The 60,948-nt window shown below is 51.3% G+C and overlaps 4 protein-coding genes and 1 pseudogene across 9 annotated transcripts in view; 2 read left to right on the forward strand and 3 right to left on the reverse strand.

Moving 5' to 3' along the window:
* PLEKHH3 (pleckstrin homology, MyTH4 and FERM domain containing H3) overlaps positions 1–5,739 on the reverse strand; it is an 8,745-nt gene extending 3,006 nt beyond the window's left edge. For all 3 annotated transcript variants that reach the window (XR_013825123.1, XM_079905641.1, XM_079905640.1), the window contains exons 1-8: positions 5,191–5,739; positions 3,126–3,181; positions 2,710–2,789; positions 2,420–2,611; positions 2,176–2,333; positions 1,944–2,064; positions 851–1,157; positions 59–266 (exon numbers count right to left, since the gene is read on the reverse strand). Coding sequence is in view for 2 of the 3 variants with exons in the window: in XM_079905641.1 (XP_079761767.1) it covers positions 59–266; positions 851–1,157; positions 1,944–2,064; positions 2,176–2,333; positions 2,420–2,611; positions 2,710–2,789; positions 3,126–3,181; positions 5,191–5,352 (1,284 nt within the window). In the remaining variant the exon portion in view is untranslated. The remainder of the gene's footprint in view (positions 1–58; positions 267–850; positions 1,158–1,943; positions 2,065–2,175; positions 2,334–2,419; positions 2,612–2,709; positions 2,790–3,125; positions 3,182–5,190) is intronic.
* A 2,122-nt stretch (positions 5,740–7,861) lies between these two features.
* CCR10 (C-C motif chemokine receptor 10) lies at positions 7,862–9,178 on the reverse strand. The gene has a single exon (XM_079905545.1). The coding sequence runs from the start codon at positions 9,129–9,131 to the stop codon at positions 7,992–7,994; it is 1,140 nt and encodes a 379-aa protein (XP_079761671.1). The 5' UTR covers positions 9,132–9,178; the 3' UTR covers positions 7,862–7,991.
* A 1,596-nt stretch (positions 9,179–10,774) lies between these two features.
* CNTNAP1 (contactin associated protein 1) lies at positions 10,775–24,991 on the forward strand. The gene is made up of 24 exons (XM_079905544.1): positions 10,775–10,856; positions 11,827–11,928; positions 12,023–12,216; positions 12,666–12,813; positions 12,906–13,109; positions 13,721–13,905; positions 14,528–14,671; positions 15,296–15,557; positions 16,028–16,177; positions 16,436–16,607; positions 17,072–17,178; positions 17,325–17,444; positions 17,815–18,018; positions 18,215–18,371; positions 18,457–18,584; positions 18,882–19,067; positions 20,276–20,497; positions 20,754–20,993; positions 21,897–22,250; positions 22,411–22,538; positions 22,998–23,091; positions 23,279–23,524; positions 23,633–23,680; positions 24,518–24,991. Exons 1-24 carry the CDS (start codon positions 10,790–10,792, stop codon positions 24,784–24,786), a joined length of 4,131 nt encoding a protein of 1,376 aa, XP_079761670.1. The 5' UTR covers positions 10,775–10,789; the 3' UTR covers positions 24,787–24,991.
* Positions 24,992–25,797: 806 nt separating this feature from the next.
* On the reverse strand, positions 25,798–57,879 carry EZH1 (enhancer of zeste 1 polycomb repressive complex 2 subunit). 3 transcript variants are annotated; one of them, XR_013824959.1, is made up of 22 exons: positions 57,755–57,879; positions 46,143–46,233; positions 45,410–45,530; positions 45,157–45,285; positions 44,158–44,277; positions 42,653–42,773; positions 40,731–40,907; positions 39,539–39,641; positions 38,915–39,078; positions 38,439–38,530; positions 36,011–36,191; positions 35,568–35,764; positions 33,720–33,811; positions 32,760–32,800; positions 32,154–32,279; positions 30,962–31,140; positions 30,374–30,469; positions 29,882–29,963; positions 29,340–29,420; positions 28,839–28,923; positions 27,727–28,555; positions 25,798–25,818 (listed from the first exon to the last, which is right to left on the reverse strand). XR_013824959.1 is itself a non-coding variant. In XM_079903577.1 (21 exons), the coding sequence occupies exons 2-21, from the start codon at positions 46,145–46,147 to the stop codon at positions 28,495–28,497; spliced, it is 2,253 nt and encodes a 750-aa protein (XP_079759703.1). In that variant the 5' UTR covers positions 46,148–46,233; positions 57,755–57,879; the 3' UTR covers positions 26,149–28,494. The 3 variants fall into 3 exon arrangements, 2 of the variants coding, with proteins under 2 accessions (XP_079759703.1, XP_079759704.1); XM_079903577.1 differs by lacking the exon at positions 25,798–25,818 and having other exon boundaries at positions 26,149–28,555; XM_079903578.1 differs by lacking the exons at positions 25,798–25,818; positions 57,755–57,879 and adding an exon at positions 48,725–48,884 and having other exon boundaries at positions 26,149–28,555.
* On the forward strand, positions 48,768–49,998 carry LOC307176967 (eukaryotic translation initiation factor 1-like; annotated as a pseudogene). Its single transcript has one exon. The product of its transcript is annotated as a eukaryotic translation initiation factor 1-like (transcript).
* Positions 57,880–60,948: the final 3,069 nt, after the last annotated feature.

The following is a 60,948-nucleotide window of genomic DNA, read 5'->3' on the forward strand; positions in this document are numbered from 1 at the left end:
CAGGCATGGGAAGCTGGGAGGAAGGCTGAGGTTTCAGGGGTTTTCTCTGTGGTCTTACCTCTCCCGCCGTGGTGTGGGAGTCTATGGCCACAGGGCAGGCACCACCCCCCGGACAGTGCACGGTGCACAACAATTCCTGCCGTCGGCTCAGCGCGGAAATCTCTGCCAGTGAGGGCACCAGCTCCCGGCCGCGCGTCCGGCCCAGCGCTTTTCGTATGAAGCGCGCATATTCCGCCAGTTCCGAGTCCGGAAGCGCCTGCTCAGTCCTGGGTTAGGGAGAACTGGAGAGTCAGTGCTCCAAGGGCTTTCCTTCACCTCCACCTATTGCCTTCTTACTTTATAGTTTATTTCGCCTCGCCGATTCCCTCCCCTCCAACTCTAAGTTCCTTGAAGGCAGCGTGGACAGCTCTTCTGAATCTACCCTGATGCTCTGTATGGAGCAGAATTACTTTCTAAGGCCCCTGGCAGCTTTCTCCTTACTGCCTCCTCCCACTTCCCAAAGTTTCCATGACCCTCCTTTGGGTTGAAATCCAAACTCCAGCCGCATTCCTCTTTCCAACCTAAAAGCCCTGGCGCTGGACTGCATCAGCTCCGAGAAAAACAGCCTTTTAATAATTCTGCTGCCCAAAGCGGGAGGCTTTTTGTAATTCCTCTGCCCGCAAGTGGTGTATGATCTTGTAATTCCCACAAAGGCACTATGCATGTTAGCAGAGCCCTGACCTTGGGGCAAGTCCCTTCCCTTGTCTGGGTCCAAGTTCTCCATCTGCCAAACTCTTTGGAAAGACCTGCCATTCTTTTCCAGCCCCTTAGCTCCCTTGCCTTGGCCTTACCCCCACGCCTCCCCTCTCACCTCTCCAGATGCCCCAGGAGGTGCCCCCGTACAGGCCCACCAGGCCGGAAGGTACAGCTCATGCAAGTGAGGAGCTGCCAGTACCGCAGGGCCGCGGGGTCTTGGGTGGCTGGAGGCCCGGGGGGGCCTGCGGGGCCCGAGGTCTGCTTAGCCAGCTGCAGGAAGAGCTCATCTCGGAGCGCAGGCAGGTCCCGGCAGGTCTGGAGCACACCCTGCATCAGGGGCCCGGGGCGCCGCGCCCCCTCCAGGGCCTGCAGCGCCAGGAACAGCCGCACCGCCTCCTCGCGCAAGGGAGCGTAGCCCGGACCTGCGGGGACGGCGGGGGCGGAGGGACGGTTTGGAGAGGGGACACAGAGCTGGGCCCTGGGAGGAAGGTGTGAACCAGGGGAAGGTCAGAGGGAGTGTAAGGGGACAGGGGTGGTAAGGAGGGGAGAATGCGAAGGACAGGAAGAGTGAAGGGAAAGCAATCGTCCCCACAGAGCCAAATTCAACCCCTGCCTCCCGGGAATCTCCCCCTCCAGATCCCCTAAGGCTGCACTTTGAGTTAGTAGCTTGGATGGATGGACTATAAGGACACAGGGTCAACCTTCAGATTCTGTAATTGTACCGACAGCTATCACCATGGGCCAGAAAACAGGTTGGACCGCGAGTCAGAAAACCAGGGTTCTTCTCCCAGCTCCCCTTAATCCTCTAGCTTGAGGACCTGGGCCTGTCACTATTCCCTTTTGGGGAGAAGTATAACTAAATGAGGTCAGCACATTCTCCCAAGGTGGTGGCTTTTCCACCACTTGTAAAGGCAGTATGCCATGGTGTTGAGAGTATAATGAAAGAACAAAATAGAGAGTGTAAAAAACTCATGAAGGAACATCAATAGTCAGAATGAGATCCAGAGAAGGTGGTCAAAGGGAGCCTTTACTTTCTGTGCTGGCTTTCCTCCCCCTCTACCTTGGGTACCAGTCTGCTCAGCTTCTGGTTTCATCTTCATCCTTTGAAAAATGAGGGGCTGGGTAGGCCCCCTGAGGACTCCTAGATCCCTATCAGGTGAGGCATTCAGATTCCCCATCCAAGGGACTTGGGCCATGGCAACACTCACCTGGGGCACTGACTCCGTAGGGCAGGGGCAGGAGTGGGGCATACAGGGCCCCACTAGTGTGCCTCAGAATTGGGTTCCGTCTGTAAATAAGGGCCACAGCTTCCGGGTCCCCATAACTCTCCTAGAGGCCATGGAAATGATCAAAGTGATGGAGAAGGGGGCTCACCATGAACCCAGAAAGTTGATGGGTCCACCACCCTCCTCTTTGTCCATGGAGTTCCCTCCCTCGCACCTGAATGTCCCTGAGCAGCAGCTGGGTGGGGGTCTCCAGCGGCGCCATAGAGGCTATCACTTCGCGCAGCGCCACCCCCCAGCGCTCTGCCTCAGCCTGGCGGGGCGAGCAGAGCCGGACGCTATGCTTCCGGCCAGACACGGTCACTGACCACAGACCTGGGGGAAAGAGAGGCCGCGGAGGTCAATCAGGGCTGGCTGGGGCAGCTACCTAGGGAGGTAGGAGAATCCCCATGAGGTCTCACCGGTCTCCTTGGGCCTGCGCTCAGGGCCGGTCACCGAGCACAGGCTGGTGAGCACGAGGCTCCCGAGGCGCCGCGCCCCCTTCCCGCTGCTGCTGAACTGGTCCAAGGAGTCCCGGGTGAGCACGAACCAGGCTCGGCGCGGGGGCAACCAGGGCCGCGCCCCTCCTCCGCGGGGCTCGCGGTACAGCCAACCTGCGGGGAGAAAGAGGGAAAGGGGATCGGCAGGAGAAGACATTATCCCGTGGAGGATTGGGATTGGGGCCTCTAGAGCGCATGAGGTGGATCCCCACCTTTCACGACGACGTCTGGGTCGTCTTCTGACGGCCCCTTCTCCGGGATGAGGCTCCGTGTCTCCTCCCAGCTTTGCAGCCTGGGCAAGAAGGGAGCGAGGTTTGGGCAAGCCTGCCGGTCCTGCACCCCGCCTCCAGGAGGCTCCTCTCTAAGGGCTCCCCAGACAGCGAGGGGTGCCTACTCCCCGGGCTGGGCACCCCTCCCCCAGGCTGTGGGAACTGCTGGGCCGTTCTGACCTCGCACCAGAAATAGCCTGAACCCCCCCTTCCTCCCCGCGCCCCCAGCCGGACCGCCCCCCGGGACCCCGGCCAAACCACAGCGTCCGGCGTAAGGCCTTTCCCTTATTGCACAACCGCGGGAGGGAAGCCGGTGAACATGGGGGTCCCAGACCATGGGACGCAGGGGCTGAGTTCACCTGTCTGAGACTGGACCGCTCCTCCCAGGCTGAGTCAGCGTCACATCCAGGGGGCCCTGGGGAAACAGGCAGGGCGGCCCTCAGGCTAAGAACCCTCCTCGCAGGATGCCAGTGGCTTCTGGCCCAGGACAGTCCTGCTCAGAGGATTGGGGAATCAAGGAGTGGGATGGTGACTGTGACTGTGACTGTGACCGAGCGAGCTGAATGAAGCCACTGGGCTAGCCCCTTCCACCAGTCTCTACAGAACAGCCCAAGCTAAAAAGCCAAGACTCTCGCCTGGTCTCTGTGACTCTTTAAAGAGGCAATCAGGTGTTGGGGTGGAGTAGAAAAAGCACTGGGCAGAGAGTCAGGAGACCTGGGTTCTAACACCGGCTCAACCGCTAACTCGGATCTGCAAACTTGCTGAGGAGCCCTGGCAAGCCCGTTCGAGTCTTTGGGCCTTAGGTTCCCATCTGTGAAGAGGGAGAGGTGGATGAAGTCCTTTCTTGCTCTGGCAGTCGAAGTCACCCCCTCCTCCTCACCTCCCTTCATTGGCTGGCGGGCGTTCAGGCTGGCAGGCAGGCAATAGGCACGGAGGTGAAGGAAGGGAAGAGGGACCCTTTCGGTATAGGGCTTTCTCCAAGAGCTTCTTATACCCTCCCACAGGGACCCCTGAAACTCAGTAGGAAGTAAAGACGCTGTCCTTTTGCTGGGGCTCAGGCCAGGCTGAAGAATACTCTCCTTGGGAGGTACAGTCCCGGATCTTGCCCTCCCCCTACCACACTCCCTGTGCCCTGGAACTCCTACTGTAGACTGGGGTCTAAGAAAGGCCTAAAACCCTGCCAGGAGCCAGGTCAGGCGGGAACTGTGCCATGGTCCCATTGCATCCAGGCAGCTAAAGTCAGGAGGGGGAGGTGGGGGAAGGGGGCCAGGGACACCTGTCCCCAAGCTCCGAGGAGGGGGGCGGTGGTGGAGGTGGAGCATGAGGGAGGCAATGGCAGTGGTTCACAAAGCCGACCCTGCTCAGGCTGGAACCTTGGGGACGCCTGGGTCCTGTGCCTTCGGGGGCACAGATCCTCTTATCTTCTGGAGGGTCTGAGAGGGGCTCTCAGCCACACCACCATAAGGGCAGGTGCTGACCCCTCTCTTAGACCAGCTCCCCTAATCGCAGTCCCCTGATTCCCTCCCTCCCCGCCCCCCCTCTATATTTATCCGCCCTCCGCCTCCGCCAGGTGCTGGCGCCGGCCCCAGCGGCGCAGCCCGCCCCACCCGGGCACTGAGCCACCGGGCCTGCTGGGGACCCCTGAGCGGGGGAAGGGAGCCTGACCCAGGCCACAGCACACGCGAGTCTGGTTGCCCGAAGTTTGCTTGCTGGCGTGCAGGGGCATCAGAGAGGGGACGTCAGGGGATGATGGTCTCCCACACCAATAGAGCCTCAGTTTCGCCACGGGGAGATTCGACAAAACCCGGGAGCCGAGTGTCCCTCACCATTCCCTCAGGGATTCCCCAGGAGCCTCATCAGGGAGGCCCTGAGTGTCAGGGTAATGATGAGGGGTCCTCGGAGAGTTGTGGCCCCCAACTCCCTCTCCATGGTGTCCCCGCCACGGACCCCAGTCTGAGGATGCCTGCTTCCCCTTGCCCAGGTCCCCGCGGCGGGAACTCCCGCATCTGGGCCCAGCGCTCAGTGCTCATGAATTGGAAGCGGAGCGGACCCAGGTGTCCGAGCCGCCCAGCCGGCCTCGCCACATTCCTCGGCGCTGGCGGAGGCGGAAGGAGACGGGATGGGACGCGGGCCCAGCGGGGAAGGGAGAGGCTGGGCCAGGTCGGGCCAGGCGTGACGCCTCCCCTGCCTCAGGGCCCCCAGCAGGTGGACAGCGCCCAGCGTGCTGCGCGAGGCCCACAGGCACATCCCGAGGCGGGCTGCTGCTTGAGCTCTCGGGGTCTTCTGGCCCCCAGGCAAAAACGTCTCCCGAGTCCCCAGTCCGCAAGAGCACGGCGCTTGGCTCGAGTCTGGAGCAGGATCAGGCGTGACGGCCGGTTGTAGTGAGAGGGATTGAGACAAGGCTTCAAACCCCCCGGGACTTACCCTCCCGCCGCCCGCTGGACTCGGGGTCCGTAGCTCAAAGGTCTCCTCGTCCTCGTCTTCGTCCCCGTCCCCGCTAAGCTCGCCGTCCCCGTAGTCCCGGTGCAGAAGAGTAAAGCCTCGACGGCAGCAGAGGAGCCACCACAATCCCCCGGGGAGAGGCATCCGGGCGAGCAGCCGGGGGATTGGGGTGCGGGCAGCCGGGGCCGAGCTGCAGGGGGTCGGAGAAACTGGCGGGGCTCCGACCCGAGCGGGGGGAAAGATGAGGAGGGAGGAGGGAAAGGGAGAGGGGGACTGGGAGGAGGCGGTGTCTGGCTCTGGGGTGCAAGGGGTCGCTAGCTAGAGCCTGCGGGGGGCTCAGAGTCTGGGCCCCCGGAGGGGGAGGGGGGAAGCGGGGGTGGGGGAGGAGGGAGCAATGTCCGGAGCTGGGAAGTAGTGTCCGTTGTAGTGTCCAGCCCTGTGGGGGGCAGTGTCCGGTGCAGTGTCCGAGGTGGGCAGTTGTCCAAGCTCCAGGGAGGGTCGTGTCCGGTAGGGCGTCCGGTGGCCGGGGCCCGGGCCGAGCGCGCTGCGCTCCCTGCAGCCCCGGGACTGGCGCGCTAGGGGCGCGAGCACAGTGCCGGGACCCCGCCTCCCCAACCCCCTCCCCTTCGGCCCCCCCCTTCTTTCTCTCCTCCCTTCTTTACAGGGCTGTGTCCAGTTTTCGTCACAGCCTCCTCTGCCCAATCCCTGTGCCTGGCGCCGGGCGCGGCCACCAATCAAGCTACTGAAACCGCGGCGGGTTGCATCATGTGTCCCTGGCTTGGTGACAGCGGGGAGGGGCAGGGGAATAAGGAGGGAGGGGGCAATGCGATGTTAGCCACGCCCCCGCTTCGGAGGTCGGACACGGACTGCTAGGGACGTCACGGAAGCCCGCCTTCAGGCTCTTGTTTTAACTCTTGGCTCACCAACCAACAAATTAAAAGCACTCGAGCAGGAGCTTTGGAGAACAAAGTGCCCATAGGGCATAGAGAAAGGCTCCGACTGCTGCCCTCTGCACCCCTGTCTCGTCTCAGGGTTCCAGAGAAAGGAAAGCGCCTTAGCTACCTGCGCCAAGCACAGCCCTAGAGGTAGCCCTCCGCCGCTGGATGAAGGAGTCCAGTTCCGCGATCTGAGTCACCTCCTCTTGAGGTGAAGAAGCTGAGGAAGAGACTCTGGGAGAGTGCAGACCAAGGCCGGAAATAAAATCTAATGTAGAGCGCACAGCTCACTGAACTCCAGTTGGGAGAGTGACTTCGGATTCTAGGGAATTCCGTGGTCTTCGAATGGAGTGGAGTCTCCTCAGGGTGACTATCCCGCGGTTCTGTGTAGGAAGGGGTTAACCAAGGCTCCAAGCGGACGGGGCGGGGCCAGAGGAGGGGCGGGGCCAGGGCGACCGCGGGCGCGCGCGTGCGTTGCTGACTCAGCGGCGATTCCTGAGATCACTGGTGGAGGGTTCCAGGTTGGCCCCCAGTGACTGGCGTGTGGGACCCTTTGAAGATCGGCTCTGTGTCCGGGACTTCCCTGGATCCTGGCCCCTGGAAGCCGTGGTTCTTGGTCTCAGCCGCCGGAGACTCCGAGAAGGAAGGCTAGCCGGAGCTGGGCGCGGCGGGACAGGGCGGGGACGACAGGCCAGCGCCTCCCTGGAGACATCCCCGCCACGCTCCGCCCCTCTTGCCCTGGGTCCCCAGACTCCAGGCTGGAGTGGTCGGGGCAGCTTGGCTGACCGGATATTAAACTGCGAGAGTTGTCGCACGTGGACACCCTCCTGCCTGTCGTGACTGTGTAAAACAAAGACCAGGAATCAATGTCTTTAGAGACCATCCCAGCCTTGCCCTCGCCCCAGATGAGAGTGGCCTGCGCTGAGACTTCCTAGGGATGGAAACACCACACCATATACTCTCTTCCCTATCTGGATCCCAGGCCTTTGCCTGCAGGGAAGTTCTTTCCCTTGTCTAACCTCTCTCCGGCAGGCTCAGTACATTCCCTCTGAGCCCGTCCCCAAGGAAGACGGAGAATGGCTGTCACCCCACCCCCACCCCGCCCGTGCTAACCACTCTTTGGAAATTTGCAAATTGGAATTCTCTCCTTGGATTTTCTCCAAGGTGAAAAACTGCGACTCAACTTTTCAAATAACTTTTTCTCTCCACCAGCGAACCTTAGAAGGGACTGTAGAGTGGTAACCGAATCCAACCCAAAACGGGAATCTCCTGGCCCCGTTCCTACCCCCACACCAGGCATAGGCACACACACAGTCCCCGACAGCCTCAGCCGGAACATTCCAGAGGCCGGGAACTCGGTACTTGCTAAGGCAGCCATTACTGGATAGCACTCTGGTTGTTAGAAAGCTCTTTCTTACACTATTTCAGGAGGAACGCTCGCCCCTCGTCGCCTGGCAGCTTCCCCACCTCACCTCTGTTGGCAGAGACCGGGTGAAGGTGGAGGGGGTGTCAGTGCCTAAAGCCTTAGCAGGCTCAGCAGCCCCTCACCCCCACCCAGGCTCTCAGCGCCTTCCACTCAGAGCCAAGCGCGGCGGAGTGCGAAGGGGCGGGGCCGTGGGGGACCCACCAGCTCTGCCCTGCTGCAAATCACTTCCAAGCCGGTGAGTCAAAAATAGTAACAGTTGTTGTGTTGCCCCTCATTTCCATGTTGTCAGTTTAATGTGCCGAAGTACAGAAGCAATTCCTGATGTCCCTACCTCTTTCTCAGTGTCCCCCACCTACTCCCTCTTCCCGCTACCCTCCTGGAATCATTTCCTCAGCCCGCCCCCCTCCTCTTGATTCGCAGCCCTAGTAGTCCCAGAAGGAGATACTGTTGGTCTCCGTGGGAGCCGAGCAGGAAGAAAGGCGGGGCCGGAGGGGGCAGCGGCCGCGGTGGTGAGGCCCTGGACTACAGCCTCGACCCCGTAGCAGCCTCCGCAGGTCCTGGCGGAAGCGCAGGCCCAGAAAGGCGTAGAGCACGGGGTTGAGACCGCAGCGGGCGAGGGCCAAGCCCCCGGTCACCAGCAGTGCCAGATCCTTGCGCTTGCTGGCGGGGCAGCTCCGCTCGCGGGCCGCCAGGAGGTCGGCAGTATCCAATAGCAGGGCGAGACTGTAGGGCAGCTGCAGCACCACGAAGGCAGCCACCAGGGCCACCACGACGCGCAGCGCGCGCCGGCGCTCGGGCCCCCTGGTGGCCAGCAGCGTGCGGCCCAGGAGCGCGTAGCAGGCCGCCATGACGCCCAGCGGCAGCGCGAAGCCCAGGACCACCTGCGCCACGGCGCTCACCCCCTTCACCGTCTGCGTGAGGCCCTCGGGGAAAATGAGACGGCAGCGCCGCTGGCCTTCTCGCTGCCCGTCCTGGCTGAAAAGGAGAGCAGGCAGCGCCAGGAGCAGCGACAACAACCACACGATGACTGAGACCAAGTGTGCACGGCCCGGCACCGGGGGCCTCGGTCCAGCTGGGAGGGCCCGCGCGATGGCCACATAGCGGTCGGCGCTGATACAGGCCAGGAAGAGGAAGCCGGCGTGGAAGGAGGCCGAATAGAGGCCCGAGATGGCGCGGCAGGTGACACTTCCCAGACTCCAGCCCTGCAGAGCCCCGGCTGCGGCAAAGGGCAGGGTCAGGGCCAGCAGAAGGTCGGCCAGGGCCAGCTGGAGCAGGTGGGCGGAGGTGGGCGAGCGGGCAGCGCGTCGCGCCGCCAGGTGCGTGGCCAGGACCAGGCCATTGCCAGCCAGACCCAGCGCAGCCACCGTCAGGGAGACACTGGGTTGGAAGGCCCGACTGAAGGCCTGGACATCGGCCTTGTAGCAGAGTTCTGGCAGCGGCTCAGCCGAGTATGCCTCCTCATCGTCCCCGGAGTAGGGGCCCCAGGAGACCTGGGAAGGCCAAAATGAGAAGAGAGACCTTATGAGGCATGCCTCCACCACACACCTCCCCCTCCCGCACATGCATTCCAAGCTGGGGGCTCCTGTGTGACCAGGTACAATGGTACAGTACCCGGGGAGAAGACATAAACTCTTCTCCACACTCTTCTTAGCACACCCTCAGGCAGGCCTTGGCTTCCCTCGCACCCCTCCTGCCTCTACATCCAGCTTCCTCGGTGACCTTGACTGAATCACTTGCTCTTTCTGGCTCTCCAGTTGCCTAATACATAATGTCGAGATTAGAAATCCTGACCAGCCCACCCGGCAGGGTTGTTTGAAATAAGGAAGATAATGAATGTGAAGCATCTGTGCTCTCCATAGGCCAAGTGTCTGTTTTGTTAATAAATCTTAGCGTTTCAGTTCTTCTGCAGCGCCCTCTCCTGGAAGAACATCCACATGCAGACTTTGCCTGAGACCTGGTCCCTGGACTCCATGCTTGGCCTGAAGAGGTTTTCTATGTCTCCTTTCCCTTCTCCCCTTCTCACCCCCACCTCTTAGCCTCCAGTACAGGTGCACTGAACTACTCTTGACAAGGGGGTCGTAAGGGTTGGAGCTCAGGTTTTCTGAGCTCAGTTGGGACCTTAGATCTCTAGGTTCAGCTCATCCTCCCTCTGAACCCCAGTCCCGTCCCCGAACCCCAGCGTCTCATTACCAGCCCGATCTATCTGGAGGGCCCCTGGTCCCAGAGGGCTCCAGGCATCCTAGGTAGGTCACAGCATGGCAGAGGCCTGGTGCTAGGTAGAGAATCCCGTCCCTTCACCTTACCCTCCCTCTCTGTAACCATTACCCCCCTGCCCCCACTCCCACCTGCTTTGCGGGCTCAGTCCCCATCTCTGGCTACTCGGGTTTCTGAGGTAAAGCCACTGGGTACAGAAGTTAAACTAGTGGGACAGGAAGGAAGGGGCGGGGAGAAGGGCCAGGAGGGCGGTGGGGATTAGGGTCTGTGGGCCGTCTTTACCTAACTTTCCTATTCTACGTCCTAAAAAGTAATTTCTCCTTACCATGCCAGTAGAAAAAGAACGGGTTTGCAGCCACCTGTGTGATCTCAGGTAGGTTTTCTGACCTCTCTGAGCCTCAGGTTTTTCATCTGCGAAGTGGAGTGAGGTAAAAATGCAGAACTCACAGGGTGCTGAGGGTGCCTAGTACGGGTTCCTGGAGCATAATTTGCTGTCAGAAAATGTTAGATTCTTTTACTTACTCTTCTCCCCATCTCCAAGCACCCTCCCCTTCCATCTCCCTTTTCTTGGATTTTTTCAGGACCCCCTAACCGTCCCTAGCCTCCCTTCCCCCATCCCTGCGGCCACAGTCCCTGTCGGCCTCGGGTTATTCAGGGTATTTCCCGGCGACGGGAGGCTCTCTACCCCCGCCCATTCGCAGTAGGGCTGAGGCGCGCGCTTGCGCGGGGTCCGGGAAAGCGGCGCGTGCCAGGAGAGAGAGGCTGGGGGAGGGGGGAGGTGAGAAGAGAGAGGGTGGAAGGAGAGGCGAGAACAGCGGAGAACCAGGAACAGCACAGAGAGAGACAAGGGAGAAAGGTTGGGGGGAGAGAGGAAAGAGGGAGGGGTGGGTAAGGGGTCGAGAGAGAGCCATCCGCTGCGAACCCCAGGAGGAAAGCCCGAGCTGGAACTGGAGCCCTAGCCGGAGACGGGCACTGGGAGGCGGCCGCCGGGATCCGTCAGCCCTGCATGATGCGTCTCCGGCTCTTCTGCATCTTGCTCGCCGCGGTCTCGGGAGCCCGGGGCTGGGGCTACTGTGAGTGCGGGGCTCGCAGGCAGGCGGGGTTGGGCCTGGGAGTCTAAGGTCTGCAGGGCGGGTCCCGGACCGCATTGCGGCTGGGTGGTCGCGGGTCCCTTCCCGGCCGGCGCGCGCTCGTGCGCTTTCATCCTTTCCTGCCTCTCCCCGGCGCTCCGCAATGCAGCTCCGAGGCTGGCGCGCGCGCCCGGCGATGGGGCTGGGCTCAGAGCTGAAGATAGAGCCGGCCCGGGCGAGGATTGGGGACTGGGATCCAAGCGGGAGCTAGTGCCTGGGTTTGAGGGTTGGGAATAAGGGTGGTGCCAGTGACCCCGCTAGGGTTAAGGTTTTGCCAGGGGCTGGGGCTGGGCTTGGAGCTGGCCCAGGGACCAGAGTTTGGGGCTGAGGCTGGGGCTGGATTTTGGGGTTGGGATCCATGCAGTATTTGGTGACCCTTTATGATGCTAAGGTTGCACGTGGAACTGGTGATGGTGCTTGGACCGGCTGGGGTTGGGACCAAGGCCTGGATTTGGGGTTGGTGCAGGTCTGTGGGCGCTGCTGACTGGGATTGAGGCTAAGGCTGGGGCTGGATTGGTGTCTTGGGGTGACTCAGGTTCTAAAAGATGCTGAGGTTTGGGATTGTGTTTGTGGGTGTACTGATCCCCAGCTGGTACTAGGCAGGGTCTGGCCTACAGGTTCTTCCAGAAGAAGAAGGCAGCCTCCCCGAAGTGTGCAGCTGTTGCTGCAGACCAGGTTGAGTGGATGGTTTAAGTTAGTGCTGGGTCTGCAATGGGGGAGACCAGGTTGAGTAGATGGTTTAAGTTAGGGCTGGGTCTGCAATGGGGGAGACCAGGTTGAGTAGATGGTTTAAGTTAGGGCTGGGTCTGCAATGGGGGAGAGAGAAGAAAGAGCTCCGGTTGCTCTGCGTGCTGGGCCTTTGGGAAGACTGGGAGGGGCCACCCTGATCAACATGTCTGTTCCCCCAACCCAGACGGCTGTGACGAGGAGCTGGTTGGGCCCCTGTATGCACGCTCCCTGGGTGCCTCCTCCTACTATGGGCTCTTCACCGCACCCCGTTTTGCCCGGCTGCACGGTGAGCGTGGTGGCGCCCCACGGTGGGGTGGGGGACTCTGGAGGGCTGGAGGTGAATGGGGAGCCAGTGGTGAAAGGCCTTGCCCCTTCTATAGGCATAAGCGGATGGTCTCCCCGGATTGGAGACCCAAATCCCTGGCTCCAGATCGACCTAATGAAGAAGCACCGGATCCGGGCTGTGGCCACGCAGGGCTCCTTTAACTCTTGGGACTGGGTCACACATTACATGCTGCTCTATGGCGACCGAGTGGACAGCTGGACACCGTTCTATCAGCGAGGGCACAACGCGGTACTCCAGGCTCCCTGCGCACACACTTGGGGAACCTTTTCAGCTCTGTGACCTGGGCTGGGCCGGGCACAATCTTGGGGGAGGGGCAGCAGGCAGTGGTGAGGGCACAGATGAGGAGCAGTGACTTCCTCCCCAGGGACTCAGTCCAGAGGGACTGTCGGCTCCCCATGTGTGCAAGATATTCCCAGTGACAGGGTTTAACATACTTCAGAGTAAAATCTGGGAGAGCTTCATGAAGGTGGTGACATCTGAGTTGACCTTTGAGGATATAATGGGATGCTCTAGGCTAGGGAAACTGTGTTTGTGTAAAGCCATGAAGGCAGGGGAGATAAGGAGTGTTTGCCTTCCAGAAGTTGAGATTGGCTAGATGCGACAACCGTGGACTGGGAGGCTGTGGAGAAACAAGCAGGGGGTGGGGACGTGGTCACTCCTCTTCCCTTGCCCCTCAGACCTTCTTCGGTAACGTGAACGAGTCGGCGGTGGTTCGCCACGACCTGCACTACCACTTCACGGCGCGCTACATCCGCATCGTGCCCTTGGCTTGGAACCCGCGCGGCAAGATCGGCCTGAGGCTCGGCCTCTACGGCTGCCCTTACAGTAAGGGTGTGAGGTCGTGGGCGGGGTGGGGGTGGTGCCCGGGAGACAAAGAGTCTCCCCGGTCCCCAACCCACCTAGTGCCCCTCGCGCAGAGTCCGACGTGCTCTATTTCGATGGCGATGATGCCATCTCGTACCGCTTCCCGCGAGGGGTCAGCCGGAGTCTGTGGGACGTGTTCGCCTTCAGCTTCAAGACCGAAGAGAAGGACGGGCTCCTGTTGCACGCCGAGGGCGCCCAGGGCGACTACGTGACACTCGAGCTGCAGGGGGCGCACTTGCTGCTGCACATGAGCCTGGGTGAGCTCAGAGATCCCGGCGCAAAGCCTGAGGCTCTCCTCCCACGTCTCTTGTTGCACCTCCTCCGCGAAGCCGCACCCCACTCCTTATCCTTCCCTTCCTTAGTGTTTGGACCAACCCACCTTTTTCGTGTAAAATTTGGTGCTAGCAAAACACTGGACTCGGGATCAGGAGAAGCGGATTCCAGTCTCAGCTCTACCACCTACCAGCGGGACAAGCACTTCCCCAGTCTGTTTCCTCATTGTAAAAACGTTATATATACGTATACACACACGCCTGAAGCGTTATTATTTTGCATCTCAATCGCTTTTCATAACATCCACATAATGAGGTAGAAGCAACTATCTTGCCTCAAGTTTTACTGATAGGAAAACAGAGGCTCAGAGAGGTTGAATGGCTTACTCTAAGTCCATACTTGGCAATGGCCACTGCTCCATCCCAGGCTGAGGGTGGTCCAATCTCTGTATGCCCACCCTCCCTGGCTGCCCTGGGCCCTGGGCAGTCCCTCCTCTGTGCTGCCGGCTGCTGCTCTGCCTGGGGACTAGCTGGGCAGTAGGGCTCGCTTGGGTTTTCCAGGTTCCAGGTCTGACCCCGCCCCACCCTACCCTCAGGCAGCAGCCCCATCCAGCCAAGGCCCGGTCACACAACCGTGAGCGCTGGTGGCGTCCTCAATGACCAGCACTGGCATTACGTACGCGTGGACCGATTTGGCCGCGAAGCAAATCTCACCCTGGACGGCTACGAGCAGCGCTTCGTGCTCAATGGCGACTTCGAGAGACTGAACCTGGACACTGAGGTGAGCGGAGAGGGGAGGAGCCATTTGGTTAAGTGGGATGCTGGGTGGGCCGGTGGGGGACAGCACTTTTCTCTACCAGAGGTAAGACTCTGCTTTCGGGTGTCTGAATATGCTAGCAGCTCTTGGCAAACTCCCAGAAAGGCCTGGGTTTTTGTTGTTGCTGCTGCTATTAGCACGCAGATTCCCGGACTCCACCCCAGAACTACTGAGATGGAGTCTGGAAATCTGGATTTGGGGGATCGGACAGGATGAGAAAATTGCCCCCTTCAGGCCCTGATCTGCAGATAAAGAATCCCAGACAGGTTCATTGACTTACCTAAGGGCATGCAGCCAATTTGTGGTGGAGTCAGGGCTAGAACCCAAGCCTGGGGAGGCCCAGCGAGCTTCCAGCTTCAATACCGATACTGGGGCACTGTGTGTCTCAAGTCTTATAAAACTCAATCTGCCTGGAGCGTGGGACAGTGTACGGCGGGGGTGGGGGTGGGGAGCGTGAGAAAGGCGTGCGCGCTGCCGCACTTGTCGGGCTCCGTGGGAAAACTTCTGGAAACTTCACCATTGATCCTGATGGGAGTGGCCCCCTGAAGCCATTTGTAGTGTACTCACGCCTCACTCCGCCCCGCAGATGTTCATCGGGGGTCTGGTGGGCGCCGCGCAGAAGAACCTTGCCTATCGGCATAATTTCCGCGGCTGCATGGAAAACGTAATCTTCAACCGAGTCAACATCGCGGACCTGGCCGTGCGGCGCCATTCACGGATCACCTTCGAGGCCAGTGGGCCGGGGGATCTGGGAGGACTGGGGCGTCAAAGCCGCTTGGAACCGAGAGGTGGAGTGGGAAGAGATATTGCGAATCATGTAAAAGCCGAGGAGCCCCCTCCCCAGCGGGATGCTCAAGTGGGGGTGATGGTGTCATCACTGCCTCACAGGAAGTGCGAAAGGCCAGCTCCCAACCCCCCAGTTAAAAGCTGTGGCGCGGTCTAAGCATCTCCTCAATTATAACTGAGGAAAGTAAGGTGTAGCGACCCTGAGTGGCTCCACCAGGGGTCACGGAGCTGCGCAGGGGCTGAGGAGGGACTTGAACCCAGGGCTGTTTCGGTGTGTGGGTGTGGGTGCTCCCCCCACCCGAACTCAGGAGCGTAATCAGGCACTGCTGCCGGGAAGCAGGCGGGAAATGGCCTCTCCACGCTGGAAGGAAGGGAAGGAGCGGTCGCCCCTGGAGACGATGTAGATCAGGATAGAGTCCTGCAGGCCGACTTGGTGGCTGGAGACCTCCTCCACAGCTGGACATGTTTCTGGGGGAGTTGGGGAGGTGCACCCAGGGAACCTCACTCCTCACAGAGGTGGGGCGGGGCATCGGCTCGGGTGCTGACAGACCCTCACTTTCGTCCCTAGGGTAAGGTGGCATTCCGTTGCCTGGACCCGGTTCCTCACCCCATCAACTTTGGAGGCCCTCACAACTTCGTGCAAGTGCCTGGCTTCCCTCGCCGAGGCCGCCTCGCAGTCTCTTTTCGCTTCCGTACCTGGGATCTCACCGGGCTGCTACTTTTCTCCCGCCTGGGGGATGGGCTGGGCCACGTGGAGCTGATGCTCAGTGAAGGGCAGGTCAATGTGTCCATCGTGCAGACGGGCCGAAAGAAACTTCAGTTTGCTGCTGGTGAGGGGTGGAGGGAAGGGGGAGGGACAGGGAGGCCAGGGAAGGGCAAAGAGCAGAGGAGTTTGTAGGCCTGGACTGAAGCCTTTGCACACCGGAGAGGGGTGAGGGAGTGAGGGGAGGGAGCAGGGCAGGAGGTCCCAGGGCCCTGGGAAAAGGTGGGAGTGGATGGAGGCTGCTGGGAGTTGGAGGGCGGGGCAGATCTGAGGAGCTAAGGAGAAGCAGGAAGGCCGAGAATCCTGGTACTCTCCAGTTCCGGAGGGTCTCTGGAGGTGTCATTCAGTTATGACTTTTGTGTCAGCCACTGGGGTTCCACACAGTGAAGAGAGACATTCAGAGATGTCACCACTCAGGTTGATAAGTGTAAAAATGGGAGGCACATAGGCTACTGTTAGGACACAGCGTGGGGTTGCTGCCTCTTCTAGAACGTGGTGCCCCCCTCCCCCCCCACACCATCCTCCTGTCCTGTCCAGGGTTCCGCCTGAATGATGGCTTTTGGCACGAGGTGAATTTTGTGGCACAGGAAAACCATGCAGTCATCAGCATTGATGATGTGGAGGGGGCAGAGGTCAGGGTCTCATACCCACTGCTGATCCGAACAGGAACCTCATACTTCTTTGGAGGTAAGCGGAGGCCGACCTGGCTAGACCCCTGTCTCTGGGTGGGAAGGCCCCATCTAAGTCCACCCAGACAGGGCTACATGGAGAGTTTTGTAGCAGTAAATCCCTCTTGTCCCTCTGGGGCCTTGGGGACTGGAAGGTCACTGTCATTGTCTACTAGCCCCCTTCCTTCCTTCATGTCTGGCTCTCCCTTGGCATCTCCCTGGGGGAGGGTCGCTGGAGTCTCCCCTGGGGAGGGCCTCACAGGGGTGGTTGCTCCAGGTTGTCCCAAGCCAGCCAGTCGATCGGGCTGCCACTCCAACCAGACGGCGTTCCATGGCTGCATGGAGCTGCTCAAGGTGGATGGTCAACTGGTCAACCTGACTCTGGTGGAGGGCCGGCGGCTTGGATACTATGCTGAGGTCCTCTTTGACACATGTGGCATCACTGATAGGTATCCAGAAGCCCCTCTCCCTACAAGAGGTGACCCCTCCAAAGCCCTCTTCCATGGTCTCCCAATGACGGGAATGGCCTTTCTCAATGATCTCCCTTCTCCTGGTCCCAGCTCCAAAGTCTCCTACCTGGGGATGATTCCTCCTTGACCTCTCACCTTCTATTTCTTCCCTTAAAGTGACACATGCTCAGAATGGAAATGAAGCCTCTGTTTTTGGTCCTCGAGGGTTTTATTTGGGGGGTGGGGGAAGAAAGGCATTATTTATTCCTTTGGGGAAGGGGAAACAGTATAGTGCTTGAGCCCTGAGGCCTGCCTAATGCCCCAGCATTTAAGCTTGGTAGGTGGAGTGTGTTTCGCACTGGGCTTTGGTGCTCCCGGGAGCTGGGAGTGAAGCTTGTAAGCATCAGACTGTGCGCTCAAGCTCCCCGTAAGGCTCCTTCCCTCGGTGCTGACCCCTCACCTAGGTGCAGCCCTAATATGTGTGAGCATGACGGACGCTGCTACCAGTCTTGGGATGACTTCATCTGCTATTGTGAACTGACAGGCTACAAGGGGGAGACCTGCCACCAACGTAAGCCAGCTTGGGTACGGGGGAGAGTCAGAGGCAGGGGAGGTCAGGAGGTTTCTGGCAATCCTGAGGCCGCTAGAGATGGTAGGGCTGGCCCTCCTAGCCCCCTGGCCCTATAACTGCCTCTTCCCCACCTCACCACCGACCAGCTTTGTATAAGGAATCCTGTGAGGCTTATCGGCTCAGTGGGAAAACTTCCGGCAACTTCACCATTGATCCTGATGGGAGTGGCCCCCTGAAGCCATTTGTAGTGTACTGTGATATCCGAGGTAAGTGGCTCTGACGGGTGGTGGAGGGGCAGCTGACGAGGCAATGTGGGAGTGTGGGGGAAATGGAAGGATGGAAGGGTGGACAGGGGCCAGTGAGATTAAATGGTGGTGGGGGTAAAGGAGGACAGAAGGGGGAAGGGGACACTCAGGGATTTGTAATCTAGCCTTGCAGGTAGATTCCAGCTTCCTGATCCATTCCAGCTGTCTCATCTCCGGCCTATGACGTTGGGGGCCTAGAGCTGGGCTGAAATGGAGCTGCTGGCCACGTTTCTTGTCTCTGGATTGCAGTAGTGGTGCTGGGGGCGGGGCAGGGACATGGGTAGGGAAGGCCCGTCTCCAGCCACAGCTCTGTCTCATCCCCCTCCCCCAGAGAACCGGGCCTGGACAGTTGTGAGGCATGACAGGCTGTGGACAACTCGGGTGACAGGTTCTAGCATGGAGCGGCCATTCCTCGGGGCCGTCCAGTACTGGAATGCATCCTGGGAGGAAGTCAGTGCCCTGGCCAATGCTTCCCAGCACTGTGAACAGTGGATTGAGTTCTCCTGCTACAACTCCCGGCTGCTCAACACTGCAGGTTAGGGGGGGTGGGGGTGGGGAGGGCAAGAGCTGGAGGAGAGACCGGTGGGGTCTGGGAGAAGAGGATTAGAGGGTTCAAGGGAGCCCTGGGCTACAGGATTCAAGAAAGGGTCTGGGCTGGTTGGAAGGGTGAGAGAGGAGCCCAGAGGCTAATGGAGAGCAGGGCCTGGAGACTGCCTGCACCTCTTCCCCAGGAGGCTACCCCTATAGCTTCTGGATCGGCCGCAATGAGGAGCAGCACTTCTACTGGGGTGGCTCGCAGCCCGGCATTCAGCGCTGTGCCTGTGGTCTGGACCGGAGCTGTGTGGACCCCGCTCTGCACTGTAACTGTGACGCCGACCAGCCCCAGTGGTAAGGGGGGCAAAGGGCCAGGGCTTTCAGGACGCCAGGGACCCCTGAGCGGCACAGGCTGAGCCACCACATCCTGTCCCCACAGGAGGACCGACAAGGGCCTGCTGACTTTTGTGGACCATTTGCCTGTCACTCAGGTGGTGGTGGGGGACACGAACCGTTCCAATTCTGAGGCCCAGTTCTTCCTGAGACCTCTGCGCTGCTATGGTGATCGTGAGTGACAGACCCTTTTTGTGTACCCTCCCAGGGTCAGCTCTCCAGTCTCCAAAATCTAGGCTACCTGATCCACTGGGGGTCTCTAGGACACACTGCCAGACACCCCAGCTCCTGGTGTGATATGCCCACACCTGTGTTGTTCCTCGGCACCTTCCTCTCTTTCATTACACGCCTTAAGTTTCCCTGGGGACCCCTAGTTGTCCCCTTTTGCCCTGTCTCCCCCCGACCTGAGGCTGCCTCACTCTTCTCCCCTCCTACCTCGCTGACAAGGCCTTCCTCCATCTGGTTTTGTAGGAAATTCCTGGAACACCATCGCCTTCCACACTGGGGCTGCACTGCGCTTTCCCCCAATCCAGGCCAACCACAGCCTTGATGTCTCCTTCTACTTCAGGACCTCGGCTCCCTCAGGAGTCTTCCTAGAGAATGCAGGGGGCCCTTACTGCCAGTGGCGCCGACCTTACGTGCGGGTGGAACTCAACAGTGAGCAGGCAGACGTTGCCGGGGGATGAAGATCCCTGGGGAGGTGTGGGGTGGGTGGAGGCTGGGACAAGTGACAAGGGGTAAGATGCCCCTCTGCGAGGCAGCATGGAAAGGGCTTCAGATGGCGCTGGCTTCTACACCCAGCTCTTTTTTTTATATATATAAATTTATTTATTATTTATTTATTTATTTTTGGCTGCGTTGGGTCTTCGTTGCTGTGCGGGCTTTCTCTAGTTGCAGAGAGCGGGGGCTACTCTTCGTTGTGGTGCACGGGCTTCTCACTGTGGTGGCTTCTCGTTGCGGAGCACGGGCTCTAGGCGTGTGGGCTTCAGTAGTTGTGGCTCGCGGGCTCTAGAGCACAGGCTCAGTAGTTGTGGTTGCACGGGCTTAGTTGCTTCGCGGCATGTGGGATCTTCCCGGACCAGGGATCGAACCCGCGTCCCCTGCATTGGTAGGCGGACTCTCAACCGCTGCGCCACCAGGGAAGTCCCCCAGCTCTGTCTTGACAGCTGGCTTCGTGACCCCGAGCGCCCACTTAGCCTCTCTGGGCCTTAGGTCCCTGACTTGTAAGGAAGCTGGACTCCTGGTGTGTGGGGGTCTTCTACCTGATGAGCTATGCTTCTAACCTGAGAAGTGGGGCTGGGAAGCTGGCTCCAGGGATCTGGGAATTTGAGAGAGACCAGGGGTATGAGGGTTTTTTTCTTTTTTTATACATTTATTTATTTATTTATTTTTGGCTGCATTGGGTCTTCGTTGCTGCGAGTGGGCTTTCTCTAGTTGCGGCGAGCGGGGGCTGCTCTTCTTTGCGGTGCGTGGGCTTCTCATTGTGGGGGCTTCTCTTTGCTGTGGAGCACGGGCTCTAGGAGTGCGGGCTTCAGTAGTTGTGGCACGTGGGCTCAGTAGTTGTGGCGTGCAGGCTCAGTAGTTGTGGCACACGGGCTTAGTTGCTCCATGGCATGTGGGGTCTTCCCGTACCAGGGCTTGAACCCGTGTGCCCTGCATTGGCAGGCGGATTCTTAACCACTGCGCCACCAGGGAAGTCCAGGGTATGAGGTTTTAAGCAGTTTATGGGTTTTGTCCCAGGCTGTAGACAGATTGGAGGGACATTCAAGGAGCTCCAAAGGGTGAAGAAGAGGGGTTGTATCAGGTGAACCTGTGAGGGATCTTGGAGGTCTGAGTCCTCTCCCCCTAACCCCAACGTTGTCCAGCATCCCGGGATGTGGTCTTCGCCTTCGACGTGGGGAATGGGGATGAGAACCTGACAGTGCACTCCGATGACTTTGAGTTCAACGATGACGAGTGGCACCTGGTCCGGGCTGAAATCAATGTAAAGCAGGCCCGGCTCCGCGTGGATCACCGGCCTTGGGTGGTGCGGCCGATGCCCCTGCAGACCTACATCTGGCTGGAGTACGACCAGCCCCTCTATGTTGGTGAGCAGCAACCCAGAGGCAGATCTGAAGCCTCTGACACCTTCCCCCGCTCTCAAGGCCACTCTCCTTGTTTCCAGGAACCCTGTGTCTTAGGTCCCGATCCCCTCGACCTCAGAGTGAGCCAAAGGCCCACCTTTCCTCTCCAGTCCCTGGCATCTATTCTGTTCTTCTAGCCCCCTTGGCTCCCTTCCGAACCCCAATGCTTATCCCTGTCTCTGGCTCTACACCCATTTCTTGACCTGCCCACCTTCCCCAGGATCTGCGGAGCTTAAGAGGCGGCCCTTCGTGGGTTGCTTGAGGGCTATGCGTCTGAACGGAGTGACTCTGAACCTGGAGGGCCGTGCCAATGCCTCTGAGGGAACCTCACCCAACTGCACGGGCCACTGCGCCCACCCCCGGTTCCCCTGTTTCCATGGAGGCCGCTGCGTGGAGCGCTACAGCTACTACACCTGTGACTGTGACCTCACGGCTTTTGACGGGCCATATTGCAACCACGGTTAGTGCTGCTGGTTGTGGGAGGACAGGGAGCCATAATGGGATGTAGGGAGGGCAGGAAAGGAAGGAGGGCACAAAGTCAGCATCGGGGAAAACTGTGGTCGTCCTGGGCTCCTGCGCTCTGAGCTGGGGCAGTCAGGCAGTTGAAGATGTTGGGTGACTCCAAAGGCATAAAGTGGGGCAAGGAAGGGATGGTACAGCTAGCTGGCACGAAAAAGATCAAAAGCAACAAGCAAATAACTTCCCCATCTTCCCACTGTCACCAAGGGAACACAGGTCACCCCACTTGCAAGCATATCCCCCCAGGCTGCATGACGCCCTCCTATGCCATTTCCTATTGGACAATCGCTTCACTCCTAAAACATGTCTACAACCTGGTCCTTGGTTAAGGCAAGCCTTGACATTCACCATAGCAAGATTCTGCACATATACCCAGACTGCAGCCTCCCTAAGGCTGGTCTAGGGGGATGAGTGAGCAGGGAGGTCACTGGTGGGAGAAGTCTGGTGAGGTAGGGAGATACAGGGACTAAGGGACTGACAGAAGGCCTTTGGTTTTGGTTCGGAAGCGTGAGTAGTGGCAGGTGTACCAGATGGGCTTATGGTATCTCGATTCTAATCTTGACTGTCCACTTACTGTGCATCCCTAGGCAAGGAGCTACCCATTTCTGAGCCTCGCTTTCCTCAGCTGTAAAACGCGGGGGTTGGATTAGATGATCGTTTACATTTCCCATGATATTAGGATTCCATTCCGTGATACAGGGGTGCCAGAGGACCTAAAAGCGAATGGAGACGGGTTGTGGTGGTGGCTGAGACTGGGAACACGTGCCAGAGGGTGTGTGTGGATGACATACACAGCGTCTGAATGTGGGAACAGGGGCCCTGACCTCACTCCCTCTGCCTTCAGACATTGGCGGTTTCTTTGAGCCGGGCACCTGGATGCGCTATAACCTCCAGTCAGCGCTGCGCTCCGCAGCCCGCGAGTTCTCCCACATGCTGAGCCGGCCAGTGCCGGGCTACGAGCCCGGCTATGTCCCCGGCTACGACACTCCCGGCTACGCGCCCGGCTACCATGGCCCTGGGTACCGCCTGCCTGACTACCCGCGGCCTGGCCGGCCGGTGCCGGGCTACCGTGGACCCGTCTATAATGTCACTGGAGAGGAGGTGTCTTTCAGCTTCAGCACCCACTCCGCCCCCGCCGTCCTGCTCTACGTCAGCTCCTTTGTGCGTGACTACATGGCTGTGCTCATCAAGGAAGACGGTAAGCCCCCCGAGGCTCTCGCTCTCCATTCCAGCTGTCTCTGGGTGCCCTCCATTCTCGTAACTATCGATTGACCAATACAAGGACTCAGGTGCTCTTACAAGATGGCGGCTTTGGGAGCTGAGAGGAGACCCCCCTCTACCTCCTCCCCACCCTACAGGGACCCTGCAGCTGCGCTATCAGCTGGGCACCAGTCCCTACGTGTACCAACTAACCACCCGCCCCGTGACTGACGGCCAGCCCCACAGCGTCAACCTTACCCGGGTCTACCGCAACCTCTTCATCCAGGTGCGTGCAGGGGGAGGGGGACAAGGGAGGCGGGCCGGTTCAGACCACAACCTCGCCATCTAGGTTGCGGCAGTGGGAAATGCCAAACGTTTAGCATTTGTAGAGCACGTTCCAGTTTACAGAGGACGTTCATGTGTGTAATCTCACGGGACCTCACAACCTCTCTGTGAGGTGGTTCAGGTAGGCAGCTCTTCTTCTTGTCTTCGTTTGACAAATCACTAAAGGGGCTCAGACGGTAAAGTGGGGTCCCCAAAGTCAAACCACCGTAAGCTGCGAAGACAGGGCTCAAAACCAGCTTGCTGGGTTTTTAATACCAAATCCTATGTCTGGGTCCAGGGGTTCCCCACCTGGGACCGAGCTAGGACTCACCACCAACTGGGAGAGGAGAGTTCCAGCCCGGCCTGGGCTACGTCTGCCCCCGGTTCTCCCTCCCTCATCTCCTTTCCCCTCCCCACTCAGGTGGACTACTTCCCCCTGACAGAGCAGAAGTTCTCACTGTTGGTGGACAGCCAGCTGGACTCACCCAAGGCCTTGTATCTGGGGCGCGTCATGGGTAAGCTGGGGCTGAGAGGGCGTTCTGGGTAAGGAGCTGTGGGTGAAGTCCCTGGAGCCCGGAGGGGAGTGAAGGACGGGGAGTGGCATTGAAGGTGCTGATAAGGAGTGGGAACCTAGCGATGGTGAGAGGGGGCAGTGCTATTGGTGGTCCAAGCCCGTTTCTTTCTGGGCTGCCCCTCCCTCAGAGACGGGAGTGATTGACCCGGAGATCCAGCGCTACAACACGCCAGGTTTCTCGGGCTGCCTGTCTGGTGTCCGATTCAACAATGTGGCCCCCCTCAAGAGCCACTTCCGAACGCCTCGACCCATGACCTCGGAGCTGGCTGAGGCCCTTCGCGTTCAGGGAGAACTGTCTGAGTCTAACTGCGGGGCCATGCCACGTCTCGTCTCAGAGGTGCCACCTGAGCTGGACCCCTGGTATCTGCCCCCAGGTACATCGCTGGGACACAATAAAAGAAGGGAAGAGAGGGACAACAGGGAAAGGAAATGATTCTTAACCTGGAGGCGGCTTCTCCTACCTGGTGCTTTCTCTTTTTCAGACTTCCCGTACTACCACGATGACGGATGGGTTGCCGTACTTTTGGGCTGTGAGTAGCACAGTCACTACCCTGACCTCCTCATTCTACCCTCTGGCTGTCAGCGTTGCCTCCCTGCCCCGTATCCTCAGGGCTGAGGGGTGGTGAAGGCACTAGGTGCATGGTGGCGCCCAGAAGGATGAGACAGGCTATGCTGAAGGTAGCTGATAATCAGGTTGGAGATTTTTAAATGTCTGAGGATGCTATAGACTTTTAATTGAAATGAAATATCAAAATGGGGCTAAGCTTCTACAGTGATGTGCCCATCAATGCCTGATCCCATATACCATCTCTTCTCAGTGGTAGTCCATTGCTGGGCACATCTGACTTTATGACCTTGTGGATCAGATAATCTCCACTTCCTGACGAGCAGCTTAAGTCACATGCTTATCTGCTGGGTCATGGTCATTATGTTCCACCAAAGTCAGGTGTTCAGTATCTAAAAGGTCCCAGAATTAGGCAGGAACTGTTTATTAAAAGGAGCTTCACTGCACTATAAAAAGGTACATTTTATGGTACGTAAACTATATCTCAATAAAACTGTTATAAGAAAATTAAAAAATAAAATGAGGCTAAAGCTAAGGGATGAGGAAATGGGGGTCAGTAACATCCAGAGGGACGAGAAACTGGGGTAAGTGCCAGGGATGTGGAAAGAGAATGTTACAAACAGAAGACGGCAGGGGATGAGCCAGGAATTTAGACCTACCAGACACTTACGAATGGCTTGATGTGGCCATACAGCTGACACTCTTGTACACGTATGCTTTAGGCCAAAAGCATACATGTGTGTATGTATATAGGTGAAACCCCAAAGATCTGCCCTGAATTGTTCCTTTTTTTCTCTTTCAGTTTTGGTGGCCTTCTTGCTGCTGGGGTTGGTGGGAATGTTGGTGCTCTTCTATCTGCAAAATCATCGCTACAAGGGCTCCTACCACACCAATGAGCCCAAGGCCACTCACGATTACCACCCTGGCAGCAAACCTCCCCTACCTACTTCAGGCCCGGCCCAAGCCCCAGACCCGGCCCCAACACCAGCTTCTACCCAAGTTCCAGCCCCAGCCCCTGGCCCCCGGGACCAAAACCTACCCCAGATCCTGGAGGAGTCTAGGTCCGAATGAATCAGGAGAAGGGCTTCAGGGACCAAGTCCATCTCCTCCAAATTCCCCAATCCCTGCCTCTGCCCCACCCGTCAGGGACATTTGGCTCCTCTTAGCTGGCTCTGCTCACCCAGAGGCTTTCCCTCCTGCCAAGTGTGGTGGGCAGAGCCACAGATGGGACCAAAGGGAGTGGCTGCGCCGCACTGCCTAAACCAATGCCCTGCCCGTCCCCATTCCCCAGGCTCCTGGTGGTTTGCCTGCCCCAGAGAAGCCTCATGGGGTTAAGACAGGCCCTTCCTGCCATCCCTGTCCCAGCTGCTGCCGGGGATTAACAACAGAGTGCAGGGGAGATTAACTGCCTCCCTTCAAATATTCAATCTCAGCAGGGACAGATGTGTGGGATTGCAGGGATGCACGGGGTATGGGGGGAGGCGGCTGCTGAATCATACCCCCCAGCCTCCCCCCTCCCCTGCAGAACATCTTCCATTGGCTTCCACTCAGTTGGGGATCAGGGAGGGCTTCGCTGATGTCTCCCACCCCCGTTTTTTGTTTTTTACAGAGACCGAGAGGCCTCAGTTTAGCACCTTAGTACCTCCACTGCTTTACATGCTTTAGCCAAAGCCATAAAAAACTTGCAATGTAGAGAGAATAACGCAGACACGCTGACTAGCCAGCCCTCCACTCTTCCTCCCTCTTCCAAGATATGCAGTCGCCTTGGTGCCCGTCCAAAGGCTTGGCCCCCCTCTCCAATGCATGAGGAGCCCTCTTTCCTCCGCTCAGAGATGCTGCTTCGTTCGCCCCGGAGGTCATATTCTTTATATATATTTTTTGTTGCAAAGTCTCTCTCTAGAGAAACTCTATATATTACTCTAATTTTTTAAATTATCAGTTTATATATAAAAGAAAAAATCAATCGACTGTCCTGTCCTGTGCTGTGCCCATGGTCTGTAGTGTGCTTCTCCTGTGTTGGAAGTCTCATGAGGTCTGCCGGTCATTCACCCAAGCTTGATCCGGCCTCCACTCTGAAGCTGTGCTCTCAGACTTGGAGCTGTTCTAATAAAGCAGAGTGACAGAGCCTAAGTCTGTGTGTGGTAGCTGGCGGCGTGGTTAGGGCACAGTGGGATGATTTTAAGGCGGCTAATCTGACGGCTCCAGAAACTCTATGGGGAGCACTCAAAATCCTTGCATCACCTACTGGAAGCCTGCTTGCTTCTTGCCAACGCCCTACCCCAGATCTCCCCCAACCCCAGATCTCCGTGGACAAGCGGAGATCAGAATGCTACAGCTTCAGCCCGAGCTGCCCCTGTACCACCATCCCTGGATCCTTCCAGGGTCCATCCCTGGACCCCGAAGCACACAGTACACAACTTGCCAAAATGGATTCTACCACTTTATTCAGATAAGAGGTCACAAGCCACAGGACTTTAAAGTGCGTGAAATTCACTGGCAATAGAGCCGCACATATACCAGCCTCCCCCCGCCGGTCCCCACCACCTTGCTCCATCCATCATTACATGTCTGAGGGGGAGGGGTTAAGACCCGTCATTCAAAGGTGGGGGACAGCAGGGGATAAGGACGGGAATGCTGGAGGAACAGCAGTAGTAGTGGTCTGACACTGGGGGAGGGGATCAACCACAGTGATTCTGTACACGGAGGGAAGGGTGGGGTCAGCCTAGCCTCTGAAAGGCTGGATGTAACTTTCCCCCCATCTTCTCCTTATAGCCAGCCCCCGGCATTTCAGACAGCCCTAACTCTTCCTCCTTCATCTGTCTCTGGTTTTTCCCTATAATTTATGAGTAATTTGGAGCCCACAGTCCAGCTAGAGGGTGTCCCCTGTACACAGTGCATACAGACCACAGCAGGTGTAGATTTCAGAATCATAGTGGGGGCTGGCCCAGTCTGGTGGAAAGAGGCTTCTGTCAGGAACTAGCTAGGCGTGTGCTCAGTGCTGGCTGCATGTGTGCCCACAAGTGTGGTGAGTGAGAGGATGTGAGTGTGTGTATGTGTGTGTGTGTGTGTGTGTGTGTGTGTGCACGCACGTGCGTGCATGCACGTTCCACAAAAATCCCTAGGTGACAGTTTGGCCAGAGGGAACCCTACTCCTTGCTTCATGGGACAGCCAGTGGGGTTAGAGGAAGGGGGTGGTCAACACAGACTGGGGAAGAGAGGCTCTAATTCCCCAGAGAGAAGGGAGAAGCCTGCTCCCGTACCTAACACTCCCTAGGCCAGTCTGTACCTGCCCATGTCTTTTTCCCCAGCACAATGCTCCTTGTTCCCTGCAGCTCAGCACCAGCTGTTGACACAGGGGCGGCTCTCAGAGCTGGCGCCATTCTCACTCAGTTCTTCTGTTTCAAGGCAGCTCCTCCTGCCTCCACCATGACATAAGACAGAACTGAAGGAGAGTCTTCCACTGTCTCCTTCCCCCTCCTCCCTCAGGAACGAGATTTGGGCAGGGACCCCAGAGACCTCAGCTCAAACTCCACCTCAATCTATAGACCTTCTAAAGGAAATAAAGTGCTTTGCATGAATCCCAGAAAGAACGGCATCATGAACTGGCACAGGTGGCCGGCCTGCTTCTCGACACTTCAGATACCCTCTGCCGGTCTGCACCGCATGCGTGATGCCATCCCAAACACGTGCAATTTGGGAGCTCCTTGCCCACCTCCAAACACATACTGTCCTTTCCAACAGCAGGGGCTACAGACAGGAAAGTAATCAACCACTAACCTCCCCCCTCTCTAGTCCAGGCCTGCACCCCTGTACCCGGAAGAGAGGAGCAAGAGTGGCTCCCAGCCTCTAAGGGGAATGAAAGGCCTGAAGACAACTACATCTGCAGGGAACCAGAGCATCACACCCAGGCTGCAGACCCCCGCCCCCCACCCCCGTTCTTCAGTGGTGGCGTAATGCCTGCCTGCAGTCGCTAAGCCAGAACTTTGGAAGGGGCTGACAGGGCACTGGTACCTGCTCCCGGGAATCTGAAAACGTGTCTATCCATCTCCAGAGTACACAGAGAAGGTTTCTCAAAGCCTGCTGGGCCCCAAGCTTAGCAGTTTAATTACTGTCGTCAGGCTGGTTCTCACTCTCTGCCTGTGGAAGGATGGCACTCAGCTTTCCTTCTCCCAGCATTGAATATCTTTACTTAGAACCCACACTCTTTCAGTTTGAAGCCTGTCAGGAGGAAAGAGGTAGTAAGATGACCCATCTCCCCTCTGAGTTCGGTCTGTGCTGCCCGCCAGGCTCGCCTTTAACCCTGACCACTCATAAGCTCCAGGTACCAAACTTCACTTAGCCTGTCCTCTCCAGGTCTTAGGACCACAGAGAGATATGCTGGCAACCCAACTACAGAAGGACCCTTGATTTGGAAAGTTGGGGTAATGCTTGTTAGGAACCGTCCAAGTTAACTCCCGAGGCCCACAGCCTGGGTAGCTGATGAGAACTCAAGCGTAAGTCCCCCGCCCCCAGCCTGTGCTCTCTTCCTCCGAGGCCTGAGGTCGGTCTCCCACTTGTGCAACTCTCTCCTGGGAGCTCAAGCCCTAGCTGCCTCTGTCTCCCCTCTCACTGAGACAGTTTTGTCCCCGCTGGACACAGCTGAGGCCTCACTACAGAGGGAGCGGGTAGGGGTTTCTCGGTGTGGGAGACACATAGTGCAGGAAACTGGGGCAGCAGTGGTGTGTGCGTGAAAGCAGGACAGTGCCGCTACCATCAGTGCTGGCGAGGGGCCCAGGAGGCCTAAAGGACATCGGTCTCCCTCTCGATCCCCACGTACTTGAGGGCATCAGCTTGGCTGTACCTGTCCCAAAGCAGGAGGAGGAACCAGGTTACTAGCAAGGCTTTTGGGATTGAAAATAAGGAGTCCCCTCCCGTTTCACTTCCCCTCCCACTCCCTACCAGCAGCTTACAAGGCTCCCGCTTCTGAGGCGAGGCATCAGAGATCAGAACAAAGAAAAAGCCTTGCCCACCATGAGATCTTCTCCTTCATCCGTATCGCTCGCCTTAAGCCCCCAAATCAGTTTCAACAGCCACCCCTTATACCTCTAGGGTCACTTCCCTAGGACTACTCCTGGCTGCCTCACCTGTAATCGAAGAAGAGCTCTTCACCAGCCTGAATCGCCCTCTTGGCGAAGATCCCAATCCGATGATCCCCATTCACCATGACCACTGAAACAGGATAAACCCAAGGCTAGATTTCTACTTAACTCCAAGTCAACAGTCAGCAGTGAGTCTGGGCTGATTTTCTCCAAATTCCCAGTGAAAACACACATGAAGTGGAGTTAGAAAGTACTCAATGAAGGTAGTTGTCTCTCTGCTTTTAGATCTGTTATTCTGGCCAGTGATGGGGGAAAGAATTATCTTTAAAAGACTCATGTTTTGGGGAAAATGTTTATAGTGTATCCAGTGAAAAAAGCAGATTGAAAAACTGAGAGAGAGAGGCTCAAAATGATACCAGACGTGAATCATGGTTATCTTTGGACACAGAAATAACTCAGCTGTGAAAAAACCTGAATAATGGATAGAAATCATAGTAAATGAAGCATCCACCTCCCACCCCACCTCCCAGGTTACCGGGAGCTCACCTTTGGCGTAACAGTTGGGGTTCACTGAATGGTTTGCAAATCGAATTTTGTTTCCTTTCCGGGTGGCGTCCACTACAAAATCTGTATAAAGTAAACCAAGGAAGACCATGAGCTCACCAGGCAACTCTACAGCTTCCTGAGCCTGAGTCTGAAATCAACTAAACTGTAACAGAAACAATACAATGCAGGGGGGCCTCTGAAGCCAGCACACCCACAGGAGCTAGAAACCAGCCTCGTGTGGAAGCGCTCCCCGTGGGTGCCCCTCTTCTTGCTGGAAGCACATACCTCCCCTCCCATCTACTGGGGAGGGAGATTTCTGAGGTGTAAGTGCTCGGTGCTCTGAATACAAACACAACCCGGAAATGGAGGTTCTCCCAAAGCCAGTGAACTATGGCTCATGGAGTCTCTGAGTTCAGTTTCACCGCTGTGCTCTGAGCATCTGCTGGAAGACTCAGAGCTGACCTGAACCTGTACTACGACCAGGGGAATGTGGTAGCGAGACCTGTCCGAGACCACCTGGGGATGCGAGAGAGCCTCCCTACCGTTGTTGAGGTTGAAGAGGAAGCTGGACATGTACTTGTCATAGACCTTCCCTCGTCGATCAGCCTCATCCTGAGAGATGAGCTGCAGAGACAGACAAGGAACAAACAGTGGGATGTGGCTGTCTGTTCAGGGCACCGCACCCCGCCTCTAGAAAGGGCTGGGAGGGGGCTTATTGAGGACCACGATCAGAATCGTCGGACAGACAGCTCGGCTTCTTTCCTCCCAATCCCCACCCACCCAGGCTGACCAGCACTAAGGTGGACCAGAGTCTCCTGCCCGCACCCCTTGAGTAGCCTGACTTGCCAAAAAGCCCAAGAAAGAGTGGTTTGTTTCAGGACTGCAAACCGTTCTGTGGCATCCCCCGAGAGGCCACATGAGAACTCAGCTGAGTTATTTAGAGATTAATTCACAGAAGTCTGGCCCACAGAAAATCAGGGTTTCTCATCAGTATCTCCCCAGATAAGAATGTGGGCCAAACCGATAGCACTCACCTCACCACAGTATTCAGAAATGAATTCGTTCTTCTGCACAGACTCCTTAATGAAGGTACCCCATCCGGCCACATCTGAGGGGGCCAGCAGCAGGTGCTGGGGAAGAGGGAGTCAAGCCTCAGACTACAGGGCGTGTGCAAGCCAGTGGGGGATGTGTGCTGGACGTGCATGTGTGCTGCGGGGAGCAGGGTGGAAAGAGCTAGTAACTGTAAGAGGATCTGAAAACAGAAAAGGCTCTAAGCCATTGTGTTCCGGTGGGAGGTGGTGAAAGGAGATATGACACCCCTTCCTCTAGCCCTGGGGACCTCCTGGGCCTGAGCCCATGGAACTCACTGTGGGTGTCCAGTAAAAACAGACAATGTCAACGACATGGCCCTCCTCTCTGCTCCTCTCAGCCTGGCCAGGTCAGGGGATCATTTTTCTAATCCCTCAAGGGGACCAAACACTTGATTAACTCAGAAAGCGTGTGTCTGTTAGGATTTACCGACACTGGTGGACAAACTGCCTAAGGAACCAGTAGAAAGGGGCCACTCGGACCGTCGGTCCTTCCCACTCCATCTGGCCCCGAGTCCTGGGAAAAGCCCTCACCTTCTTGAGGCCACGCTGGATGCTGCAGTTCTTACAGGAGACCACCTTGCAGTCCCAGTGCTCCGAGGCCCCACAGGTGAGACACAGGTCGGGGTCGCACTCTCGCACCGCCAGGTAGCACGGGCACTGCTTGGTGTTGCACTGGGTCTTGCAGCGACAGCCGGGAAAGCGATTCTGACCTGTGCAGGGTGCAGGCGAGGGTAGAGAGAGAAGCAGCCTAGTGCTGGGGCTCGGGTTTGACTCAAGGGACAGCAGGGAAGTCCATGTTAGGGGTTCAAGGGTATGTGGCAACAGAGGAGAGAAGCTGCCTTCCCAATAATCACATACTCAAGTGTTTTTCAGAGAAAATGGAGTGCCTACCAACATTCCTGCCTGAAAGTCAGAAAAGCAGCTTTGACTCTGGAGGTGTGTTTCCTAGAGATTCCCTAACAATGCTCTCCCCTGCTTTGTTAGTAGAATTTGGAAGGGAGGTGGAGAGTGCCCCAGAGAAGAAGAAATCAGTGCTTTTCGCTGGTAAATCCTCACTACCAAAACAAGAATCATTTTCAGAATGCATCCGTTCTATCATCCTCCTCCACTCCTCCCAGCATGAACACCCATCCCTCCACCGTGGTTAAGATGGATATCTGCTCTGGGTTAGGAGGCGCTTCCAGCACAACTGCCTGGGCACCAAGGTCTGCAAGCTCTGGGGGCTGCCTTCATACTGCTCAGCCTTGAGTGGAGGAGGGCACGCGGGGATGAGACGTGAGAGAGAAGCACTCTGAGCCTCTGTTCCACGCTCTGCTGACATCCAGACTGACCTGATGCTAAAACTCCAGATATGAGACTAAAACAGACACACACAGAATTGTAACCTGTATACATTGTAAAACAATATCCTGGATAGGGAGGCTGTGTTTTTGCACTTTAAGGAAAAAGATTCCCCTGTTTCTTAATGCTGCCCTGAAAGGTGAAGCTGGAAAAGCAGCTGATTTCTGTGTAATTGTTGCTTTTAAAATCATACACATCAGGGTTTTAAAAAAATGGTTCTTCCAGATCTTAAGTATCTTGTTTTCCCTGGAGAATGCTTCAAACACAGCAAGGAGAATATGACAAGGCCCGTAAGCAGCAAAGGGCCTGGGGGGTGGGGGCCGGAGCGGAGGGAAACCTAGGATGCTGAGGCCGACTACTGCAGCAAACGGAGAACTCTTACAGTCAGGGTTGCACTGGCAGAACTTCTCACAGAAATTCTGAGTCATGATGCAGGGGCAGGTGCTGTCACAGGGCCGGTCTGGGTGGTCACAGGGCTGGTAGTTGTACACTTGGGTGGAGGAGTTATCTAGGAGAGAAAAGAACAGACAGGACACTGCTGTGCCCACACTCCCAAGCTGCCCTCCCTCCCAAGGGTCCAGTTGCCCCCGTTCAAAGGAGGCTTGTTCTGATCATAACCTTGGACACACATTTAGCACCTGAAGTGAGAAGCAATCACAGGTGATGGTTCATAAGCTACAGTGGTGTGATTTGCTTTGTGGGGAGAGTGTGGAAATGGTCCAATCACAGGGCAGCTATTTTAAACACTAAACGAAGCCTAAATCCTGGCAAATGGCCCATGATGAAAGTCAGAGACCACAGGCCTGTGACTCTACCTCCTAAGAGGTCTTCTCGGCTGCAGTGAGGGGCTGAGCTCTTCTCAGCTGCTGCAGGGGGACCTGCAATGTGTGCGGAGGCCGTGCCGGGTCAACAAGTGCAGCCATGGGTGGGGCAGCGGGAGGGGCGGCCACAGGCTGCAGCCTGAGCGGATCACCCTGGTGGAACTTACCTTTCTTCAGCTGAATTTTCCTGCAGTGAGCAGCCCACAGCCTGCAAGAGATGGTACAGCTCAGGGTCATGGCCCTGGGGAACTCTGCAGATTCGGGTAAGTGATAACATGACCTGCTCTGAGGGACTGCTGTCTGATGACTGGGGATCCTCCCCAAATCCCTTCACAGGAGGCCTGGACGTTGGTCCATGGAAGCTGGAGTCCATCCTACCTGCAGCTGGCCTATGCCTCAGGATTTAGACGTGAACAACACCCCTCTCAATAAACAAACATACGTAAAAGAACAAAAACCAGATGCAAAACAAAACCCAACCCTCTACGTCTATTAAAATGCTATCATTTCTCCCCGTCTCCTCTCCCCTGCCCTCCCTCTCTTTGGGGAGGTGGAGATGTGGGGGCATTTCAGGACGGGGAGGTTGAAAGGGAGAAGACACAGGGATTTCCTTCTACATCTAGAACTGGTGTCAGTTCCTTGGGGAATAAAGCCAGACAGAGTGTCGGACACACACACAAAACCAAAAGACAAAAAAAGACTTCCAACCCTAAGCAAAGACTAGCTAGAAGGCAGTGTTGTTATGCAACTTAGAAAAACAACACAAATGCCAAAAACAAAAAAACCAAAGACAAAAAAAAACTCTGGTCAGAGCTGAGAAGTGGGCACAGTGGTAACTAACAGTCCAGTGAGAATAAATGGCGGAGTGGAGCCACGAGGCTAGCTCACGTCCTACTGGCCGGGAGCTTAGGCGGAAAACCAGTTATTTCATGGTCCACAGCATCGAGGGACAAGGGAAGGGCTGGTCCAAGGCACAGACCCACAGGGAGCACTGAGAAGGCTGGCCCCCCGCTGGGTGATGCTGAACCGATGGGCAGTGGCTGAAGAGGGAGGCAGCAGGGAAGTCCTAGGGGAGGTCAGAGCACAGGGACAGCCCGGCCATAGAAAGCCCTCTGTCCGACCCTTGCCTGTGCTTTCTCTTCTTCTTCTGTGAGGGGTTCATGAGCTCATCTGTTGGCAGCTTCAGGATAAGTGATTCTTTGACTGCGAACTGGAAGACCTGGAAGAGAAATCCAACAGGACCTGTCACTTCTCCTTGAGCTGAGTGGTCAGATAAGTGACCCAGCCAGGTGCTGGGCTTGGGAGAGTTCTGGAGAGCGCACAGGCCGATGCCTGAGCATCTTCAGTAGGGAGAGGTAGAGTGGCCCTGGGACATTGGGTTACTGGCTCTGAAGTTAATTCTTAAGTGTTTATCCTGATTCGAGAAGGAGAAATACTGAGTACAGGTACAGTTTTCCCGGTCAGTAGCTTTCATCTACTGCTCTGCCTACCAAGCCCTGAGTGGGCCGATTCTTACCAACAGTATCTGCCTCTTCTTAGGAAGGGCAGCACCGTGTACCTTGTGTGACTGAGTCTGACGTGACCAGAGGTACCACCCGGCTAAGCACTAGCTCCCTCTGTTGGCGTAAAGATGTCAGAGCCTTGACTATTTCAGTAGGACAGCATTTCAGGAAGGCTGGTTCCCGTTCAACGTGCTGCTTCCCTTAGAGCGTTCGTTTTCAGCTTTTTCTTCTCCTTTTTGGTTATAGGCCCTCTTGAGATTCCGTGAAAACTATGAATCTTCTTCTCGGGAAAATACACACAAAAATGGTTTTGCACACATTTCTGCAGATTTTTAGGTCAAGAAAACCTGTGCCTTGGGGAAATAGATGTGAGCTCCAAAATGAAAGCAAACGGCGCTTCAGCTCACGGTTCTATTTGTTCTAAGTAGAGGGAGCATGAAGAACACGTCACAGAGACACTTTCAGAAGGTAGGGAGCTACGCGAGCAGGGCTCAAGCTCTGGCGTTCCTCTCTCTTTGGACAGTTTGGCCCTAACACCTGACTCCCTGTCCCTGTGCTTCAGTCTGTCTTCTCAGCGCAGGCTTTTCCTGCCTCCAGAGTATCAGCAGCTGCTATCAGATTGCGATTCTACAGATGATCTGAGTGAGATGGGCAAGTTCCAGGCCCAGCTCTCAGGGGTCCTATTTAGAAAATCTGATGATTCCACATTTGAAGAATACAGCAACTGAGAAGACTGATGGGTGGGGTGGGGTGGGGGCAGTGGCAGCTGCAGCTACAGAAGCAGGAGCAGCAGTGGAAATGCAAGATAAGAAGATCCCCAGAAAGACCCAGGAGTCCCTTCTAGGAAATGGGTCCACATTTAGAAAGAAAGGCAGGAACCAAAAAAAAAAAAAAGCTGAAGAGGGTAGAAACATCCAGAAGAGGTAGAGAGTGGCTAGAGACAGAAATAAGAATTCAGCAAGGAGAGCAGATCCCCAAACCTTGCTAGGCCTGGCATTCGCAGGAGGCCCCATGTTTGGGGCACCCACCTCATGGCCCAGAAGCACAGGCTCATGAAGGACTGAGCCTTAGAAAGCTTTTGTCCAGACAGGCAGCCTTACAAAATGGCAAAAAGGGGACTTCCCTGGTGTCGCAGTGGTTAAGAATCCACTTGCCAATGCAGGGGACACAGGTTCGATCCCTGGTCCAGGAAGATCCCACATGCCGCAGAGCAACTGAGACCGTGCGCCGCAACTACTGAGCCTGTGCTCTAGAGCCCATGAGCCACAAACCGCTGAGCCCACACGCCACAACTACTGAAGCCCGCACGCCGAGAGCCCATGCTCCGCAACAAGAGAAGCTACCGCAGTGAGAAGCCCGCGCACCACAACAAGAGAAAGTCCGCACGCAGCAACGAAGACCCAAGGCAGCCAAAAAAAAAAGGCAAAAGGGCCACCAGAGTAGCAACTTGTTCTTGTTCCTTTCAGACAGTACCTGTTTGCACGTCTTAGTCCCCAGAAGCCTGGCTATTGAACAGAAGTTGTTGAAGTAGGTGCCGTGAAAGACTCGAAAAAGAGATTCTTCAGCCCCGGTCCACTCCACAGGCTCCGAGGGTGCTTCCACTACACAGAGCTGAGGTGGGGCCGGACTAGCCTTCTGTTTCGTGGGGGTCTGACAGCGAGAGTTAGCCTCTAAGAAAGGAAGAAATAAGAGAAACAGAAGAAGGTGGAGTGCAGTTGTCAGCAGTGGTGCGCCACAGACTCAGTACTTCATTCTAAAGGCAGAATCGTTAGAAACAAAAATGTTCCCTGTCCTTACTGCTTACAGGTGAACATGTGGAAAGAATGAACAATTTTATGGTAGTGATGTTAGGTGTTAGGCAATGATCCTGGGTTTACCTTGTGTGGAAAGAAGAGATCATTTTCTGTTCACTGTACCTGAAGAACTGGAGGCCCAGTCATTGCCAGTGTCCCTGTCACTGTCCCCTTCTTTGGTCTCAGCCACAGCAGAGGCTGAAGTGTTGGAACAGGAAGCACTGACCACGTGGTGCCTTCGCCGGCGACGCCCGGAGCACTTGGAGCGAGGGTTGTGGAGCATGGCATACTCCTTTGCTCCTTCCTGCAATGGCCGTGTCACAGTTAGGAAACAGAACCAGGCCCAGAGCCACCACGTTGTTCCCGTCATCACAAACTATCTTCAATATCTGGGCTTACTTACAACAATGCTTTTTCTTTTTCTTTCTTTTCTCTGTACCACATAAGTATGACCACATGATAGTTTCTTAACATTCTAAAGCTTACAAACTTATACCTCTTCACAAAAGAGCTGCCCTATAAAATAGTCTTTAGAAAGATATAATCAATGCATCTATGCATCTTCAACTGTCTGGTGAGTTGTATCTTACGTTCATTTGCATGCTAGCTGTCTGGAATTTGAGAACACATTCTCCTGTAGATGAGAAAATGAGGTTCAGGGACTTCCCTGGTGGTGCAGTGGCTGAGAATCCGCCTGCCAATGCAGGGGATACGGGTTCGATCCCTGGTCCGGGAAGATCTCACATGCCGCGGAGCAACTAAGCCCATGCGCCACAACTATTGAGCCCACGTGCCGCAAATACTGAAGCCCGTGCTCTTTAGGGCCCACATGCCACAACTACTGAAGCCCGTGCCGAGCCCATGCTCTGCAACAAGGGAAGCCACCGCAATGAGAAGCTTGGGCACTGCAGCAAAGAAGAGTAGCCCCCGCTCGCCGCAACTAGAGAAAAGCCCGCGCGCAGCAACAAAGACCCAAAGCAGCCAAAAAAAAAAGAAAAGAAAGAAAGAAAGAAAATGAGGTTCAGAGAGGGGAAGGGACCTGCTGAGAGCATGTAGTTAGTATTCCAGAGTAGGTACAGAATCAGGGCTCTTGGTCTCCAGGCCTGACTCTTCTTTACATTTAACCACACGGTCTCTGTTTCAATAAGAAAATGTATAATCCCTGAATTTGTATAATATTCCTACTTAATTTTGGAACTTCCCTCCAAGTCAGTATTTTAAACTTGGAAGAATACTGTTTTGTTACTTTATAGCTACGTTTATTGTGGGGTTTTGTTTTGTTTTTTTTTAAAGACCAAATAACATCATTCAGCTTGATCATCTGTCTTCTCACCAGACTTGGTTTCCAAAGATTTCTAGCTGTTTCTGAAAACTAAATCTACAAGTAAAGGATAAAGGTTTACCATTACTAAGGATATTCAGAAGGCCCTAAAAGAAATTCCAAGAGAGAAGTTTTGAATTTAATTGAATCTGATATTAAGGGCCTATGCTACGATGTGACATACACAAGATTCCAGGAAAACTACTGTGGAGAGGGCAATGTCCTTCTGAGTTATATAAATGCTGGTATGTTGACATAACATGGTGTTAAAAACAAAAAGGCATGGACTGTGGAGTTAGACCAGAGCGTGAGTTTCCTCACTGCCACACCACTGACATAGTAACAATCTTGAGGCAAAATATGTAACTTTTATAACCTACAGTTTCTCCACCTCGAGATGTTGTTATAAGCATGAAAATAATATATGTTAAGGGCCAGCCTACTGCTTGACACGTAGGAAAGCGTTAATACGTATTACGGAAAAAATAAATCAGACAAAGTCTATTTATTCTTTTGCTTACCATATGGCACATTTTCCAGATTTTTATCCAGTGAAACGCTCTACCATCTTCCTTCTATTATCCCACTAAAGATGGTCCCAGAGGCACTTGGCTGTATAACCTCATTTTATTTGGTAGCAGAAATTTTATCAAGGTATTTTATTCTTTACCTAAGCTCACCCTGTTGTGTAGAAAGCAGAACTGTGTCTTTGGCAAGTCCAACTGAACCTATTCCCTTCGAGCTCTCAGTGTACCGCCTCCCCACATGAATGCAGGAGACTTTATGCCGCTGCATGAGGTCTGTCCATCGGGGAAGGGTCCATCTGGTTGATTAACTCACATAAGACATCAGCACCTTCACGTGTTATTCCTCCTACATTTATATGCATTTAAAGGGAGACAGCAAAGAAAATGGTGTCTCACACACACATACAGCTCCAGTTCAAACAACACAGTTTCAGACTCTGAAATCTGAGTAGCTGATATTTAGAGCGAGAAGGCCTTCAATGTTCTTCAAACCTCGCTCCACAAGACTAACTTCACAGTCCTACTGCTGCAGTAACTGGGAGCTCCTTAAGAGCAGAAGCCATGTTTCATCTGTACTGTGTGACCCCCAGGGTGCTGTGTGCCAGCTCACTTGGTTTGTGTTTCTGGGGTAGAAAGCCCAAGGACCATTTCCTGCTCAGTTTTCAACAAAGTTTAACGATGGCAGAACAGCTTAAAAACGTACCAGCAAAAGGAAGCAGTCTGTGCCACATGGTTCTGGCTCAATCTTGATTTCTTTGTTCTTGCGTTTATATACATTAGGGGTGGCATGAAAAGCTGGAAAACACAAAACTGTCCTGTTGCCAATGGTTCATCCACTTGACAGGAGGGGGAGGAACAAAATTGAATTAGGGAGCTACTGCAGGAGAATTTAAATATAAACAGCTATCATCAAGGTGCACAAAACCAAATCATTTCTGACATCAACACACTTCTTCCAAAGCTGGGGGGCACTCGGGGACAACTGTGTTGCTGGTTATTCTGTCCTGACCATGCAAAGCACACTGCACTATAACTGAACAAGAGAAAATAGAATGGGCCCTTTGTAAAACCATCATCAGACCAGAAGCCGGGAACTCTATCGGATAAACTGAAATGAAGAGAAGGAAATGGTGGCTGGGGATGGAAAACAGGAGAGCATTTCAGGGTCGCCCCACTCACGGTGAAGGAAGCAGTCGTATTTAAAGCAGCGCCGGCAGAAGAGCGTGTGGAAGGAGTGCAGGGACTGCTCCCGCTGCACGGACTTAGCATTGGGGCCATCGATGTTGGGTGTGCACTGAGGGGGCAGTGCATTGGGGTCTGACATCTCTGTGAGCTCTCGATACCTAGTTAAGAAAAGAGAGGTGAGAGTTCCTTCCAAGGGAATGTTTGCACTGAGAAAATGCACACTGAGTAGTGACAGTCATCGCGAATGGTCTGCCAAGGGAGAATGGGCGTTTTTTTATAGGTCTTGATGTATAACCAAGTGGGTTCACCACTGTAATTATGCTGGGCTCGGCATGTGTCTGAAAGTAAAGGGAGGCAAAGATTTGATAAATATGGTGCTGGAGTAACTCTCCAGAAAAGTGGCAAAATCTTTAAACTTCTCTGCCCAGACTTACTTAAAAGCCAGCAAATGATGTCCCTTAATATGGGAATGGGCATTCAGAGATAATCAGAAGTGTAGGCCAATCATAATGCACTTACCAGAAATGGGGCTTTTTACGAACCAAAAACAAGCTTGTATGAAAGCTTCCCCCCGCCCCCCGGTGCTCTACATGGCCTGCAGGGGGCAGCGTTCCCTACCTCTCCTTCATGTCATCTGGGACACCATTTTCAGGGAACATTGAGGCAATCGCACTGAAGATCATGTCATTTGGGAACTGTTTCTTGGAACTCTTTTTGTTGCCTGAATTAGAAAGACAAAAAGTTCCTGCGTGCCATAATCAGAATATGCAAACAAAGCTATTCGATCGTTTCTCCTTTTGTCACGGCATTTTGATTAGAGCTGCTCTGTTAACCTAACCATTGACGGTTTAGGAATACATGAAGAAGGTCAGTGCTACCTGGACCTATCTAATAGGCCACCAGTAAATAAGGAAATCAGATTCATCTACATGTTAACAACAAAATCCACAGTCCAGGGGAATTCCCTGGCGCTCCAGTGGTTAGGACTCTGAGCTTTCACTGCCGAGGGCCTGGTCGGGGAACTAATATCCCACAAGCTGTGTGGTGTGACCAAAAAAAAAAAATCCACAGTCCCAGACAGAATCTGGAGGTGAAAACAGAAGTTTTTATGGAGAGACCTGAGTGCAGAAGGACCCCACCATAATATTGATGCTGAAAAACAAGATAGATACTATAACTTCGTTATAACGAGAGAGAGACTATGTGTCTAGACATATAGTATAATTAGATAACATAAAGTATAATTAAATGTGAAATTAATTAAATAATTAAATATTGACTAACATGGGAAAATGCTCATGATGTATAAGATTAAATAAATAAGGGGTATAAAATTATGTATGGGTATACACACATATGTGGCATGACACCAATTTCACATACCACATATGTATGTTAATTTACATATGTACTTTTTAAAAATTGAGGTATAATTGATATATAATATTGTACCCATTTTAGGTGTACATATGTATATATATACATTTTTTAAGTCTAGAAGGAAATATGAATACTGGTTATTTCTAGGCAGCAGCACAACAGGGTAATTTTATTTTCTTCTTTATAATTTTCCGTATATTCCAAAGACACTATTTTTATAATTAGAAATGCACAATGATTACTAAGTTCTCCTACTTTCTTCTTCAGCTAGATCACAGCTATCTTAAACCATTAGTCAGTGAGCACATTTTCCTTTTAAGTGGACCAATGAGAAGCACCAACAGCCTTTAATAAGCAATAAACTTCTGTTTTTGCCTTCCTCCCTCTCACTGTCACTTTCACGGTGGAATTGGGAAGTCGCGCTATTCACCTTCAATAGCATGTCGTTTTCTCTTTCTTGTTACTGGCAGATCCTCTTTGCTGTCATCTTGCTTTCCATCTGAGGTGTCGTTGTGCCCTTCTTCCTCCTCATCGGAGTATTGATTCAGAGCATCTACCAACTCCAAGAAAACAGCATCACTAATCAGGACAGACCCAGGAATCATCTCTGAAATATAAGATTTAGACGGATGAGCAGTGGTCATTTTATAGTCCATTAGTCCTCCTAGGAAGATTGTCCTGTGTTCACTCCTGAGACCCAGATAGATAATATATGTACATTTTTATGTGGACAACCAGGGAATTACAATAATTGGATTGGCTCATACAACTGCAACAGTTCAGCTGGCTAGAGTGGGAAATCCAGTTATGGGCTTTCTTTTTACTGGGGTCTTCACTTCCTCAGTAATATCAACCTGTATTTATGGTCCAAAATATCACAAAAGTGTTCCAACAATACAAATGGGACAGAGGAAGATGATAAAATGAAAATGTACTTGGTTTTGCTGCTGATGGGTCAGTAATGACTTCTTTGAATCAAAAGATAGCATACTTGTTTAAAAAATCATACTATCAGTATATGGGGTTATACTACAACCTAGGATAAAGCCTCTGAACACTAGGGGGCACTGTGTATAAATAATGCATTTCAACAGCATCACAGCAGCACCCACAATTGTCAAAAGATCAGGTGAGGCTATTGGTTTGCGAGTCCACGGAGAGTCTCTCCCTATCTCCCCTTCGTACACACTAACGCCTTTTCTAGAACTACAACTAAATACAAGTGACTTGCTTTTGAAATCGTATACAAGCCACTGTGTCCCTGTCCTCTGAAGTAAAAGGCTTTTGCTTTAGTCTCCCAGGTCTTCCCTGAGTCACCAAAAGACTGGCTCAAGAGGTAACGATTAGGAAATGTGAAGATGCAGAAACAAAGAATAGCTGTTGGGCCAGGAAACTGGTAACAGTTTAGACTATAAACCTACAACGTAGGAGAACCACTGTAGTCCCAGTTCCCCGAAAGATACAGATACAGGCCTGACACATGTTCCTAAGTTGTCTTACAAAACGCAGACCCCCACCAGAGGAAAACTGCTGACCACAAGTATGCAGACCCTAGACTGGTTGAAACAGGAAAGTTGATGATGCTTGAAATTTCACCCTGATGCCAACCAATCCAAGCATTGGGCACAAGCGGATCATGCGCCCTGCGGCCCCCTTCCTCACACTGCTTTTAAAACCCCTTCCGTGAAAGTCATCAGGGAGTTCCGGTCCTTTGGGCATGGCCTGTCTTTTCTCCTTGCTTGGCACCCTACAATAAATGCCGTACTTTCCTTCACCCCAACCTGGTGTCAGAAGATGGGCTTTACTATACGTGGACAAGCAGACCCAAGTTTGGTTTGGTAACACTTTTAGGAAAGTCAGAATATTATAACCAACTTCTGGGAGATCCAGGGGGTATCTGGATCTAAGAAGAGAGGTTATACTCATTGCCAGTCTCACAGAAAGGGAAACAAAGAACAAAACAGCCTTGGATGGATTTATGGAAAACTCCTAAGATCAAACTTATTTGTTCACTAAACTTTCTCTCTAGCCACTGATTACTTTTATGTCCCATCTCCTTTTTTTGGCCATGCCACGTGGCTTGCGGGATCTTAGTTCCCCAACCAGGGATTGAACCCGGGTCCCTGGCAGTGAGAGCTCAGAGTCCTAACCCCTGGACCATCAGGGAATTCCCCCAACTCCTTTTAAAATTGAACAGGGGTGTTGGTAATATAAAATGTTTACTCCCAGCCACGTGGTGACATTGAAATATTCTTCAGTGTATCCACCATGAGGCAGCAGATAAAAGCAAGACAATGCTGCATCAGATAAGAGGCACCATCCTAACAAAGTCCAGGAGCCCAGCGCCACTACCTTCTTCACCGTGCACTTTGCCATCGTAGTTATTGATCAGCTCCTCAATGAAAGTCTCATCTTCTTCTTTCACCTCATCTCCCATGTAGGGAATATTGCACAAAACTGTCTCATCTTCTACCTGAAATCAAAGCAGATGTGATTCATTCCATGAATCCACGGTGAAGCTCCTCTTTCCTGTTTAAAGGAACCTTTGCCAAGCCTTTTTTGCTGCTTTGAAGCCCCTGAAAATGCCTTTGGTTACAAAGTTAACTACATTTTAAAGACTGGCCATTTTGTTTTGCCAACAAAACCTCAAATGGAAGGGGGTAATGCTACTCTTGGAAGAAAAAAAGAAGTCAGTTTTACTATTGGAGAATATTAACTACCAAATGTTAAGCTGGATATTAACAATGATATTTTCACCAACATCTAGAATGTGACAGCACATTTCTTTTTCACAGTGATTCCATCTATTACGTCATTTGATCCACTAAACATCATTGTGAAATAGGTACAAATATCACATAAACAACAGCCTAAAAGGTCTTCAATTCTAATTCTTCTCATAAGTGGAGAGACAGATGAAAGGAAGGCTTCCAAGAGTATAATCTGCAGTATAACTGGAATGTTTATAACAGAAACTGGCAACCATAAAGTATTTGTATATTCTATTATATAGACTAAGACTAACCTCGGATAAACATAATAAAAAATTATGATTACAATTCAAATTACTCACACTCAGTGGGAATCTAAAGTCAATTGCAGTACAAGCTATGTATATTTTCTGGCAATAAACAATACTAATGGATCATTTTTATTTTATTTTATCTTATTTTATTTTTTGGTTCAGCAGAGAACGGTCATTCTTAGTTCTCCAACTATCAGGTAAAATTACTCTGAAGTTTTCTTCTAAGAGATGATTTCCTTCTGTAAACCTATACCCTATTCCAGTCAGCAGAACTGCTATCTGTCACCAGGCATGATAAGCGATTGCCATGATATTTAGAGAGGACTGATTATCAGAACCACAAATAATCCTAGTGGGAGTCAGCATAAAGGCGCAGATGAAAGGACTGTAGATCCATGTGCACCTCTGTTATCTTAGTCGCTTTCATAGCATCTTGCCTTTAGGGGATTAGGAAAGGATTGCTCCATCAGCAGGGAGTTGTCAACCTGCTGAAAGAAGTGTCTGATTTAGACTGCATTTAACTGCACATAATGTTATAAAATTGGGCCAAGGTAGTAAAGGAAAATTGGACTCTTGCCCAGTCTCTTTCATTCAAAAAAGAACCAGCATCAATTCTGAGGTACACTTCAGAGAGCACAAAATCTAACAAGTTAGAACAACTTGCAATATGTTTTTCAGAGTCAATAAATTACAAAAACATTCTGCTCTGCAGGTCCAAGCTTTGTTAAGTATATTCTGACAATATTTACCCTGAGAGGAGTGCCAGCATATCAACATTAAAAAAAAAAAATCATTAAGTTTAAACAATCACCACGGTACTTTCAATACGTACCATAAAGTTCTGCTGGAGAGGCGACCAGGAATACATGATGGGAACCAACGCAACTGTGTTCAGAGACCTCATTAACATATGCTGGCTTGCAAATCCTGGGAAAATGCTCTCTATGGTACACTGAAATATAAGAAATGACATGGAAAGGGAAGGGCAAGCACACAGCCCAAGAGAGAATTGGAGTTTCCTTCCAACATGATCCCAGTAGCCTTCTACGTCTTACAAATTAATAAGCTGAGGGTTTTGTAACAATCAGCTCCTAAAAGGAACAACTCAAGTGTAAACCTGTGGGAAGCAGGAACTGTCTCTTATCCACCTGTGCATCCTCTACAGAGTCCAGCACAGTGCCTCTCACACTCAACTGATGTTTATCTCAATCTAAAACTGTTGGTCTCCTTGGGCTGGACCCAACAGCAAAGGGCCTCTGAGAGTCCTGGGAGATAAGGAGGAAGATAAGGAAGTTTTCCTGAAGACCTAAACTTTAAGACAGTGGACATCAACTTAGCTGCATAGCTTGATGGGGACAGTACAGGGGGAAGCAAAGTAGTAGAGAGATTACAGTCACATTCTGCTTTGGGAAAGAAAGTTGTTCTCAATAAACTATCTGCTTTTTATATTTAAACAATATTATCTCTATAAGCAACTAGGATGATTTTTTAGTTTAGAGAAAGGGATGTCCCTTTGATCAATATACTCCTATCCATTATCCACGGCATTCCTTTCCCAATTTCAAAGTAGTGGAGGTGCCAAACAAGACACAAAAAAGGCTGCTTTGAAGCTTGTACACAGAGCCCAGGATGGTAGACAGTAAACGTCTTATTTTTCTATGAAAAACTCATGATTATACTCATTAACTGAGGAGAACAATTACCATCCCAGTTATTCAAAGATGACTACAGTAGCTGTATCCATTATCCTTATTTTCTAATATCACAAATACAGAAAAAAACCCTTAAGTTCAAGGAAGAGAGGAAGGCTGAGCTTAGACACTGGAAGTACCTTTTTGAGAAAAGGATGCCCACTCACAGGCTTCATCAACTGAACAGGTTGGACACGAAGCTTCTTCCATTCTTCATTGAGGATCTGGGTTTTTTCTTGAACTTTTGCAAAATTTGCTACATACAGAGCCTAGCAGAGCCAAAGAAAAAACTGTTAGGATTTCAAGAGAAGACTAAGAAAAAAGAAATCCAACCCCTCCATATTGGATCAATATGTTAAAATACATAACCTTTCAGTTAAGAAGTATTTTTACCTTTGCACCCATATTCGCCTGAAGCCGTTTAAGTTGCCGAAGTCGCATGTATTCAGATTTAACTTTCCTCTTCCAGTAAGTGATACATTTGGAAGTTGGGGGGTTTGGTATATCCATTTTGCTGTAATCAAAGAGAGGCAGAGATGACAAATAGCATTCAACTGCCTGGAAATGAAGCATTCCACAAATTCAAATAAACATGGTCAATTATGCTTTCATTCCCGTTACGTTTAGTCATAAAAACGTAAGCTTAAAGAACCCAAATCTATGAGTTCAACAGAAACTTCCAATTAAGAAAAGATTTCATACTAGCAATTTCTGGTCTGATTACCCACAAGCTTAGCCTCTGTCCTCCTGTGGTACCTTGTTTTTAATTTAGCTCTCAAGAAGTTCTTTCACAGATATTTAGGAACTTGGATTACTTGGAAATTTGGAAGTCTACCCACTACCTTATTAAGAGAAATGTTTAGCAAGAACTAAGTTAATATCAAAGAGCTTCGTGGAAAGATCCACCCACAGGATAAAACTACACCCACCAAACTGCCTAAATCTACCACATGCCTAGCAATAAAGGTCAGATATGACAACAGCATAATCTTATCTCCAAATCAAGACACATGGAAATATAACATTGCAAATCAAATAACATTGCAAATCACTTTTTTGGGGGGGCAGTGTTTGAATTAAGGTTCACAGTTTTAAAGAAGTACTTATTGTACCACACTCTACCTACCTCATAGAATGCAGGGCAAAGGGTATAGTTTTACAGGTGTCTTCTGTTCTTCAGAGGAATGGCAAGACACAAAGGCCAAACAAATGTTCAGCTTTTCAAAAGAGAACAGACAGTGGTTTCAAGTCAGTGGAGCATGTTTAGACCCTGATTCCCTCAGTAGGATGCTCCCTAAGAACTATGAAGACTTTGAGGTCTCTGCTACCACTATATCTGCATATAAGTCAGGTCCTAATAATACTTGATGCCATTTGAGAAGTGTGCTTTATTTTATTGAATTCTATCCTTCCAGTCATACATACAAATATATTCTCACAATTACCAAGTGTGCTTTTCTGCACCAATTTCTAGGCTCAGCCAGCAGGTCCAAAGATTAATATTTTAGAGAAAGAACAAATATTAAGTGCATGTAAAAATTCAATAAAATCTGCAAGGTTATGTTTTCATTCTACATCAACTACTTAGGTTTCCTGGAGAACGAAGCCTATTTATTTCACCTAACATTCTACATTTCTAAAAACATTACAAGGAGCTATGAAGAGCCAAAATTTGAAACAGAAACTAAAGTTTAGAAGCATTTTATTTATTTATTTGTCTGCATCGTGCGGCATGTGGGATCTTAGTTCCCCGACCAGGGATCGAACTTGTGTCCCTTGCAGCGGAAGTGCAGAGGTTTAACCACTGGACCGCCAGGGAAGTCCCCTAGAAGCATTTTTAAATTACCTGTTTTCACCCACAAGAAATGACAGCACAGACAAGAAAGCAGCAAAATTTAGCCCACTGTCACACATATGCCACCACCAGATCATAATTATATCTCATGCTACTGGACTTCAAGAGGACTATATCTGAATGTTTCATTTAAAGAACCAGACGGATTGGTGTAATGCTATGTTAAACTTGAAGGATAAATGAAGTAAGGACAGAATAGCAAAGAAGCAGACAGACTCACTGTGTTTACTGTTAAAGCAATCAAGTGATTCAAGCTCTTAAAAACAGAATTCTCTGTGAGTTAAATATTATCTCTCTGGCGGAAGGGAATTTAACAACGACAATACCATAACCTAAGAATTTGAATCCCAGAAGCTAAGGTACCACGGTGCTGGGTTATAACAAAAATTAAGCAGACCTGAATTTCTCTCCTATAAATTACAGCATCTCTCTTCTTCCTACATCTTTTAAGTACTTCTCATGCCTCTACGGAATGGGGACCAAAAGAGGGACTCTTTTTTAGAATGAAAAAACCATTTAAGAACATACACCCTGCTCACATGTAATATTAAGCAGTTGCTCATATAATTTCTGCCCTGAACAAGCTTAATAATAATCTGCTTTAGGAAATGAAAAAATGATTCAAATCTAGGACAAAATGCCTCCCTAAGAAACCTTAGGTTACCCTTATCGAGACCCACATGACCCAAACAATTGGTTTTGTACTGCAATCCCTCTCCCATTCCTTTTGGAACTCATTTTCCCCTTTTTTTCATTTTTTTAAATTTTTTCATAAATTTCTTTATTTTTGGCTGCGTTGGGTCTTCATTGCTGCGCGCAAGCTTTCTTTAGCTGCGGTGAGTGGGGGCTACTCTTTTGTTGCGGTGCGTGGGCTTCTCATTGTGGTGGCTTCTCTTGCTGCGGAGCACGGGCTCTAGGCGCGTGGACTTCAGTAGTTGTGGCTCTTGGGCTCTACAGCGCAGGCTCAGTAGTTGTGGCACATGGGCTTAGTTGCTCCAAGGCATGTGGGATCTTCCCTGACCAGGGCTCGAACCTGTGTCCCCTGCATGGCAGGCGGATTCATAACCACCGCGCCACCAGGGAAGCCCTCCCTTTTTTTTTTTTTTTGCGTTACGCAGGCCTCTCACTGTTGTGGCCTCTCCCGTTGCAGAGCACAGGCTCCGGACGCGCAGGCTCAGCGGCCATGGCTCACGGGCCTAGCCTAGCGCTCCACGGCATGTGGGATCTTCCTGGACTGGGGCACGAACCCGTGTCCCCTGCATCGGCAGGCAGACTCTCAACCACTGCGCCACTAGGGAAGCCCTCCCCTTTTAAAAAAAAAAAAAAATTATTTATTTGTTTGTTTGGCTGCGTTGGGCCTTAGTTGCAGCATGCGGGATCTAGTTCCCTAACCCAGGATCTAGTTCCCTAACCAGAGATCGAACCCAGGTCCCCTGCATTGGGTGCGTGGAGTCTTAACCGCTGGACCACCAGGGAACTCCCACTCATTTCCCTTTTTGAAACAGTAAGCTTAAGGTAGGTTGCTCCATCCATTTAAAACTGGAGACCAGGAATCCCCTGGTGGTCAGTGGTTAGGACTCTGCATTTTCACTGCCAAGGGCCTGGGGTTCAATGCCTGGTCGGGGAACTAAGATCGTGCAAGCCATGCAGCACAGCCAAAGAAAATAAAAGGAAAGAGAGAGAAAGGGAGAGGGGGGAGAGAGAGAAAGAGGGAGAGAAAAAGGAAGGAAGGAAGGAAGGAAGGAAGGAAAGGGTCCCAGTCATTGAGCCGCAGCCGAGGACTCAGCAGCCTCCCCTCGAGCCCCCTCGCTTCCTGACGCTCCATCCCCCCAACCCGCCGTCTTCTGTCTTACGCAGGTGCAGGTCGTTTCCACCAAGGAAAAGGAATCATATGGTATGTCCACTATCCAGAACCTCCACTCTTTCGACCCCTTTGCTGATGCCAAGTACGGGTGATGATCTGCTTCCTGCTGCCGCTGAGGATTATAGCCATCTAAGAATTTAACAGAGAAATGGCAGGAAGACCCTTACTACTGCCCAAGGGATAGCTGATGATTACGATAAAAAGAAACGAGTGACGGCGTTTCAGAAGAAATTTGCCTGCGATGGAACTGTAATTGAGCGTCCAGAATATGGAGAAGTAATTCAGCTACAGGGTGACCAGCGCAAGAACATATGCCAGTTCCTCGTAGAGATTGGACTGGCTAAGGACGATCAGCTGAAGGTTCATGGGTTTTAAGTGCTCCTGGCTCACTGAAGCTTAAGTGAGGATTTCCTTGCAATGAGTAGAATTTTCCTCCTGTCCCTTGTCACAAGTTTAAAAACCTCACAGCTTGTGTAATGTAACCATTTGGGGTCTGCTTTTAACTTGGACTAGTGTAACTCCTTCATGCAATAAACTGAAAAGAGCCATGCTGTCTAGTCTTGAAGTCCCTCATTTAAACAGAGGTCAAGCAGTAGGCACCTGGCAGTGTCCGGCCTGAAACAAAGCAATAACAGCGATGTTTCAGCCAAGTCCAGAGCCCCAAGATCACAGGCAGCTATGTCTGGCCAGAAGCTCCTCAGCAATCCCTCTACAGAGTTCCCTGCCCTAAGAGAATGTCGCCACCTGAACAGCCCTCGGTGAAGCTGAGAGTGGAGGACGGGGTGAGGCAGCGACGGCAGCTGTACTGCTAGAGGGAGTCTTTGATCATCAGGGGAAAGATCCCGTGGTATCTCCAACGTGACCAGGTGGGCAGAGCTTAGAGCAGCCACCTTCCTTCTATTGAGGTGACAGGACACCTGGCTTGCCACCAAGGTCTTTTTGACCAGACATATCCTAGCTGATCGATGTCCAAACTAGAATGTGAGGCCAACCTTCTATCAGAGTTAAACTTTTTTTTTTTTTAATTTTTGACAAGGGAACAAATTTCAAACCGATGTATCAGTCATGTAGCTGTAGAGCTCGCAACTTACTAGCAACAGCTGCCCGATGCCACGTGAAGTAACAAACTGTTTTTTTCCTTCAGTTTTAATGTTATGTATTGTATTTAAACCCTTATTTAAATAAAACTTTTCAGAAACAAAAAAAAGAGAAGAAAGAAAGAAAGAAAAAAGGGTAAAAATGGAGGCCAAGTAATGGAAAAGAATCCACAGCTGCTAGGGTGCGTGCGTGCGTGCGTGCGTGTGTGTGTGTAGATTTCTTAGAGGAGATGGCCACAGGAAAACATCACTATTTTTATTATAAAAGGAGTTATAGCTGAAATGTGATCTCCTACAGTCTGCCAAAAGAGATGACTGTGAGCACACCACAATAGTCTAATAATTAATGGCACTATTTCTATTTATTTATTTATTTGGCTGCATTGGGTCTTCGTTGCTGCACGCGGGCTTGCTTTAGTTGCGTCAAGCGGGGGCTACTCTTCGTTGCGGTGTGCGGGCTTCTCATTGCGGTGGCTTCTTGGTGCGGAGCACAGGCTCTAGGCACACGGGCTTCAGTAGTTGTGGCACGTGAGCTCAGTAGTTGTGCCTTGCGGGCTCCAGAGCACAGGCTCAGTAGTTGTGGCACACGGGCTTAGTTGCTCTGTGGCATGTGGGATCTTCCCGGACCAGGACTTGATGAACCCGTGTCCCTGCATTAGCAGGTGGATTCTTAACCACTGCGCCACCAGGGAAGCCCCACTATTTCTAATTTTACTCAAGTGCTTTATTTGGCCAGAGCAGTACACACATGTACATGAAAATGTCACTGCGTTTTAACTAATCATAATGTATAATAAGCCATGCTTCCTCCTTTTACAATTTAAGTGATATTTGAATCTCATGTGACCATGGGTCAATATTTATTTTGCTTGGCTTTTTAATGTGTTTTCGGTGTCTCAAAAAGTTTATTTGGCAGTTGGCCAATCCCCACAAAGTGAATGAGGAAGATGAAACATACTGTTTGGAACAGATAAGTTTGATTAAAATAAACACCTGAAACACAGCCATAGGATGGGTTTTCACAGCATCTGGACATTAACAACAGCTATCACTTCCAAGATTACATATAAAAAAAAGCAAACAAACAAAAAACTCAGCATTCACTAGAACAGATTTGGAGAAATGGGTCCATTCATCTTAGGCAAAGGAAGTGGCAAACAAAAAATACTTTAAATTTTACTAGATCTGTTATTTAGTTACTTATATACACAAAACACTATTTATATTCCAGTTAAGTACTAAGCTAAGAGCTTTTCATTACATTCACCTATACATTGAGAATAAACTCCAAAATATGCTATTATGGTCAAGAAGTTTAAAAATAAGTCTTCATCTAAATAACTCCTGCAACTCAATAAAATAAAGAACCCAATAAAAAGTGGGCAAAAAATTTGAACAGAGGGCTTCCCTGGTTGCGCAGTGGTTAAGAATCCATCTGCCAATGCAGGGGACACAGATTTGAGCCCCGGTCTGGGAAGATCCCACATGCCGCGGAGCAACTAAGCCCGTGTGCCACAACTACTGAGCCTGTGCTCTAAAGCCCACGAGCCACAACTACCGAAGCCCACGCGCCTAGAGCCGGTGCTCCGCAACAAGAGAAGCCACCGCAATGAGAAGCCCATGAGCTGCAACAAAGAGTAGCCCCCACTCGCGGCAATTAGAGAAAGCCTGCGCACAGCAACGAAGACCCAACACAGCCATAAATTTAAAAAATAATAAAAAATAAAAATTTGAACAGATACTTCACCAAAAAAGATACAGAAATGGCAGATAAGCACACAAAAAGATGCTCAACATCATTAGTCATTAAGGAAATGCAAATTAAAACCACATTGACATAACTATTACACAACCACAAGAATGGCTAATATTAAAAAGAGTTATAATACTAATTGCTGGTAAGGATGTGGAACAACTGGAGTCCTCATACATTGCTGGCGGGAATGCAAAGTGGTACAGCCACTTTGCAACATTATTTTTTTTACTTTATTTTTATTATTATGATTTTTTTGGCCGTACTGCGTGGCTTGTGGGATCTTAGTTCCCAGACCAGGGATCAAACCCGCATCCTCAGTAATGAAAGTGCAGAGTCTTAACGACTAAACTTGGCTGTACTGGGGAATTCCCTGGTACAGCCTCTTTGGAAAAGTTTGCCAGGTTTTTTTTTATTATTATTCTTTTTAATTTTTTTGGCTGCATTGGGTCTTAGTTGCGGCACGTGGGATCTTTTGTTGCAGCACGCGGGCTTCTCTCCAGTTACTCTCTAGTTGTGGTGCGCAGGCTCCAGAGCGCATGGCCTCTCTAGTATTGGTGCATGGGCTCAGTAGTTGCAGCATGTGGGCTTAGTTGCCCTGTGGCATGTGGGATCTTAGTTCCCCGACCAGGGATCGAACCCACATCCCCTGCATTGGAAGGTGGATTCTTAACCACTGGACCACCAGGGAAGTCCCACCAGTTTTTTTTTTTTTAATAAAGTTAAATATATACTTACGTAAAACCTGGCACACAATTTCTAATTATTTATCCAAGGGAAATGAAAACATATGTACATAAAGACCTGTACACAAACGTTCAGAGCATCTTTATTCGTAACAGCCAAAAAGTGGAAATAACACAAATATCTATGGATTGGTGAATGTATACAAAGTGCAGTGTATACGTACAATGGAATACTACTCAGCAATAAAAAGGAACAAACAGTTCCTGTATATGCAAAATAGATCGCAAAAGCATTATGCTAAGCGAAAGAATTCAGACACAAAAAACTTCATACTTTATGATTCCACTTACATGACATTCTACTAGAATGTTTCTAGAAAGGGATTAAATGGAAAGAAGCATAAAGGAGATTTTTGAGATGATGAAAATGTTCTATACCTTGCTTGTGGTGAAGGTTATATGACTATGTACTTTTATGAAAACTCACTGAGTTTCTGGGCACTATACACACAGAAAGAACCTTACTAACAAGAAGTTGCGACACTGAATTCTTTTTTTTTTTTTTGCGGTATGCGGGCCTCTCACTGCTGTGGCCTCTCCCGTTGCAGAGCACAGGCTCCAGAGGCGCAGGCTCAGCGGCCATAGCTCATGGGCCTAGCCGCTCCGCGGCATGTGGTATCTTCCTGGACCAGGGCACGAACCCGTGTCCCCTGCATCGGCAGGCGGACTCTCAACCACTGCGCCACCAGGGAAGCCCCTGAATTCTTATTTAAAATAAAATTATAGCATTAATATTTTCTAGTGTTGCTTTATTAAAAGAATCAGGTCACGTGCACTTGAGACAATGGTGATAAATATCAAAGCAGGATTAGTTTTTATGAGACCCAAACGCTGGCTCTTAGGATGTACAACACTGATTCAGAAGAGTTAAAGGAACTTCCTAATAGGCTAGAGTCCTACCTTGGCTGGTTCTGCATTACACTAGCATAAAGCTTAATATTTATTGACTGCTGGGAATTCCAGTGGTTAGGACTCCATGCTCTCACTGCCAAGGGCCCGGGGTCGATCCCTGGTTGGGGAACTAAAATCCCATAAGCCGCATGGCTCGGCCAAAACAACAACAACAACAACAAAAAATATATATATATATAGACTGCTCATTATCATTCAGTAAAACAAGACTTTTTAGTTATTCCATTTTGAATCAAAATATTAGGGCAAGTGTGTCAGAGAACACAACACATCAGAGGCACTGAACTCTACCCATTGAGGAACTCTTGACTTTAAGTTTTGGAGCACTGAAGTCCCCATTGACAGTCTGTTGGACTAAAGAGGCCAGGAAAGAGCCCAATACACAGTTTGGACAAATTAAAGACAAACAAACAAAACCAGGGACTTTCTGGAATGGAGGTGTTCTCTAAAAGAAGTTTTTCCTTTTAAAACCCTCTCCCTCAATCTTAATCTGATATAATTCTCTTCATCTTTCTCAACATATTTTTATTTTTAAAAATTTTGTTCGTTTTATCTTTTAGATTTCACATATAAAAGAAAACATATAGTATTTGTCTTTTTCTGTCTGACTTCAAGAAGCATAATGTCCTCCAGGTCCATCCATGTTGTTGCAAATGGCAAAAAAAATTTTTTTTCTTTAAATATTTATTTATGGCTGTGTCGGGTCTTAGTTGCAGAAGGCGGGATCTTTTATTGCAGTGCACGGGCTTCTCTCTAGTTGTGGCACGAGGGCTCAGTAGCTGCGGCGTGTGTACTTAGCTGCTCCTCAGCATGTGGGATCTTAGTTCCCTGACCAGGGATCGAACCTACGTCCCCTGCATTGGAAGGAGGATTTTTTTTTAAATTTATTTATTTGTTTTTATTTTTGCCTGTGTTGGGTCTTCATTGCTGTGAGCGGGCTTTCTCTAGTTGCGGCAAGCGGGAGCTACTCTTCGTTGTGGTGCGCGGGCTTCTCACTGTGGTTTCTTGTCTTATTGCAGAGCAGGGGCTCTAGGCGTGCGGGCTTCAGTAGTTGTGGCACGCAGGCTCTAGAGCGCAGGCTCAGTAGTTGTGGCGCACAGGTTTAGTTGCTCCACGGCATGTGGGATCTTCCCGGGCCAGGGCTCGAACCCGTGTCCCCTGCATTGGCAGGCAGATTCTTAAGCACTGCACCACCAGGGAAGCCCCTGGAAGGTGGATTCTTAACCACTGGACCACCAGGGAAGTCCCCAAATGGCAAAAATTTTATGGCTGAGTAATATTCTGTGTATGTGTGTGTGAGTGTGTATGTATCTCATATGTTATCCATTCATCTGCTGATGGACACTTAGGTTGTTCCTATATCTTGGCTATTGTAAATAATGCTGCTTTGAACACTGGAGGCAAATATCTTCTTGAATTAGTGTTTTCATTTTCTTCAGATAAATACCCAGAGGCGGAATTGATGGACTGTATGGCAGTTTTATTTTTAATTTTCTGAGGAACCTCCATACTGTTTTCCATAGTGACTGTACCAATGTACATTCCCACCAACAGTGCACCAAGGTTCCCTTTTCTCCACATTCTCACCAGCATTTGTTATCTCTTGTCTTTTTTGGTAAAAGTCATTCTAACAGGTGTGAGGTGGTATCTCACTGAGGTTTTTACTTGTATTTATTTCCCTGATGATCAGTGATGACGAGCATCTTTTCACGTGCCTGTTGGCCATCAGTTTGTCTCCATTGGAAAAATGCCTATTCAGCTCCTCCGTCCTGTTTTTTTCTCTTTCTCTGTAGTTAACTATCCTTTGTAGAAATGTAATGTGTTTTTAGTATTGCTGCCTCAAACCTTCTTTGGGAAGTAGCTAGTCAACAAAGTAGAGACTTTTTAAAGTTAGTACAAGACAGGAAAAAGATATACTTAGTGAAATAAATTGTTACAATTTTCACATAAGGCACAAATCAAGGGCAGGAATTGTTACCTGGAGAACTAAGGAAGCCAGGTTTCAGATCTCAAGAATTAAAGAGACATAAATAATACTTTAAATGGTTTTAAAAGGCATGCTAATTCAAAGGCAAGTATAAGAGAAACAAGTCCAACCAACTACATTTTCTCCCCTTTTCCCTTCTCATGAAAGTCTTCTTGGGAATAAAATTTCATTTTTAATCCTAGGCTCCTTATTCTAGTGCTGTTTCAAAGAGAATTAAAGTAACACCGGACTTCTCTGGTGGTGCAGTGGTTAAGAATCCACCTGCCAATGCAGGGGACATGGGTTCGAGCCCTGGTCGGGGAAGATCTCACATGCCGTGGAGCGACTAAGCCCGTGCACCACAACTTCTGAGCCTGCTCTCTAGAACCCGTAAGCCACAACTACTGAAGCCTGTGCACCTAGAGACTGTGATCCGCAACAAGAGAAGCCACCGCAATGAGAAGCCTGCACACCACAATGAAGAGTAGCCCCCGCTCACCACAACTAGAGAAAGCCTGCGCGCAGCAACCAAGACCCAAGGCAGCCAAAAATAAAATAAATTAAATAAATTATTTTTAAAAAAATAATTAAAAAAAAGAATCCGCCTGCTAAAGCACAGGACACGGGTTCGAGCCCTGGTCCGGGAAGATCCCACATGCCACGGAGCAACTAAGCCCAGGTGTCACAACTACTGAGCCTGCGCTCTAGAGCCCGTGAGCCACAACTACTGAGCCCACGTGCCACAACTACTGAAGCCCGCGTGCCTAGAGCTGGTGTTCCACAACAAGAGAAGCCACCACAATGAGAAGCCTGAGCACCGCGACGAAGAGTAGCCCCCGCTCGCCGCAACTAGAGAAAGCCGGCACGCAGCAACGAAGACCCAACGCAGCCAAAAATAAATAATAAATAAATAAATTTATTTAAAAAATAATAATAAATAAAGTAACACCATAATGAAAAAGTCATTTCCACCTCAGTAAGTTTTAAAGCTGTGCCCTGGCGTCTAGTTCCGTGATTGGCCTATAAGTACTCTGCCAGTTAGTGGAAGAACTAGGATCCAGATCTCCCAACTCCCAGTCCCAGAGATCGTCCCACTACTTATTTATTCCACAAACATGTATTGAGCACCTACTGTGTGCTTCGTAGTGTTTTAGTGCTTAAAGTGCATCAGTGAATAAAACAAACCAACATCTCTGCCCTGGGAGAATTAATTCACACTGTCTGTACACACTCAGCATACACCCTGACAATAACAGTATTATTACATCTTTACAGATGATCCTTTCCTCTATTATAAATGTGTGTGTGTGTGTTTTAAGTACTTTATCTCCTAATAATTTCTTCTACGCAATTAAGTAATCTCCTTTATCAATGCCACACATCCCAGCCCTGGGGTTTCCAAGGCTTAAAATAGACAAGCTCTCACAGAAACCTCTGATGGAGTTAGCACCTTCTCCGGCTGGAAACGTCTTTCAAGTTTCCTAAACTTAAAAGCACCGGGTGGGGGATTTTTCTCTTCAAAGGCGTCATGGCAGCAAACGCGGAAGAAAAGACCTACACTTTCAAGGCCATCTTCGCACGCACCCAGTGGTTCGGCTACCTCGGCTCTTAGCCCCCATCCTCACCCCTGTAGCCCTAGACTCGATACCTAGGCGACTCTATTAACAATCCCATATTTCACCTATGAAAAGCCCACTCTCAATATTTCCATCGGCGGCACGAACATCCTTCCACCTTCCTTCCCCTCCCCGCCCCCGAAACAATTTCTCAGTAGTCGCTTTTTACCTAAATAAGTTTGTCCCACATTTCCTAACAGGCATGTCCCAAATACACCACCTTGCCTTGCTTCAAGGCTCTTTCCCTTACATTATTTGATCCCCAAGAGAATTCTGGGGTGGGCAGGGATTGGCGCGAGACCAAATTTGGAGAGAAGCCTCTTACTCAGGGCTGGGACTAGGGGGAGGCTAGCTGGGCGCCTAGTGCGCAAACCCGAAGGAGGCACGCGGCACCGGCTCGACCCCAACAGTGAGCTCCCCTTTCCATTTTGCTCCTTAGGAGCCTCACTCGCCTCACCCTGTTTTTATTGCCACCGCTTCCTCAACACCCCCAAAGTCATCGCACGCTGAGCCCCCTTGTCTGGTCCTTCCCGTGCACTGCCCCAGGTCCCCGGGAGCCCACCTCGCTAAGGGCCCCCGCAGGTGCCACCGCCCACCCACGCCCTCCCGGCGCTGGGGCTCCCGCCCACCCCACCCCGCCCTCCAACGGGATTCCCCGTCCCCGGGCCCGCCCCCGCCGCTCCTCCTCCCCGACACACCGCCCTCCCCGCCGCAGACGCGGTTCTCGCCGGGGGTTCTCTCGCCCCGCTGCCCCCTTTCCCCAGCCTTCGGAACGGGGAGTGGGCGCCCCGCTACCCCCCGCCAGGCAGATAGTGTGCTCCTCCGCTTCCTTCCAGTTCTCTGACCCCTTCGACTCTCCCTCCCTCAGGCCCCGGGTGGCAAGGTGCGGAGGCCCGGCCCCACCGCCGGGCCCAGGATTGTTTACTCACTCATCCTCCATCCTGAGCCGCAGGGACCTGCCGCTAGGGCGCCTGCGCACCGCGGCCCCGCCCCCACGCCGCGGCCCCGCCCCGCGCCTCCTCCCGGCGCGTGCGCACTGCGTTGCCCGCGACCGCTGGTCAGGCCGGCTGGGCATCCTTCTTCGCACTTCTGCGGTTTGGCGCCAATACCCCAAACTCGGGAGTCCGAGGTGGTGCAACCCGATCCCGACGGTTTCCAAGGCGGCGCTGTCAGGGGACAGGAAGGGCTCTTGGGAAACCTCCCGGAGCCATTAATATCTTTAAGACTTTATCCAGTAGTTGCATCATCCCCACACGCTAGTGACATGCCTCACTTCATAATTTGAAACCAACCTGGAACCCCTTCATTACAGATCCTTCACATCTACAAATACCCCCAAACGCCCGTCTATGGGCTCTAAGTTATCATTCTTGCTTTATTTACACCGGACTGCCCTATTTCTGTCAATAGTTTTCTCAGTCACTTAGATTCAAATCAGTTGCCTTGAGTCAAAGTATCTTCTCACAAGATACCTGTAAGTTACCAAAGGAAAAAGAGTAACTTTACAGGGGAGAAATCTGGCAGACATCACCTTGACCAAGTGATCAAAGTTAACATTACTAGTGCTGAGAGATATTCTTACTAGGTACCTCTCAATATGATGCAATGAGAAGGGTACAAAATCACTTACATAGTTGTCTTGAAAAAAATGCATAAGCTGAGTTAATCATGAGGAAGCATCAGACAAATCCAAAATAAGGGGCAGTTTACACAATAACTAGCCAGTATCTTCAAAAATGTCAAGGTTAAAAAAGGCAAAGGGTGAGGAACTGTCCAGATTAGAGGAGACTGAGCAGACATGACAACTAAATGTAATGTGTGATCCTGGCTTGGATCCTTGTCCAGAAAAAGCACACCAGTGGGATAACTGATGACATTAGAATAAGGTCTGTAGATTAGTTAATAGTATTTTTTCCATCTTAATTCCTGGTTTCGGCAATCGCATTTCTTCAATATTTGAGGAAGTTGGCTCCAGGGCATAGAGGAACTCTCTACCACTTGTAACTCTTTTGTAAATCTGAAATTATTTCAAAATATAAAGTTAAAACTTAAAATACAAAATAACATTACCTTAAATTTGTCTCCACAGACATAATTTAAAAGCCTATAATCATTTTTTTCTTCAAATAATTATCATAACAACTCTATGAAGTAGGTAGGAAGGATTTCAGTTTTACACACGAGGCTATTCTGGTGTAAAGGAGTTAAAAGACTTGCCTCACACAGATGAAAAACTGTTCTGTCAGATCTTAAACTCGGGTCTCTGGATTGCAGATTTAGTGTTCTTTTCCTTATATCAGAACCTTTGACTTCTCTGTTTTCCTCTTGCTTATATCCAATTCACAAGAAAATCAAGGCAAATATTCCTTAATACTTGGCAATTTTCAATGATGTTCCTTTCCATTCCAAATGCTTTCTAGACCAGTGGTTCTCAAATTTGGTTCACATTGAAATCACCTGGGGAGTTTTAATAACTACTGATTTCTTCCTCCCACCTTCAGAGAGCCTGATACATTGGTCTGGGGTTTGGCTTGGGCTTCAAGAATTCTCAGAGCATCCCAGGTGATTCCACTGTGTAACCGAGTTTGAGAACCATTACACTACATAAATAATTGTTGAAATAAAGAATATGGGTTTAGGGCTTCCCTGGTGGCGCAGTGGTTGAGAGTCCGCCTGCCGATGCAGGGGACACGGGTTCATGCCCTGGTCCAGGAAGATCCCAGATGCCGCGGAGCGGCCGGGCCCGTGAGCCATGGCCGCTGAGCCTACACGTCCGGAGCCTGTACTCCGCAACGGGAGAGGCCACAACAGTGAGAGGCCCGCATACCGCAAAAAAAAAAAAAAAAAAAAAAAAAAGAATATGGGTTTAAAAGGGGGGGAAGGGGACAGCCAGCAGGTTAAAAAAAAAAAGAATCTGGGTTATCTAAGGAGAGATGTTCAGAAGATCTGAATGTCAGGACTGAGACTGGAGAGCAGTTTGAGAACCATCAGCTTATTGTTGTTAACTAGCACCATGGAAGTGGACCACTTGGTTTTCAGGAAGTATGCCAAGTGACAAGAGGAGAGATACAAAGACATTCTGTGATAACAAAGAAAATATGGTTACAAAAATATTTTGAGGTGGAAAGGAAGGAAGGAGAGGGGATATATCTGTACATATCAGAGTGTACAATGCAGCTCAAGCTCCACCTCCTCCTGCCAGCCCCCCAGGATCTCCCCCAGCTTCAACTCCATTACCACTTTATACTCGCTACCAGGCTGTCTACCTCTCTGATATCCATCACAATGTTAGACATAGGACTAAACCCAGGGTTTAGTTATCCTTGTTCACTAGAGGATTATAAAACCAACTTTCCACATCACCAGTAAGTGTGGGGTTCTTGGGGAAAATTTGTCTGCCAATTGGTTCCTCTCTCCCTCTCTGATGGGAGAGAGTTTTTCCTGCGACCAGGCTCCTTCTTAGCTGACCATGGTCCATGAGACGCTATCGGCCAATCTTTGGCCAGCTCTTCCTCTAACTTTTTCTTTTCCAACCCTTTACGTCTTTGCCCTATAAATTCGTAGAAAAACTGTTGGCAAGTGGTCAGCTACTAGACCTTTGAAAAACAGTACCATCACCCCTGCCCCACTCCTCCCAGCCCCACCCCCAGGCAGTTAATAGGAGAAAGGAATAACTGTGTCACTCCTGGCTTCCAGTTGCTCATCTTGCTCTTAAATTGGAGGCCTCTGGGGCTGAAGGAAACTGGACAAAGTGTGCTGAGTAGCCTAATAGGACTTTTTTTTTTTTCCTCAAAGTTCCCTATTGTGGAAAAATAAAATAATGTGTTTAATTTCTGAAACCTGATGCCTGATTTGCCTTGGCAGCCATCCTCCTGGGCTTGGCCGAGAGTCCAGCAACACTAATATACTGATTAATACCAGCTCAACTTGCTCCCTGGAGAAGAAGAGCATTATTTACTTGACCATTTTCTTAAATCCTTTTTAATTTGCATGTATTTTAGCATGATCTTATTGGCTTTACCATGCTGTATCTCTGACCACTGGCCCCAAAGAAGCCTCAGGGAAGACTGTTCTGCTCTGTGCACTCACAACCCCATCACAAGCAAGATTTTGTTCCACCCGG

Source organism: Stenella coeruleoalba (assembly GCF_951394435.1).
Source record: "Stenella coeruleoalba genome assembly, chromosome: 19".
Classification (NCBI taxonomy): Eukaryota; Metazoa; Chordata; class Mammalia; order Artiodactyla; family Delphinidae; genus Stenella; species Stenella coeruleoalba.

Coding starts and splice junctions, on each gene's coding strand:
- CCR10 (XM_079905545.1), bottom strand. CDS start 9,131: ATGTGCGGGAGGGGGAGGTGTGTGGTGGAGGCATGCCTCATAAGGTCT.
- CNTNAP1 (XM_079905544.1), top strand. CDS start 10,790: ATGATGCGTCTCCGGCTCTTCTGCATCTTGCTCGCCGCGGTCTCGGGA. Junction 16,178..16,435: donor AACCTCATACTTCTTTGGAG/GTAAGCGGAGGC, acceptor TGGTTGCTCCAG/GTTGTCCCAAGCCAGCCAGT. Junction 20,994..21,896: donor CGGGCCATATTGCAACCACG/GTTAGTGCTGCT, acceptor CTCTGCCTTCAG/ACATTGGCGGTTTCTTTGAG.
- EZH1 (XM_079903577.1), bottom strand. Junction 32,801..33,719: donor AAGAAGAAGAGAAAGCACAG/GCAAGGGTCGGA, acceptor CATCTCTTGCAG/GCTGTGGGCTGCTCACTGCA. Junction 30,470..30,961: donor TCCAGCGTGGCCTCAAGAAG/GTGAGGGCTTTT, acceptor CCTCTTCCCCAG/CACCTGCTGCTGGCCCCCTC.